The sequence below is a fragment of the Mus caroli genome, unplaced genomic scaffold (assembly GCF_978045245.1).
Source record: "Mus caroli unplaced genomic scaffold, Mus_caroli_1 scaffold_8, whole genome shotgun sequence".
NCBI classification, from domain to species: Eukaryota; Metazoa; Chordata; class Mammalia; order Rodentia; family Muridae; genus Mus; species Mus caroli.
This window is the reverse complement of record NW_028227263.1, coordinates 37,728,327-37,800,415: the sequence shown is the minus strand read 5'-3', so window position 1 is coordinate 37,800,415 and position 72,089 is coordinate 37,728,327. Positions and strand designations below refer to the sequence as shown.

Here is a 72,089-nt window from a genome sequence, read left to right as displayed (position 1 = left end):
AAAGAACAGCCAAGTTACACTCATGCAAGAATTTATCAAGGCCTAGGAAATAGGGGGTTTATGGTGTTACATTATTCATGAGAAGGTCTGCTAGAGAAGAATCCCCTGGTGCTAGCTTTCACATGGCTCAAAGGAGTAGCACAAATTGTGACTAGGGTGTGAAATCCTTACCTGTCATTAGCTGACCTGAGGCAGGGCTGTTTTGCTTTACTGTAAATATTACCTGGTTCCTGTAAGTCCTTTTGAAGTCATTCCTTTGTTTTGTGTCTGATAACTTCAATGTACTTTGCCTGCTGTGACATCCTACCCCCTTGTTTTCTGTATTATATAAAAGACTAGTGTTCACTTTGTGACAATACCCTCAGATTCTACACAATCTCTCGTGTAGCTTCTGTTTGTCATTTACCGACTCCTTGTCCACCTGCAACTAGAGACCCATTCTATTCAGACAGGGATTAAAAAGGGTCTGCAGCAATTAATAAAACATTAAAATATAGGTATTTCAAAGGACAAATAATCCTTTCTGATGTGAAAGGTCCCATTGATTGCATTGCGCTTTCCTTTGCCTTGTTGTACAAGGTACACTGTGGGATGGAACTAATACATCAAGTATTGACAACCCGTGTCTGAGTCTTAGAGAAGGTCAGGGCTGGGAAATGTGTCCTAACTGAATTTTTTGGTTGGGCTGAGGACTGACTGTCACTTTGGCAAGCACACTGTATTCTGTCTCCTTTGCTGTTCTCTCTTCAGCAGCGATCTTGCATGCTTTCAACAGTCCAGGACACTCCAGGTAGAAATACTAAAGGTATTACTGTATGGGAAAGCTTATGTAGCCCTTTCAATATCTGAACTGCTATATAATGACATCTGTAATTTTGTTATTTTTAAATAACATACAAATAAATATATTTTGACATGTAAGTATGCATTAGGTTATGCTATTATTTATATCTATCTTAAATTTTAAATTGTAAGTGTGTTATGGAAATAATTTAAAAGTACTCTATACTCACATTGTCTGTGTTAATGCTTTTTAAGATTTGTATTATATCAGATTAATATTTTTGGTTTGGCATAAGCTACTGTTGTAATTTTCTTGAATTTTTTGTTCATAAAGAATTTTCTGAAGAAATGGTAACCTCTCAAGAATTGTGAATACATATTTTAACTTTGAAACATATATATTTATTATCTATAGATGAGAAACAAGTTATATATAATTAAAAAGAAAATTTTAACTAAATCAACTCACATTTTAAGTCAAATACCTATGAATAATTAGTCATTGAACTTAGTTTTCAAAACTTTCTCATTTATTCAAACACTTAGAACACTGGAAACCTACTCATGTTATCTATTGGCATGTGAGCTTAGCACTCAAGGGAAAATGCTGATAAATTTACTAGCTTCGACATAGTTTGGAGATTTCCTGACAAATCTCATGGAAAGTCAGATGACATTTACTGACTAAATGCTATAGCATTACAGGCTCCAGGCACTGTGGGCTAACATAAAAATATCAGCTGGAATTCTCAAGTGAGAGTCCTCCTGCTTCTAGCGGGGTGAACCTGAGTAAACTTACAATTCCAGGTTGAATATTTGCTCATATGTTCGGTTGACAATCACATTATTTCATTCCATTGTACTGTAGTCAGAAAACATCATTATTTTTTAAAAAAGGATCTTGTTGGTGTGCAAATAAGCAAACCGTATACTAACATAATTTGAAATCCTATGTACATATTTGCAAGTCATTACACTAATAGTGAAATGACTTGATGAATCACTGGTTTAGTTGGTAAGTGTTTAAAGTATTTGATAAATTTATAGTAGGCCATTCTATTCTAATTTTAGGTGAATTTTCCCTAGTTCTGGCAAGAAATCTTATTTCTTGCTATAAAAATTGGTTTTAATGTTGTGCAGGGAGATAAGTATGGATCTATTTGTAATTTTCTACATACAAACATCCAGTTGTACCAGAACCATTTGTTTAATATGCTTTTTTCCAATTGTGTATTCCTGGATTCTTAATACAAAAAAAAAAAAATCAGGCTTCTGTAGGTGTATGTTCTAAACACACTGTAACAGAAGAGAACTTTCTAAACAAAACACTGATAGCACAGGCACTAAGGTCAACAATTAAATGGGACCTCATTAAACTGAAAAGCTTCTGTAAGTCAAAGGACATCATCAACAGGATCACATCAACCTACAGAACGAGAAAAGGTTTTCATCAGTTCCTCATCCGATAGAGGGCTAATATCTAAAATACATAAAGAACTCAAGAAAATAGACATCATAAAACCAAATAATCCAATAATAAATAAGGTACAGATCTAAACAGATAATTTTCAATAGAAGAATCTCAAATGGCTGAGAAATTGTTAAAGAAATGTTCAGCATTCTTAGCCATCAGGGAACTACAAGTCAAAACTACTTTTAGATTCCATCTTTTAAAAATAATTATCACATGCATTTTAATAATTAAATGAAGGAGTAACATGTTATAAATACCTAGAAACATTCTCTAGGTTTGTAAACTGCTTATTCTTTGAATATTCAGCCCAGGATCCCCTTTTATGGAATTTTTCCATTGTTGTCTTTTTTCCCCCATTGTTTTTAGGACAGAGGAGGCTATATTCTCATAAGAACATAGGGAACTAGGTTTTCTAGCTCCTTGTTTGAATACAGTAATGACAAGCATGTATGATTGCAAAGACTTGGACATTTAGAATTTTACAAAGACTCTTGGAAGTGTTATTAGAAGGCTGTTACAGAGAAGCAATATTGTATGATACATAGAGTGGACACTCCTCATTGGTCACCTGTTCATGTGGCAGAGCAACTCCCATCTCATACAGATCAGCTTTGAAGCAATCCCAAATGCTTCTTTTCAATCTCTGCATTTGCCCTGTTTCGTTAAATACCTAAAGTCATTTTATAAGGAATGCAATCAAGAGCATTGAAATTTTCCCTAATTATCCTCTTATTTTTATCTGTCTTTATTTTCTTATGAGATAAACATAAGTTAGCAGAATATTGAGATTCAGCTGACTTGTTCCTGCCTTTGGACTGGCGTTCCCCTGTACTGAGGCATATAAAGTTTGCACGACCAATTGGCCTCTCTTTCCACTGGTGGCCAACTAGGCCATCTTCTGATACATATGCAGCTAGAGACACGAGCTCCAGGGGGTACTGGTTAATTCATATTGTTGTTCCACCTATAGGGGTTGCAGATCCCTTTAGCTCCTTGGTTAGTTTCCCTAGCTCCTCCATTGGGGGCCCTGTGATCCATCCAATAGCTGACTGTGAGCATCCACTTCTGTGTTTGTTAGGCTCCGGCATAGTCTCACAAGAAACAGCTATATCTGGGTCCTTTCAGCAAAATCTTGCTAGTGTATGCAATGGTGTCAGCGTTTGGAAGCTGATTATGGGATGGATCCCCGGATATGGAAGTCTCTAGATGGTCCATTCTTTTTTTTTAAATATATATTTTTTTAATTACGTGTTTTCCTCAATTACATTTCCAATGCTATCCCAAAAGTCCCCCATACCCTACCCCCCACTCCCCTACACACCCATTCCCATTTTTTGGCCCTGGTGTTCCCCTGTACTGGGGCATATAAAGTTTGCCTGTCCAATGGGCCTCTCTTTCCAGTGATGGCCGACTAGGCCATCTTTTGATACATATGCAGCTAGAGTCAAGAGCTCTGGGGTACTGGTTAGTTCATAATGTTGCACCTACAGGGTTGCAGATATCTTTAGCTCCTTGGATACTTTCTCTAGCTCTTTCATTGGGGGCCCTGTAATCCATCCAATAGCTGACTGTGAGCATTATGTGTTTGCTAGGCCCCGGCCTAGTCTCACAAGAGACAGCTATATCAGGGTCCTTTCAGCCAATGCTTGATAGTGTATGCAATGGTGTCATCCTTTGGAGGCTAATTATGGGATGGATCCCTGGATATGGCAGTCTCTAGATGGTCCATCCTTTTGTCTCATCTCCAACCTTTGTCTCTGTAACTCCTTCCATGGGTGATTTTTTCCAATTCTAAGAAGGGGCAAAGTGTCCACACTTTGGTCTTCGTTCTTCTTCAGTTTCATGTGTTTTGCAAATAGTATCTTATATATCTTGCCAAAAGCAATCTACAGATTCAATGCAATCCCCATCAAAATTCCAACTCAATTCTTCAACGAATTAGAAAGAGCAATCTGCAAATTCATCTGGAATAACAAAAAACCTAGGATAGCAAAAACTCTTCTCAAGGATAAAAGTACCTCAGGTGGAATCACCATGCCTGACCTAAAGCTTTACTACAGAGCAATTGTGATAAAAACTGCATGGTACTGGAATAGTGACAGACAAGTAAACCAATGGAATAGAATTGAAGACCCAGAAATGAACCAACACACCTATGGTTACTTGGTCTTTGACAAGGGATCTAAATCCATCCAGTGGAAGAAAGACAGCATTTTCAACAAATGGTGCTGGCACAACTGGTTGTTATCATGTAGAAGAATGTGAATCGATCCATTCCTATCTCCTTGTACTAAGGTCAAATCTAAGTGGATCAAGGAACTTCACATAAAACCAGAGACACTGAAACTTATAGAGGAGAAAGTGGGGAAAAGCCTCCAAGACATGGGCACAGGGGAAAAATTCCTGAATAGAACAGCAATGGCTTGTGCTGTAAGATCGAGAATTGACAAATGGGACCTCATGAAACTGCAAAGCTTCTGCAAGGCAAAAGACACTATCAATAAGACAAAAAAGGCCTCCGACAGATTTACCTATCCTGAATCAGATAGAGAACCCTTACATTCTTATTCATCCCCAAGGTCTAAATAACTTTAAACATCCCACAGTCTTTACATATTCTTAAATTTTCAATCTCTTTAAAATATCCATCTCTTTTAAAATCCAAAGTCTTTTTTACAATTAAAAGTCTCTTAACTGTGGGCTCCACTAAAATAGTTTCTTCCATCAAGAGGGAAAATACCAGGGCACAGTCACAATCAAAAGCAAAAATCAATCTCCAACCATCCAATGTCTGGGATCCAACTCAGGATCTTCTAGGCTCCTCCAAGGGCTTAGGTCACTTCTCCAGCCATGCCCTTTGTAGCACACGTGTTGCCCTCTAGGCTCCAGATGCCTGTACTCCACTGCTGCTGCTACTCTTGGTGGTCATCTGATGGTACTGGCATCTCCAAAACCCTACATGACCCCTTCAGTCCTGGGCCATCAGTTCCAACTAAGGCTGCACCTTCACCAATGGCCTTCCATGGACTCTCACAGTGCCGAGCCTCAGCTGCTCTGCCTGACCCCTTCATGCCTTCAAAACCAGTACCACCTGGGTGACCCTTACACATTACCAAGTCCCGATGCAGCAGAAGTACAACCTTGGCTATCTCTGGAATACAGCCTTTTTGTGCTTTCAGAAAACACTTCCCAGAAGATGCCACCTCAATGATGCTAGTCTCTTCTCAATCACCGCTAATTTCTTAGCTCCAGCTAACCAACATCAATAGTCCCAGTAATGCAAAGTTTTTTGCTTTAGTAGTTCTGGTATCTTGTTAATCACAGCTGATTATTCAGTCCCAGCTAACGAGAACTAAGGAATCTTCACAATCAAAACAGCAATGGCACTGAAAAGAGTCTAATTTTCCCTCTGAAATTTCACAAGCCAGACCTCTATCTTCCGCACTGTTCTCAACATTATCTTCCAAGCTCCTACATAACATCTGACATAGCTCTTAACAATGAATGGATCGTCAAGCCCAAAGTTCCAAAGTCCTTCCACAGTCCTCCCCAAAACATGGTCAGGTTGTCACAGGAATACCCCACTATGCTTGTACCAATTTGTCTTAGTCAGGGTTTCTATTCCTACACAAACATCATGACCAAGAAGCAAGTTGGGGAGGAAAGGGTTTATCATCTTACGCTTCCATGCTACTGTTTATCACCAAGGAAGTCAGGAATGGAACTTAAGCAGGTCAGGAAGCAGGAGCTGATGCAGAGGCCATGGAGGGATGTTCTGTACTGGCTTGCTTCCCCTGGCTTGCTCAGCCTGTTCTCTTATAGAACCAAGATTACCAGCCCAGACATGGTCCCACCCACAAGGGGCATTTCCCCCTTGATCACTAATTGAGAAAATGCCTTACAGTTGGATCTCATGGAGGCATTTCCTCAACTGAAGCGCCTTTCTCTGTGATAACTCCAGCTGTGTCAAGTTTACAGAAAACTAGCCAGTACACCTTTCTAATTCCTTGAAGAATTGAGTTGAAATTTTGATGGGGATTGCATTGAATCTGTAGATTGCTTTTGGCAAGATAGCCATTTTTACTATATTGATGCTGCCAATCCATGAGCATAGGAGGTCTTTCCATCTTCTGAGATATTCTTTAATTTCTTTCTTCAGAGTCTTGAAGTTCTATCATACAGATCTTTCACTTCCTTAGTTAGACTCATGCCAAGGTATTTTATATTATTTGTGACTATTGAGAAGGGTGTTGTTTCCCTAATTTCTTTCTCAGCCTGTTTATCCTTTGTGTACAGAAAGGCCATTGACTTGTTTGAGTTAATTTTATATCCAGCTACTTCATTGAAGCTGTTCATGAAGTTTAGGAGTTGTCAGGTGTGGAGAGCCGTGCAGCGAGCAATCGCTGTGGAGAGCCGTGCCCTTGCCGCGAGCAATCACCATTATAAGATGGCGCTGGCCTCCGCCGTGACTAACTAGTAAACAAGCCTTGTGCGCAAGTGCAAGAGTGAACTCACTCCTAGTCACTGCCCATTCTCGGTGTGTAATAGTGGTGTGATGGGCGAGCAATGAATCAAGAGCTGTCACGCCACATCAGGTGCTGAAACATCATGGCTGAGCACTATATAAGGGACCCCATTTTCTGGGGTCCGGATCTTCCTGAGAAGTAAGCAATAAAGCTTTGCCGCAGAAGATTCTGGTTGTCCTGAGTGTGTTCTTGCCGGCGGGGACAAAAGCTCGGGATAGTCAGGTGGAATTTTTAGGGTCACTTATATATACTATCATATCATCTGCAAAAAGTGATATTTTGACTTCATCTTTTCCAATTTGTATCCCCTTGATCTCCTTTTGTTGTTGAATTGCTCTGGCTAGGACTTCAAGTACAATGCTGAATAGGTAGGGAGAAAGTGGGCAGCCTTGTCTAGTCCCTGATTTTAGTGGGATTGCTTCCAGCTTCTCACCATTTACTTTGATGTTGCCTAATGGTTTTCTGTAGATTGCTTTTATCATGTTTAGGTATGGTCCTTGAATTTCTGATCTTTCCAAGACTTTTATCATGAATGGGTGTTGGATTTTGTCAAATGCTTTCTCCGCATCTAACGAGATGATCATGTGGTTTTTGTCTTTGAGGTTTTTTATATAGTGGATTATGTTGATGGATTTCCATTTTTGAACCATCCCTGCATCCCTGGGATGAAACCTACTTGGTCAGGATGGATGATTGTTTTGATGTGTTCTTGGATTCAGTTAGCGAGAACTTTATTGAGTATTTTTGCATCAATATTCATAAGGGAAATTGGACTGAAGTTCTCTATCTTTGTTGGGTCTTTATGTGGTTTAAGTATCAAAGTAATTGTGGCTTCATAGAATGAGTTGGGTAGAGTACCTTCTGCTTCTATTTTGTGGAATAGTTTGTTAAGAATTGGGATTAGATCTTCTTTGAAGGTCTGATAGATAGAACTCTGCACTAAACCCATCTAGTCCTGGGCTTTTTATGGTTGGGAGACTATTAAAGACTGCTTCTATTTCTTTAGGGGATATAGGACTGTTTAGATCATTATCCTGATCTTGATTTAACTTTGGTACCTGGTATCTGTCTAGAAACTTGTTCATTTCATCAAGGTTCTCCAGTTTTGTTGAGTATAGCCTTTTGTAGAAGGATCTGATGCTGTTTTGGATTTCTTCAGGATCTGTTGTTATGTCTCCCTTTTCATTTCTGATTTTGTTAACTAAGATGCTTTCCCTGTGCCCTCTAGTGTGTATGGCTAAGGGTTTATCTATCATGTTGATTTTCTCAAAGAACCAGCTCCTCATTTGGTTGATACTTTGAATAGTTCTTCTTGTTTCCACTTGGTTGATTTCACCCCTGAGTTTGATTATTTCCTGCCTTTTCCTCCTCTTGGGTGAATTTGCTTCCTTTTGTTCTAGAGCTTTAAGGTGTGTTGTCAAGCTGCTAGGGTGTGCTCTCTCTGGTTTCTTTTTGGAGACACTCAGAGCTATGAGTTTTCCTCTTAGAAATGCTTTCATTGTGTTCCATAAGTTTGGGTATATTGTGGCTTCATTTTCATTAAACTCCAAAAAGTCCTTAATTTCTTTCTTTATTCCTTCCTTGACCAAGGTATCATTGAGAAGAGTGTTGTTCAGTTTCCAAGTGAATGTTGGCTTTCTATTATTTATTTTATTATTGAAGATCAGCCTTAATCCATGCTGATCTGATAGGATGAATGGGACAATTTCAATATTTTGAATCTGTTGAGGCTTGTTTTGTGACCAATTATGTGGTCAATTTTAGAGAAGGTACCATGAGGTGCTGAGAAGAAGGTATATACTTTTGTTTTAGGATAAAATGTTCTGTAGATATCTGTTAGATCCATTTGTTTCATAACTTCTGTTAGTTTCACTGTGTCCCTGTTTAGTTTCTGTTTCCATGATTTGTCCATTGACGAAACTGGTGTGTTGAAGTCCCCCACTATTATTGTGTGGAGTGCAATGTGTGCTTTGAGCTTTTCTAAAGTGTCTTTAATGAATGTGGCTGCCCTTGTATTTGGAGCACAGATATTCAGAATTGAGAGTTCCTCTGAAGATTTTACCTTTGATGAGTATGAAGTGTCCCTCCTTGTCTTTTTTGATGACTTTGGGTTGGAAGTCGATTTTATTAGATATTAGAATGGCTACTCCAGCTTGTTTCTTCAGACCATTTGCTTGGAAAATTGTTTTCCGTCCTTTCATTCTGAGGTACTCTCTGTCTTTTTCCCTGAAATGGGTTTCCTGTAAGCAGCAAAATGTTGGGTCCTGTTTGTGTAGCCAGTCTGTTAGTCTATGTCTTTTTATTGGGGAGTTGATATTAAGTAATATCAGGGAAATTGATTGTTGCTTCCTATTATTTTTGATATTAAAGTTGACATTCTGTTCTTGTGGCTGTCTTCTTTTAGGTTTGTTGAAGGATTACTTTCTTGATTTTTCTAGGACATGATTTCTTTCCTTGTATTGATTTTTTTCTGTTATTATCCTTTGAAGGGTTGGATTCATGGAAAGATAATGTGTGAATTTGTTTCTGTCGTGAAATACTTTGGTTTCTCCATCTATGGTCATTAAAAGTTTGGCTGGGTATAGTAGTCTTGGCTGGCATTTGTGTTCTCTTAGTTTCTGTATAGCATCTGTCCAGGATCTTCTGGCTTTCATCGTCTCTGGTGAAAAATCTGGTGTAATTCTGATAGGCTTGCCTTTACATGTTACTTGACATTTTTTCCTTGCTGCTTTTAATATTCTATCTTTATTTAGTGCATTTGTTGTTCTGATTATTATTTGTCGGGAGGAATTTTTTTTCTTGTCCAGTTTATTTGTAGTTCTGTAGGCTTCTTGTATGTTCATGGGCATCTCTTTCTTTAGGTTTAGGAAGTTTTCTTCTATAATTTTGTTGAAGATATTTGCTGGCCCTTTGAGTTGAAAATCTTTATTCTCATCTACTCCTATTATCCGTAGGTTTGGTTTTCTCATTGTGTCCTGGATTTCCTGGAAGTTTTGAGTTAGGATCTTTTTGCATTTTGCATTTTCTTTAATTGTTGTGCCGCTGTTCTCAATTGAATCTTCTGCACCTGAGATTCTCTCTTCCATCTCTTGTATTCTGTTGCTGATATTCGCATCTATGGTTCCAGATTTCTTTCCTAGGGTTTCTATCTCCAGTGTTGCTTCACTTTGGGTTTTCTTTATTGTGTCTACTTCCTTTTTTAGGTCTAGTATGATTTTGTTCATTTCCATCACCTGTTTGGATGTGTTTTCCTGTTTTTCTATAAGGACTTGCAACTCTTTAGCAGTGTTCTCCTGTATTTCTTTAAGTGAGTTATTAAAGATCTTCTTGATGTCTTCTAACATCATCATGAGATATGCCTTTAAACCTGGGTCTAGGTTTTTGGGTGTGTTGGGGTGCCCTGGACTGACTAAGTTGGGAGTGCTCTGTTCTGATGATTGTGACTGATCTTGGTTTCTGTTAGTAAGATTCTTATGTCTGCCTTTTGCCATCTGGTAAACTCGGGAATCAGTTGTTATAGTTGTCTCTGGTTAGAGCTTGTTCCTCTCATGATTCTGTTTTTCTCTACCAGCAGATCTGGGAGACTAGGTCTCTTCTGAGTTTCAGTGGTCTGAGCACTCTCTGTAGGCAGGCTCTCCTGTTTCAGGGAAGGTGCACAGATATCTCACGTTCAGACTTGCCTCCTGGCAGAAGATGAAGGCCCGAAATAGGACCTGTCCCAGAAGCTGTTAGCTTCTTAGTCCACACTCTCACCTGTGCAGACTAGACTCGGTGAAGTCTGGGAACCAAGATCTCTCCTGTAGATGCTCAGGCAAAGCCCTTCTGGGCTGGGCAGACACCTATCCTCTGGCAGGAAAGGTACCCGGATGTCTGGAGCCCCAAAAGGGGGCTGCCTCAGAAGCCCTGTGGCTCCTGCCTGTCCCAGAAGCTGTTAGCTTCTGTACTCCACACTCTCACCTGTGCAGACTAGTCTCGGTGGAGTCCAGGAACCAAGATGTCTCCAGCAGATGCTCTCTCTCTCTCTCTCTCTCTCTCTCTCTCTCTCTCTCTCTCTCTCTCTCTCTCTTAAGTTTTTTTAAAAACGTTTTATTAGATATTTTCTTTATTTAAAATTCAAATGTTATCCACTTTCCTGGTTTCCAATCCGAAAGCCCCCTATCCTATCCCCCTCCCCCTGCTTCTATGAAGGTTTTCCCCCACACACCTACTCTCCTTTCCTCATTCCTGGCATTTTCCTACACCAGGGCATCAAGCCTTCTTGGGACCAAAGTCCTCTCCTCCCACTGATGTCTGACAAGGCCTTCCTCTGCTACATATGCAGCTGGATCCATGGGTCCTCCATGTGTACACTTTGGTTGGTGGTTTAGTCCCTGGGAATTCTGGGGAGGGGATCTGGATGGTTGATATTATGGATCCTTCTATGGGTTGCAAAACCCTTCAGCTCCTTCAGTCCTTTCTATAACTTCTCCCTGTGCTCAGTCCAATGGTTGACTTCAAGATCTGTGTCTGTATTTGTCAGGTTCTGGCAAAGCCTCTCAGGAGGCAGCTATATCAGGCTCCTGTCAGCAAGAACTTCTTGGCATCCACAATAGTGTCTGAGTTTGATAACTGTATATGTGATGGACCAGTAGCCTTTCTCTACTCAAAGAATAAACAGGCTGAGAAAGAAATTAGGGAAGTCACACCCTTCACAATTGTCACAAATAATATAAAATACCTTGGTGTGATTTTAACCAAGCAAGTGAAAAATCTGTATGACAAGAATTTCTGTCTCTGAAGAAAGAAAATGAAGATCCCAGAAGATGGAAAGATCTCCCATGCTAGTGGATTGGCAAGATTAATATTGTAAAAATAGCCATGTTGTCAAAAGCAATCTACAGATTCAATGCAATCCCAATCAAAATTCCAACCCAATTGCATAGAGTTATAATAGAGTTAGAAAGAGTAATTTTCAAATACATCTGGAATAACAAAAAACCCAGGATATCGAAAATTATTTTCAACAATAAAAGGAAGTGTAGGGAAAACACCATACCTGACCTCAAGCTGTATTACAGAAATTCCACCTTATAACTCTCAGATGTCTAAGATCAATAGCACAAATGACTATTCTTTCTGGCAAGAACGTAAAGCAAGGAAACACTCCTCTCATGGTGGTGTGAATGCAAACTTATACAATCACTGTGAAAATCAATATGTCAGTTCCTAAGAAAAGTGGTAATATATGCACCTCAAGATACAGCTCTAGTGGTTTTTGGCCTAATGCTGCTTGTATCCTAATGTTAATTCAGATCCCCCAAATCTCCAAAATTGCTTGCATGAGAGAGTCTGCAGGTAGGACTCTGAGAGACCCTGTCCCCAGTTGGTTCTGATTGGTAAATAGATGCCAGCAGTTAATTGCTGGACAGAGCAGACAGAGGTATGACTTTTAGGATTCCCGGTCTAGGGACCAATAGGAGGTGTGGGAGGGGGATCCATCATGAAGGAGCTAAGTGAGGTTCAGAACAGCCAAGATAGACAAAGAATTTAGCAAGTAAGATCTCGCATGTTTGGCAGGAGTTGGATCAACTACATGGAGGTTAGACTGTAGCCCAGCTATTTTGCTGATTAAGGCATTTCAAAATATAAAGGTGTGTGTGTGTGTGTGTGTGTGTGTGTGTGTGTGTGTGTGTGTGTGTTTCATTTGGGAACATACACCACTGAGGCAGGTAGTGAACCTGCATCTGGGATTTATTAGTTAAAAAGTATTGTTACACCCAGCTATAACACTCTTTACAGATTTGAATGGACCATGCTTCCTTAACATATGGTTAACAGAGTATTTGCCAGAAAGCTGTAGCCCATGCATTAAACCCCCTATTAAATCAGTTCTCAATATATACCATTACATGAATGACCTATTAATGTAGCAAGACAAAAGACATGATCAAAAACTCATCTTAGAAAATCTTAAATAACAGACAATAAAAGCCCTAACAAAAAGGCTTTACTATAGCAGAAGATAGCATCCAACTCCTTACTTCCATCACATTCCTAGGGACAGAAGTCACTGTAACCTCAGTCTAGTCAGATAAACTTGTCATCGAGTTCCACAACCCATTAACCCTAAACTACCTTCAACGCTTTTTAGGTAATATTAGTTGGCTTAGACTTTGGCTTCCCATACTGACCAGTCAATTGCAAGCCTCTACTTGATTTATTTAAGGGCAACAAAGACACCTCCTCTCCTTTCTCCCTGATGCCAATAGACAAGGAGGTCCTATGCTCTATTAACTGTCACATTAATAATACCCCCTTGCTCTCTATGAGCCATAGCAGACAATCCATGTCCTTATATTCAATTCCTGCCCCATGAGAGCTTGATCCTTATTAACCTCAGGGGATCTCAGAATATCTCATACACCAATAGCAGGAACACTTCAACTACTAATCAAGTGGCTGCTTTATCCACCATGATAAGGATGGGAAGAGAACATACCTTACAAATCATAGGTAAAGAACCTGATGTAATTGTTTTACCTTTTCACCTCATAGATGTGTAAAGGCTCCAAAGAAACCATGAATTTTTTGCTATTAGCTTCATCAGCTTCCAAGGACAAATAGACCACTATTACTCAAAGATAAATTGCTGACAAAATACCACTCTTTCAGTGACTCCCCCCTCATTTATTCTCCTGATCTCCCATCCCACAGGACCCTATGGCTATTACAGATGGGGGCGGCAACAGGGGGTTGCCTATATGATATATCAAGGGGATGTTGACTCCCAGTCACATTTTCCCCTCCCCAATTTAAAGAACTTTATGGCATATTCCTGGTTGTAATGAAAGACTTTAAGACTCTCAAAGGGAGACACTCACCCAAGCCCCGGGACAGCCGCACACCCAAGAAGACACTGAGACCGAACTCAGGATGTAGAGAGTAAGATTTTATAAAGCAGCAACAAGCAAGCACATGGACCAGAGGCTCTGGGGTCGAAACTCATACACTAAGCAAGGTGCAGAGGAGATTCGACGACCGGCCCAAATTTTTCACAAGCTTTTATAGGAGAAAGGCAGGGTGGGGGAAAGTACAAATGTGCGTCACTAAGGGGTTCTGCCAAAGGTTATTCCCAGGGACTTTCCAAGGGGCTTTTCGTAACCAAGGGGTCGTGTCCTATATTTTGGCAATGTATTTGATTTATTGGAACATTCTGAGGTTTGTTCAAACCCTTATCTTGAAAATGTTCCTGGCACAGTCCTAAGTTGGGAGGGTTTGGACTGGGTTTGTTCCAGGAGACCCTTATCTAAAAATGTTCTTGGAACAGTTTCCATTTGGGAGGGGGTCGGACTTCTGGGGTGAGAAGTTCAGGAGTGTTCCGGGAACAGTCTCTGGATGGGAGGGGTAAGAGGACTAGAGGACTTTGAGTTGAAGAGTTCAGGAAGAGTTCAGTTTTTCCTCTTTCAGTAACATACCTAAAAGAACCATTTTCTCTATTCAGACAGCATTTATGTGGCCAACTTATTTCCCTGGCTAGCCTGCTTCTATATTAAAGTTGATGGTAACCCCCTTTTTTCCAGATATTTAAAGAAGATTTCAAAAACACTTCAAACTAGTCCCATTGTTATCATCTATATATTGTCATGCTCATTACTCCCCAGACTCCTCTCTGATGGCAATACCTTAACCAACAAAATTGCCACAACTGAGACATTTACTATGTCACCACTCATCACTAAAGAACTCTATCAGCTGATCCATATCAATCTAAAAGGTCTACAATTTAAATTCCCCATTACCCCTACAAAACACCTTAAATGCATTTTCAAAACGTGCTCCTCTTTGGACTCCTTAATCCATACCCCTATTATACATCAATTAGGCACTAACCCCAGAGGCCTTAAGGACAATGACCTGGCAGATTAATGTCAACCAAATTCAACCATTCAGTAGACAAAAATTTGTATTAGTTACTGTAGATACCAATTCCCATTTCATCTGGACCATGGCACAGACAAATAAAAACAGAAAGAGAGAGAGGGAAAGAGAAAGAGAGAGAGAGAGAGAGAGAGAGAGAGAGAGAGAGAGAGAGAGAGAGAGAAAGGAAGAGAAAGGAAGAAAGAAAGAAAGAAAGAAAGAAAGAAAGAAAGAAAGAAAGGAAGGAAGGAAGGAAGGAAGGAAGGAAGGAAGGAAGGAAGGAAGGAAGGAAGGAAGGAAGAAAATTACGTACATGCTGTCTATTTTTGCTATTATGGGAGTCTCTCCCCAAATAAAATCTAAAAATGTTCAAGTGTCAACAATTCCAAAATTTCTGCAAGACTTGGAAAAGTGTTCACCACCCTGGTAAACCATATCACTCTCAGGACAACACTATCATTGAGAGTACACATCAAACATTTAAAAAGCAATTAATTAAATAGATGCAAGACTTCCCTACCACCAAACACTCAATTAAACCAGTCATCATTTACATTTAATGTGTTCAATGTTTATACTACCAAGGACAAGTGTTGCGTCCGCTCTTGACCACCAAGAATGACACGACCACCAGTCCTTCTAACAGCAGTTTATTCAGCAAACTTCAGTCTTCATCTCTCTTGCTTCAACTTTATCCTTCCACTTTATCCTTTCCTCTCTTTAACCCGGGCCTCTCACTATTATATACTCTCAGCCCCCATCCACTCATGGCAGGCCATGTCACCTCACCAGCTTTAGCTAATCAGGGTGGCAGGGGCATGTCTCCACCAAATATGGATTCGCCAGTATCATGGTGCACCTGCGCAGCTCTCACAATGATTGTGGCTTATTTTCAGGTGTATGAGGAAGTCAGGTGCAAGTCATTAGACTTAGTTCCGGGCACCATCTTGGGACTGCTGCCATACCTGCTCCTCACAGACAAGCCTACTACTGTCTGTCACTAGAGTCAGTCACATTTACAATCCATTCTGGTCAGGTGGAATGACCTGCTTGATGGGTATTGGAGGAGGCCTAACCCCCTATTAATGGTAGAAAGGAGCTTTGTTTGTGTCTTTCCATAGGATTAAACTAGGTCTATTTGTGTCCCTGCAGAGAAGTCCAACACCACCCACTGACCAAGAAGATAGCCCTCCTCTCACTGATAGAGAGGAAGAGGAGTTGCCACCCCTAAAGAAACAAGATCTCCTAGAAAGGCATCCCTGACCTGGTGGCTGCTGCTCTGGCCATGACACCTCCACAAGCTTCCCTTCCCTCTATTTCTTTTCTTTTGCCTTGTTACCTTTTTTAAAAATGTTATTTTATTTTTATTGGATATTTTCTTTATTTACATTTCAAATGGTATCTCCTTTCCTTCCCCCTACCCCCCGGAACTGCATCCTCTCACTGATAGGAGGGTGTTCCCCCACCCACCCACTCCTGTCTCCCTACCCTGGCATTTCCCTGCACTTGAAGGCTTCACAGGACCAGTGGCCTCTCTTCCCATTGATGCCCTACAAGGCTACCTACTACATATGCATCTGGAGCCATGGTTCCCTCCATGTGTACTCTGTGGTTGGTGGTTTAGTCCATGGGAGCTCTGGGCAGGAGAATGGGTCTGGATAGTTGATATTGTTCCTCCTATGGGGCTGTAAACCCTTTTAGCTCCTTCAGTCCTTTCTTTGACTTCTCCACTGTGGACCAGATGCTCAGTTTAATGTTGGCTGTGAGCCAAATGTATTTGTCAGGCACTGGCAGAACCTCTCAGGAGACGGTTTTATCTGGCTCCTGTCAGCAAGCGCTTCTTGGCATCCAAAATAGTGTCTGGGTTTGATGACTGTATATGGGATGGATCTCCAGTAGGGCAGTCTCTTGATGGTCCTTCCTTCAGTCTCTGCTTCACACTTTGTCTCTGTAACTCTTTCCATGAGTATTTTGTTCCCCCTTCTAAGGACTGAAGCATCCACACTTTGGTCTTCCTTCTTGAGCCTCATGTGTTCTCTGGATTGTATTTTGGTATTCCAAGGTTTCGAGCTAATATCCACTTATCAGTGAGTGCATACCATGTGTGTTCTTTTGTGACTGGGTTACCTCACTCAGGATGGTATTTTCTAGTTCCAACCATTTGTCTAAGAATTTCATGAGTTCTTTGTTTTTAATAGCAGAGTTGTACTCCATTGTGTAAATGTACCACATTTTCTGTATTTATTCCTCTGTTGAAGGACATCTGGATTGTTTCCAGCTTCTGGCTACTATAAATAAGGCTGCTATAAATATAATGGAACATGTGTCCTTGTTACATGTTGGGGCATCTTTTGGGTATATGCCCAAGAGTGCTATAGCTGGGTCCCCAAGTAGTCTTATGTCCAATTTTCTGAGGAACCACCAGACTGATTTCCAGAGTAATTGTACCAGCTTGCGATTCCACCAGCAATAGAGGAGTGTTCCTCTTTCTCCACATCCTCGCCAGCATCTGCTATCACCTGAGTGTTTCATCTTAGCAAGTCTGACTGGTGTGATGTGGAATCTCGGGGTTGTTTTGATTTGCATTTCCGTAATGATTAAAGATGTTGAACATTTTTTCAGGTGCTTCTCAGCCATTCGGTATTCAGTTGTTGTTTTCATTTGGCCATGAGGAGATATGATATGTCATATTGACAAGGGATGGATTGTGGTGACTATTCTCAGTTATAAACTTGACCATATCAGCAGTGAACTACAATGGAGAATTTATAAACATCATATAAAAGGTAATGAAAGGCTTAGGTTCAGGTGTGGTGGAACACTCTTGTAATCCCAGCCTTCCGAAGACAGAGTCATGCAAACTTCAGAGTTCAAGGTCAGTCTACAGATAAAGATTCAGGAAATTCAAGCATAGACAGGGGAGGAGTTGGAAAATAGAAAGCTAGTAATGATGTAATAGACCAAAAGTTCCATCCAGAGCCATAGCAGAACTCAGCAGCTTCAGCCAAGCATCTCTGGCTTTAGAGTCAAGAGTAGAAGGGTTACTGGAACTGTTGATGCTTGGTGTGCTGGAGCTATGAAATTAATGGTGATTAAGAAGAGACCAACATAACTGAGGTGAAATTATCTGGAACAGGTTATTTTAAAGTGCAAAGGATTGATGTTCCAGAGATAGCCAAGGTTGTGACTCATGCTTCAGCTAGACTTGGTAGTGTATAAGAATCATCCAGGAAGTACTGATTTTTGAGGGCATGAAGGTGTCATGGAGAACAGCTAAGGCTTAGCACTGTAAGATGTCAAAAAAGGCCATTGGTGAAGGTGCAGTCTCAATTGCAGTTGATAGCCTAGGACTGAAGGGGTCATGCAAAGATTTTGAGGCTTGGCACCAGGAATAGAACCTATGAGAGGCTGTTGGTAAAGCCTTGTTGGAGTAGAAGTCCCCAGCCTATTGGAGATACTAGTACCATGGGATAACCACCAAGAATAGCAGCAACAGTGTAGTAGACCTTGAAGCGCTACAATGGAAGAGCTGGAGATGTGACCTAAGTGCTTTTCAGGAGCCCAGAAGATCATGTATGGATCCCAGATACTGAAACAGGAAGCTGTAAAGTTGAAGTTTCCTTGGAGACCCCAAGATGAAAGAGATGCCAGAGCTGTGGGATACCTGCTGGGGAAAGCTGCTAACAGAGAGTAGAACCAGCCCAAGAGAAATAATTATGTTTTAGTCAACAAAACTGAAAGGAGATGGACATCACACATGCAGACGCAGAATTGGAGTTTCCCCAGTTGGTTTTTGAACCTGTATTTCCTCACTATGACGTTTTGAAGTAGTAAAGTATATCCTGTACCATGATATATTAGAAATATGTGATCTGGTTTTTTTTTTTTATTTTGATTTTATAGGGGTTACAGTTAAGACAGAGCAAAGAATTCAGAAGGCACTTTGAACATTGGACTTTTAACATTGTTGAGACAGTTATAGACTATGGAGACTTTTCAAATTGAACTAAATATATTTTTGCATTATACTATGACCCCCATAACTCATGTGCTTGAACAATTGTGTGAGGGTCATGGAGTGGCATGTGTTGATTTGAATATGATTGGCCCATAGGAAGTGCCACTATTAGAATATATTTCCTTGTTGGAATAGTTGTGGCCTTGTTAGAGGGAGTCTGTCACTGCATAGGTGGGCGTTGAAGACTCCCATGTTCATGGTGAACCCAGTGTGGAATGAGAGCCTCTTTCTGGCTATCTGTGGAAGATAGTCTCCTCCTGGCTGCCATCAGATAAATATGTAGAACTCTCAGTAGCTCTTTCAGTACTAAGTATGCCTGCAGTGTACCATGCTTTACACTATGATGGTAATAGACTGAACCTCTGAAACATTAAGCCACCTGTAATTAAATGTTTGTCCTTGTAATAGTTGCTTTGGTCAAGGTGTCTCTTTATAAGAATATAACCCTAAGACAGTACCTAAGGAAGTGTATTACATCACTCACTACAATACTTACATGAATGAAGATATTAAATGAGAGACAATTTTATCTATTTAAAGCTCACTATCAGATAAATTAAATATAAAATTAACCTAGAACCAATATTTACTAGAGTTAATTCATTACCATGTACTGTTAATAATTTATCAAATAAAAGTGTACCGATTGTCACATAAAAGAAAAAAGTCAGAGTGAATACTGGAAAATTGTGTTCATGGGTAATGATGACTCATTTCTCTGAGATAATGGACCCTGGGGATTGGAATTCACATTTGAATCCCAAGACTCTTCAGATACTTAGTCTCCATGGTTAACAATGCTTGAGGGAGACATCTAGGAGGCTACAAAACCATCTTATCATTATCTTGACTTTCTTTCTTTAGAATGAATCCTTATTCCAAAAGGTAAGTGTATTACTGACTTCCCTCCACATTGAAGAATGTTTGGTTCTTTGAAAAATGTATACAGTATATGCATAAGCTGTAGTTGGGAAATCAGTCAGGTGTAATCAAGAAAATTTTTAATTAAATCAAGTATTTGTCATAGTCCTATTGCTGTGAATAATTAACTTTCAAATCTTTATTATTTACTCAACACTAAAAAGACAGGAAACCCAAGGACTCTAACAGCATGTAAGCTCAGTGATCAAGGAAAAAAATGCTGATAAATTCACTAGTTTTAACATAGGTTGGTAATTGTATGACAAATGTCTCCTGAAAATAAAGACTGTTTTCTGTCTACACAGTCTAGCATCACACGCTCCAGGCACCATGGAAAAACACAAGAAAATAGGACTGGAATTCTCAAGATATGAGTCAGTTTGCTTTTAACAGAGTGAACACAGGTAAACATAATATTGCAGGTTGAATGTTTACCCCTTGGTCTGTATAGGCAATCACATTATTTCATGCAACTGTATTTCAGTTAGAAAATGTCATATTAGGAAAGAATTTGGCAATTGTGTGAATAAGCACATACTAATATTATAGGAAATAGTATTCACATATTTGCAAGTGATCAGAATGGTAGTACAAAGGATTTGATAAAGGATGGACCTAATTAGTGTTTAAAGTATTTAATAAATTTATCATTGCTCCTCCCATATATAATTTAAGTATGAATTATTTATTATTTCTTTCCAGTTCTTGCAAGAAATATTATTTGTTTTTATAAATATGGTCTTATTTTAATCAGGTTACTGGTAGTCTTGGTAACAAAAAGCTAACTGTTGCCTCTCCCAAATTAAGATATGCTCGTCAAGAGTATACATGAGTGGGTCCATGGCTCCCGATACACATGTAGTAGAGGTCTGTCTTATCTGGCATCAATGGGAGGAGAGGTGTTTGGTCCTATGGAGGTTAGTTGCCCCAGGAAAGACAGATGCTGTAAGGGTGAGACCCAGAGTGGATGGGTGGAGGGAGAGCATCCTCTTAGAGGCAAAGAGGAGGGGGTATGGAGTGGTGGGCTTGTAGAGGGGAGACCAGGAAGGAGACAACATTTGAAATATAAATAAATAAAATAAGTAATAAAGAAAAGACATGCTCTTAGCTTTTTGGAACTCTAAACTTATAGAGTAGTAAGAGCAAATTAAATTCACTCTGCCTTGGGTTTATATTCTCATTCTAGTGCTTCTTATGCAAAGTTTAGTTACTAAGTATTTTCAAATCACACATTTCATAAACTATACAATTCAATCAATGATATAATGGAAATGGCAATAAGCACCATACAATCTATTAAATCCAGTATAGGTAATGAAGAAATAATTGTTAAAGGTCAGCAATTACTGAAGGTTCATTATAAATTTTACATTTGTAAAGTTTAATTTTTCTTCTACATATGATAACTGTTTTATGATTTTCAAAAGTCTCACACTAACATATTAGTTTTAAATCTATAGGTATATAAAAATGTATATTAAAAGTAAATTATTTATAGGAAATTTCTAGTATTTCATTTTGAAATTTTTGATAGATTCCATACATAAAAATATACAAACACTAGGCATCCAATCTAGCACCCCAATTACATGTTTTAAATGACATATTTATAATAACTTTAATCTATGTTAATGAAAATGCAGTCATATATATATATATATATATATATATATATATATATATATATATCCCTTCCTGTACTGCCTCCATCACAGCCTTGATCTAGCAACAGCTACACTATCCCATGGCTTTCCTGGAAAATGGGAACCACACTGCAGTGTCAGAATTCATTTTGTTGGGTTTAACAGATGACCCAGTCCTTAGAGTTGTCCTCTTCACCATCATCCTGTGCATCTACCTGGTAACTGTGTCTGGGAACCTCAGCACCATCCTTCTCATCAGAGTCTCTTCCCAGCTCCATCACCCCATGTACTTTTTCCTCAGCCACTTGGCTTCTGCTGACATAGGGCTTTCATCTTCTGTTACTCCCAATATGCTTGTCAACTTCTTGGTGGAGAGAAGCACAATTTCCTACCTTGGATGTGGCATCCAGCTCAGCTCAGCTGCTCTCTTTGGTGCAACTGAATGCTTCCTTTTGGCTGCCATGGCTTATGATCGCTTCATGGCAATCTGCAACCCATTGCTTTATTCCACCAAAATGTCCACAAAAGTCTGTGTCCAGTTGATTGTAGGATCCTACATTGCTGGGTTTCTTAATGCTTCCTCCTTTTTACTTTCCTTCTTTTCTCTTCTCTTCTGTGGACAAAATATAATCAATGATTTCTTCTGTGATTTTGCTCCTTTAGCAGAGCTCTCATGTTCTGATGTCAGTGTCTTTGTAGTTGTTATTTCATTTTCTGCTGGCACAGTTACTATGCTAACAGTGTTTGTCATAGCCATTTCCTATTCCTATATCCTCATCACCATCCTCAAGATGCGTTCCACTGAGGGTCGCCAGAAAGCCTTCTCCACCTGTACTTCCCATCTCACTGCAGTCACTTTATTTTACGGAACAGTTACATTCATCTATGTGATGCCTAAGTCCAGCTATTCAATGGACCAGAACAAAATAATCTCTGTGTTCTACATGGTTGTGGTTCCCATGTTGAACCCACTTATCTACAGCCTTAGGAATAATGAGATTAAGGGTGCCCTGAAAAGACATTTTGATAGGAAAACATTCTCTTAGATATATCTTCAAATGTATTATGTTGTCACATGCTGTACTGTAATAATATTGCATAGACATTGTATTAAATGTAAAATGGGTATTGATGGGGGGATACATGTTATGATCCAAATTTAACCAGGCTTTGAGTTTGGTAGTAAATGTACAGTCTGAGCATTCATACATCATATGGTAAAAAATATATTCATAATATGTTGTACCTAGTAAATTTCATGTATAACCAACATTTTTTCACACAAAAATACCATCAAAATTATTGTCTGTTATATTTACATTTTAAAGAATTCACTGCTTTGAAAAAATTATTGACTGAACAATTTTTAGGTCTGTTTCCATTTTCAATAAAAGCTATCCTTAAGCATGTACAATAATGATTGTTGGAATCAAGCACGTCTACAGAGAAAATGGCAAGTTAGAGTAGGCCATAAAAATACTGGTGATATTTTTATTGCATTGTATCATCTATTTCAATAGTACTTTTTGCATCATAGGCATAAGATCTATCTTACAATACCCTATTGACAACATTGGCTATTTGTGGGAACAGTGTCCCATGTGGTAGCTATGAGATACTTGAGGATAATATTCTACCATAGGAAACATTTTTTTTAATTATGGGAGTTGAATACATAGTGTGGCAGTATTAACGTACTCTATTCCTAAGCCATAGTCCTGGAGACCCCTGAGATCTTTGTCTTTATATACTAATGCTTATCATAACTTTGTACTGTTCTTTCAAACTTACTTTCTTACTCTTAGGGACTTCATCATTGGATCAGTTCCTTCCTTTAGGAAGAAAAAGATTATTTTTTTTCTCCCCACTCTCTGTTGTGATATTTTATGAAAAAGTTTGTAGCTTTGAGAACGATGTTGATTTACTTCTGTTTATTACCAGCTGACCTCTTTTACAATAAATAGTGCCAAAACATCATCAGATCCTACGACAAAAGTATATACTCAAGAAAAATGGAAAAACTGAATGAAATGGACAACTTCCTAGACAGATACCAGGTACTAAAGTTAAATCAGGATCAGATTAATGATCTTAACTGTCCCATTTCCCCTAAGAAATAGAAGCAGTCATCAATAGTCTCTCAAAAAAAAAAAAATCCCAGGACCAAATGAGTTGAATGCAGAATTCTATCAGACCTTCAAAGAAGACGTAATTTCAACTCTCCTCAAACTATTCCAAAAATAGAAACAGAAGGTACTCTACCCAATTCATTCTATGAAGCCACTCTGATACCTAAACCACACAAAGACCCAACAAAGATAGAGAACTTCAGACCAATTTCCCTTATGAATATTAATGCAAAAATACTAAATAAAATCCTCACAAACCGGATCCAAGAACACATCAAAATGATCATCCATCATGACCAAGTAAACTTCGTACCAGGGATTCAGGGATGGTTTAATATACAGAAATCCATCAATGTAATCCACTATATAAACAAACTCAAAGACAAAAACCATATGATCATCTCATTAGGTGCTGAGAAAGCATTTGACAAGATCCAACACCCATTCATGATAAAAGTCTTGGAAAGATCAGGAATTCAAGGCCCATATCTAAACATAATAAAAGCAATATACAGCAAAACAGTAGCCAATATCAAACTATATGGAGAGAAACTCGAGGCAATCCCACTAAAATCAGAGACTAGACAAGGCTGCCCACTTTCTCCCTACCTATTCAATATAGTACTTGAAGTCCTAGCCAGAGCAATTCGACAACAAAAGGAGATCAAGGGGATACAAAATAGAAAGGAAGAAGTCAAAATATCACTATTTGAAGATGATATGATAGTATATATAAGTGACCCTAAAAATTCCACCAGAGAACTCCTAAACCTGATAAACAGCTTTCCTGCAGTAGCTGGATATAAAATTAACTCAAACAAATCAGTGGCCTTTCTCTACACAAAGGATAAATAGACTGAGAAAGAAATTAGGGAAACAACACCCTTCACAATATTCACAAATAATATAAAATACCTGGGTGTGATTCTAACTAAGGAAGTGAAAGATCTGTATGATAAGAACTTCAAGTCTTTGAAATAAGAAATTGAAGAAGATCTCAGAAGATGGAAAGATCTCCCATGCTCATGGATTAATATAGTCAAAATGGCTATCCTTCTGAAAGCAATCTACAGACTCAATGCAATCCCCATCAAAATCCCAACTCAATTCTTCACTTAGATAGAAAGGTTAATTTGCAAATTCATTTGGAATAACAAAAAATCTAGGACAGCAAAAAGAATTCTCAACAATAAAAGAACCTCTGGTGAAATCACCATGCCTGACCTCAAGCTTACTATAGAGCAATAGTGATAAAAACTGCATAGTACTAGTACAGTGACATACAAGTAGATCAATGGAATAGAATTGAAGACCCAGAAATTAATCCACACACCTCTGGTCATTTGATCTTTGACAAGGGAGCTAAAACCATCCAGTGGAAACATGACAGCATTTTCAACAAATGGTGCTGTCATAAGGGGCAGTTATCATGTAGAAGAATGCAAAATGATACATTCTTATCTCCTTATATGAAGCTCAATTCTAAGTGGATCAAAGACCTACACATAAAACCAGAGACACTGAAATTTATAGAGGAGAAAGTGTGAAAAATCCTCGAAGATATGGGCACAGTGGGAAAATTCCTAAAGAGAACAGCAATGGCTTGTGCTTTAACATCAAGAGATGACAAATGGGACCTCAGAAAATTGCAAAGCTTCTGTAAGGCAAAAGACACTGTCAATAAGACAAAAAGGCCACCAACAGATTGGGAAAGGATCTTTACCAATCCTAAATTAGATAGGGGACTAATATCCAATATATACAAAGAGCTCAAGAAGCTGGACTCCAGAAATTCAAATAACCCCATTAAAATGGGGTACAGAGCTAAACAAAGAATTCTCAACTGAGGAATACCAAAGGGCTGAGAAGCATTTGAAAATATGTTCAACATCCTTAATCATCAGAGAAAAGCAAATCAAAACAACTTTGAGATTCCACCTCACACCAGTCAGAATGGTTAGGATAAAAAATTCATGTGATAGCAGATGCTGGTGAGGATGTGGAGAAAGAGGAACACTCTCCATTGTTGGTGGGATTGCAAGCTGGTACAACCACTCTGGAAGTCAATCTGGCGGTTCCTCAGAAAATTGGACATATTACTACTGGAAGATCCAGCAATACCTCTCCTGGGCATATACCCAGAAGATGTTCCAACTGGTAATAAGGACACATGCTTCACTATGTTCATAGCAGCCTTATTTATAATATCCCAAAACTGGATAGGACCCAGATGACCCTCAACAGAGGAATGAATACAGAAAAGGTAGTACATTTACACAATAGAGTACTACTCAGCTATTAAAAACAATGTATTTATGAAATTCTCGGGCAAATGGATGTATCTGGAGGATACATCATCCTTAGTGAGGTAACCCAATCAGAAAAGATGTCATTTGATATGCACTCACTGATAAGTGGATATTAACCCAGAAACCTAGAATACCCAAGATACAATTTGCAAAACTTAAGAAAATCAAGAAGAAGGAAGACCAACATGTGGGTACTTCATTTCTTCTTAAAATAGGGAACAAAAATCCCTATGGAAGGAGTTACAGAGACAAAGTTTGGAGCTAAGAGGAAAGGATGGATTATCCAGAGACTACCCCTCCCAGGGATCCATCCCATAATCAGTCACCAAACACAGACACTATTGCATATGCCAGCAAGATTTTGCTGAAAGGACTCTGATATAGCTGTTTCTTGTGAGGCTATGCCAGTGCCTGTCAAATACAGGCACTGGCATAGCCTCACAAGATGGATGCTCACAGTCAACTATTGGATGGAATACAGGGCCCCCAATGGAGGAGCTAGAGAGAGTACCCAAGAATAGAAGGTGTCTGCAACCCTATAGGTGGACCCACAATATGAACTAACCAGTACCCCCCAGATCTTGTGTCTCTAGATTCATGTGTAGCAGAAGTTGGCCTAGTCAGCCATCATTAGGAAGAGAGGTATCTTGGTCTTGCAAACTTTATATGCCCCAGTACAGGGGAATCCCAGGGCCAAGAATTGGCAGTGTTTGGGTAGGGGAGCAGGACGGGCAGAGAGTACAGGAAACTTTTGGGATAGCATTTGATATGTAAATAAATAAAATATCAGAAAGGAAGAAAGAAAGAAAGAAAGAAAGAAAGAAAGAAAGAAAGAAAGAAAGAAAGAAAGAAAGAAAGAAAGAAAGAAAGGAAGGAAGGAAGGAAGGAAGGAAGGAAGGAAGGAAGGAAGGAAGGAAGGAAAGAAGGAAGGAAGGAAGGAAGGAAGGAAGGAAGGAAGGAAGGAAGGAAGGAAGAAAGAAAGAAAGAAAGAAAGAAAGAAAGAAAGAAAGAAAGAAAGAAAGGAAGGAAGGAAGGAAGGAAGGAAGGAAGGAAGGAAGGAAGGAAGGAAGGAAGGAAAGAAGGAAGGAAGGAAGGAAGGAAGGAAGGAAGGAAGGAAGGAAGAAAGAAAGAAAGAAAGAAAGAAATGCTCAAGAGAAACTGGGCATGGATTATGAGTGTACAGTAGGCCAAGTCCTTTAATGACAACTGTGTTCACATTTTAGGAACCAAATAGCTGTAACACCTGATTCAAGAGCCAATTACATTCCCTCAATCATTAAAGGCTATGGCTAAAATTTTGCCATACAAGGAGAACAAAAATGGTAATTTCTAGTGGACATAGAGTATGGTCAAGGGTTGAAAATAAGATCAAAGTAAATTTCTTTCCCTATCACTCAAACTTAATGAAAATGCACGAGGAGAGTTAAATCTAAAATATATCTTTTACTGAAATGAAATATACTCTAATTAATTTCATTGGGCCATTCTACACATTGGTTTCTTAGTTAATGAAATGCCTCTACAGAATTGACCTATAGGTAAGTCTCTGGGATATTGTCTTGATAATGATTGATGTGAAAGTGTCCAGCTTATTGTGGGTGGTGCCATCACTTAGCAGGTGGTCCTTGGTCACATAAAGGCAGGGTGAGCAAGTCATGGGAAGCAGGCTACTTGATCCCTAGCTGATGGACTTCTTCTTCTTCTTCTTCTTCTTCTTCTTCTTCTTCTTCTTCTTCTTCTTCTTCTTCTTCTTCTTCTTCTTCTTCTTCTTCTTTCTTCTCCTTCTTTCTTCTCCTCCTCCTCCTCCTCCTTCTTCTCCTTCTCCTTCTCTCTCCTCCTCCTCCTCCTTCTTCTCCTCCTTCTCTTTCCTCCTCCTCCTCCTTCTTCTTCTTCTCCTTCTCCTTCTCTCTCCTCCTCCTCCTCCTCCTCCTTCTTCTTCTTCTATATTTTCTTTACTTACATTCCAAATGTTATCCCCTTTCTTGGTTTCCCCTCCAAAAAACCCCTATCGCCTCCCCCTCCTCCTGCTCACATCCCACCCATTCCTGCTTCCTGGCACTAGCATTCCCCTACACTGGGACATTGAGCCTTCACAGGACCAAGGGCATCTACTCCCAAGGCCATCCTCTGCTACATATGTGGCTGGAGCCATGGGTCCCTTCATGTGTATGTACTCTTTGGTTGGTGCTTTAGTCTCTGGGAGCTCGGGTGAGGGAGGTGTCTGGCTGGTTAATACTGTTGTTCTTCTGTGGGCCTGGGTACCAGAGGTTTTCCACAGAGATCTCTATCCAGGCCAAGTGGGAAGCCCCAGAGAGGGGAAGTGAGTGCAGGCAGGGAGACAAAGCCTCTGCCATGCCTTCCATGTCTCTGAGTCTCTCTGAACTGAGTCAGTTCAGGCTGAGTAGGCAAAAAGCAGACTATCCAGTGAGGAATGCTGAGGGACCTTGGGTGGTTCTTCCAGAGAGATCTCTTCCCACGTGTTACAGCTCTTGGAACAAAAGGGTCAGACAAAGGAATAGTTCTCGAATACCTTTAATTTCCTGCATGGCTCTCTATAGAGTTCTGGGGGTAACTTAGGGTTTGACTGCAGGCACCTCTCATTGACTTGGACTGATAGTTTGGGGTAAACCTTATTTGCTTGTGGGAGGGCTTGGTGCTATTCCTAGGTGGCTGATAGCCACGCCTCTCATGTGGGAGTTGTGGGGGTGGTAACTTCGACAAGAGCCAGGGTCCAGGAGACATGAGAGAACTCCTTTCATCCCATGTAAGTGAATTATCACTACCGGGTCAGGAGTTCAAGATCTAGCCTCGACTGGAAACCAGGCTATCTGTGCATAGCCCATTGCCCCACATTCTTCCTATGGTGTTGCAAACCCCTTCAGCTCCTTCAGTCCTTACTTTAACTCCTCCATTGGGGACCCTGTGCTCAGTCCAATGGTTGACTGCGAACATCTGCCTCTATTTGTCAGGCTCTAGCAGAGCTGATGGAGTTGTTTAGTCCAGTAATAGTTCTTCAGAAAGTGGAGCCTGGCAGTAGGAAGGATGATATTTGGAGTAGTACTTGAAACATTATAGCATGGCCCCACTTCCTGATCACTCTTTGTTTTCTGATTGTAGATGAAATGTAACCAGTCAGATTCTTTGCTTACCTTTACTGTTTCCTATGCCTTCCCTTCCAGGATAGACAATCTCTGAGCAATTGTTATCCAAATTAAACTCTTTCTTAAAAGAGGAAGAAGAAACAAAAAATATTGGCAAATAATATATGGAAGAATCACCTGCAAAGTTTACCATGCTGTGGACACAGCAGATATCTTTGTACATAAGTGCCTATACTTCATGGATTTTAAAAAAGCATTACTGTGGTAACATGGGCAGGATAGGCTTTCTTAGAAGCTCTGTGTCCCTCTGGTATGCAGTATATCTTAAAATAGCATATTACAGCTGACATGTTCATTTATAAAGGCAGAGTAAATTAGGGTTTTTTTTAGAATATTTTATTAACCCTTAATATTACAGAAGATTCCATTGATCTACATATCTGTTCTTTTTCCTGTCAGTACTTTAGATTTTTTGGTAAATCATAAATTCACACAGAGAAAAAATTCTCTGATTTTGTAGTTTTATAAATTTTATATCACTAATTCTGGTTATTTTCTACATCTATACCAAGTTGCCTTGTTTTTTTACACAAAAAAGTGATTGCTGACTTAGAACCAGAGTACCTTAAATATATAAAGCAATTTTGGAGGATTAGTACTTCAATAATATTGGAGTTTATTGTCTATAATAAACCTCTTTGAAATTAATAAAATGCTACTCACATTCTCTTTTAAATTTCAGTATTTTTATTGATTCACTTAATTTCACTCTTAAACATGTTTTTCAACTGTTTCTTTGTTAACATTTATTTTTACATAAAATTAAAATATTTTCATGTATGTTAGACATGTGAATATATGTCACCATAGAATAAATATAACTGATACTAGTATTGAAGTTTGATATGATGGGCATGGGTCATATTAGTTTGAATTGAAATCCCCATGAGGCAAGTAATATAAGAGTAAGAAAATGAGAAGGGCTTATAAGAATGGAGAGTGGACAAAAAGTTGTCCAGTGGAAAACAGTAAGTGTGTTCATCTTTATAACCTAAAGAGAGAGCAAGTCAGGTTAATTTAAGGAAAGTTTTATGAAGAATGGTAGAGTATCTGGATTTTACTCTGAATGGTATGAAAGGTATTAAAATTATTTCAATAAGAATAACATAATATGAGGACAGTTTAAAATAGTATGTGTTGTACAGACAACTTGTCTTATGAACCTTACAAACTACAATAACCACCAAAAAGCAAAGACATGCCTAATGGTGCCGTAGTGACACTGATATCATGAGAGTAACAAACCACTTTCTGACTGGATATAAGGCTATCAACAGCAGATAAAACCCACAACTAACAACACTCTCAGGGTCAAAACCTGTGCTAGACAGGTCAAAGGCCCTAGCAAAGAATCAACAACCATTGTACTAGTAAGTGGATGTATTATTAAACCAGTTTCTAATGACTTATCATTATACCCATAGATTAGCACACTTCCCAACCTTCACCACAGAAATACATGATAGTAAACACACAACTCCTCAATTTTCAAGGAATTAGAGACCACTGTGGAAGGCAGAACTCTAAATGGAACATCTATTTCATTCCCCTCTCATTTACAAGCACATTCCTCATTGTAAAGGAGAAGGAGAAAAGATCCCAAGAGATAGAGGTGGTGGATGACTAGAAAGAGACTTTTGGTGAAGATAAAACAATCATTTCTTTTAGACACAATAGAATGGTTGTAGATATGAATTTGTGGTATCTCTGTCAGCATGTATGAGATAAAATCAGACAAATTCAAAAATCATGTTGGGAAGTAAGCACAAAGTGCACCTCTAGTTGAAGAATGATTAACAATTGATAGCTGAAAGAAGAACCAATTGTTTAAAAGGAAAAATAAGGGTAAGAGTAAGGAGGTTTATTGGTAAGAAAGCTGTGCTCTGGTGGATACTTGCATATGGTGGATGTAAGCACAGGTATTACTAGACAGAAAAAAAAAACACAGAGTTGGGAGACACAGTTACAGGACTAGGAGGATGTGGGGAGAGAGGGTGAAAATAATGCAAATGCTTTGTATAAAATTCTCAAAAAGGGATTTAAAAACACAAAAAAGAAAGAAAATGTAATAAAAAATACCTAAAAAAAAACAGCAAAAAAACCCCTATGTACTATGGGAGGAAAACAAAATGAGAGCAAAAGGGATTATTGATAAGGCTAATAACCAAACCTGAGATGTTGTTTATATTCGTCTGCATAATTGCAGTCATTATATTGTAGTACAAAACAACAGATTATTCTAAGAGAACGTTTTCATACCAAGCTGTCTCTTCAGAGCACCTTTAATCTCATTATTACTAAGGCTGTAGATGAGGGGGTTCAACATGGGCATCACCACCATGTAGAACAGAGACACCACCTTGTTCTGGCTTATGGAGTAGCTGGACTTGGGCATCACATAAATGAATGTAATGGTTCCATAATAGTGACTGCAGTGAGGTGGGAGGTGCAGGTGGAGAAGGCCTTGTGTCGACCTTCAGTGGAGCGCATCTTCAGGATGGTGATGAGGATGTAGGAATAGGAGAAGGCTATGACAAACCCTGTGATAATAGCAATGGAGGCAGCCAAAAATGAGATAAGTATAGAGACACTGACATCAGAACAGGAGAGTTCTGCCAAAGGAGCAAAATCACAGAAAAATATGATCGATTCTATTTGGTCCAAAGAAGAGGAAAGAGAAAAAGTAAACCATGATGATGAGGGAAGCATTAAGGAAACCCCCTACATAAGATCCTACAACAAGCTGGACACAGACTTGTGTGGACATTTTGGTTGAATAAAGCAGTGGGTTTCAGACTGCCATGAAGGGATCACAAGCCATGGCAGCCAGAAGGAAGCATTCAACGGATGCAATGAAATCAGCTGAGCCAAGCTGGATGCCACAACCAGTGTAGGAGATTGTTCTCCTCACCAGCAGGAAGTTGACAAGCATATTGGGTGTGACAGTAGATGAGTAGCCTACGTCAGCAGAAGCCAAGTGGCTGAGAAAAAAGTACATGGGGTGATGGAGCTGGGAAGAGACTCTGATGAGAAGGATGGTGCTGAGGTTCCCAGACACAGTCACCAAGTAGATGCACAGGATGATGGTGATAAGGTGATAAGGACTGGGTCATCTGTTAAACCCAATAAAATGAACTCTGTCACTGCAGTGTGGTTCCCATCCAGAAGAAAAGCCATGGGACAGTATAGTTTCTGCCAAATCAAGGCTGTGGTAGAGAACAGAAAGTTATCTATAAATATTTCACTTCATTACAATTAATACAGACATAGAAATCATGACATACCAATGTATTATTCAAAATATTGAACCACCATTAATGTGCTTTTTGTCTGATAAATGAAAATTCTTTTATTAGTTTACCATCCATTAAAGGTATCACAAATCATTTATTGCTTTTTACAAACATATAAGAAGTACCAGCTACCAAAAAGTATAAGAAGTGGAATGATTCAATTATCAAGTATGAAATAGGCATGATGTACTACAGCAGGCTGTTTGCTGCCTTTTGCTGAGTTCAAAGTCATGTATTTCATTGCAGTGATGTTCAAGTTAAAATCTCAAATGCAGGCCTTGCATTCTGTTTGTTTTGAGTATAAAGTGAAAATATCAGTAGACTAAAGAGCCGGTATTTATTTGTGTCCCTTTAGAACATCACATACCGTCTACTGATTTATTATAAAGAAAAATGGGGGAGGAGACTTTTGGCCATAGAAAGAGAAAATTATTTTCCATAGGGAAAAACTACCATATAGAAAACTAACTATGCTTGGTGCTGTGTAATTGTGGAGAACATCAGAATAGCATTTTATACCGTGTATTTACATTCATTTTAGAGATACCCTTGAATTTTGTCAGAACAGATGGCTACATTTCAAAACTTAGTTTTTTCACATTTACATATATATTGAGGTCAGAGCTCTTGGTATGCCTCCATTCTATTGATGGAACCAGATTTTTAATAATTATTTTTGTACTACTTTGATAAGTAATTTTTATGATGGAGAATCAATTTGATTAAATCCATTTTGATTGTATAGCTATAGTTCCACAGCAAAACTCAAATGTTGGTGATTATAATTAATAACTTTTTATTATTTTAAACAGATTTAATTTTTCTAGTGTCAATTGAAGAAAAGAGGTAAAGTCATATATATTCAGACCCTTAAGCTGTTTTCATTTATTTGAAAAATGTTTTTATAAGGCAAGAATGATGATGCATACCTACAGTGAAGAGACATGAAGATCAAGATTTGAAACCTGAGCTTCTCAAAATTATTACTAATACTGAATGTTTTAATCAGCGTTTTCATTGTTTATATATTTGTGTGAAATGAAGCCTTGAAAATTATTTAAGCAGGAATCCTAGAAATAGCTTATAAATAATAAGTAAGTTTGATTTATATTTATTTAAAATAAATTAATACATGATTGCCACTATACCTAAATATTTAAAATCATAGGAATTTTCCTGGTAAGGTGATTTTTTCAGGTAAAGGTTCTTGCCACCAAGCTGATACCAGACATCAAGAGTTTGATTGCTGCAGCTCAGATGATGGCAGGAATGCTGTTCTTTAGCATCCACACATATGGTATGATTCCTATGAAAAAGATCAATATACAATACACAAGTTTTAATGCAAATATATTTATTGTAATTATAAAACACAATATCTAGGAACAAATTATTATTTAATAAAGATTTAAATCTTTGCTAGACTTATTGAGTGCTTACTAAATCATCAGCACAGTATTTACAGTTTTGTGGTTTTACTTTTATGCCTGACCCATTAATTTTTTTATGATTTTCAGTTTTTAAAATGAAATAACTTCAAGGTAAGTAACACACAAACACACACATATGTAACTTTCATTTACATTTATTTATAATAAAACATACTTAGTTCTCTTTAAAGGTAAATATTTAAAATTATAAGACTGTTGAGATGGCTTTTTAGGTAAAGGTTCTTGCTATCAAGCTGATATTCACACATAATACATCACACACACATGAATGAGTGTGTGTGTGTGTGTGTGTGTGTGTGTGTGTGTGTGTAACAATTAATGGGCTGGAAAAGTGGTTCAATGTTTAAGAGCACTTGATATATTTTATATTTGCATAGAAAGCATGTTTGATTTATAGCACCAGAGTTTCTCATATCAGCCTGTGGTTTCAGTTCTGGGCATCCAGTGAGCTCTTCTGTGGTTCACAGTTATCAGTCATGGATGAGGTACATGCACACACACACACACACACACACACACACGTGCATGTGTGTGTGTGTACGCACGTGTGTGTATATATATATATATACATATATATACATATATATACATATATATACACATATATATACACATATATATATATATACATGTGTGTGTGCTCACATATAATATTCATACACATAAAAATAGAAAAGAATTAGAAATAACCATAAGGAGTGCTGTACTCAATCTATTCCTTCTAGTGACATCACTATAAATGAAGGGTGGCCATAATCTTGAAGGCACATACAAATTAAGGATAGACATCTGGACAGCATTTCAGTTTTTCATTGGCTATTACAAAAAGAGATAGTTTGTGGGTGACATTGGTCAAAAATGTATCGTTTCTGTAAGTGAGGTCATATATTCATTAACTTTTAAAGAGATAATGCATTTTATTTCCAAAATTAAGAAAAATAGAATAGAGATTTCATTAAATTTACAAATGGCACTTCCTTTTGTAAGTTCATTATATACTGCAAGTGATTTTAAATGGATAACTGTCTTTAAAGTAACTTTCATTACCATGTAAAATATGAATGATATTATCACATTATCATTTTTTATTGAAATACACCAAATCCTTTCCCAGTGTCAGAGCCTTTTAAAACTAGAGTGTGATTAAATCAAGTCACATGATTTTCAATATAGGATACTAATCAATAAATATCCAAAATAAGAAGCTAAAAGGTCTATCAAGGTTCATCCAACAAAAGGTAGATAGACTCTTATCTCTCACATTTTTTACCTTTTTTTCATTTGTCCACTGTGATATCTGTGATGCTGGAAAATTTACTCCACATACAAAGCAGGTATTTGCATATGATATTCACTGACATAAGCAACCTAAGCTCTTCAAAGCTACTAGCCTTGTTAGTGTATTCACAGAATGCTGCATGTGTACATATTTAAGCATCATGTTAGTTTTGGGTCTTACCAATAGATGGATAAGTATGGAATCTTTAAAAACTGGAGTGTAGCTGGGAAGAGTGAAGGAAGGAGAAACAGTGATTGAGATGGATGTATTGTATAAGAGAATATATATATATATATATATATATATATATATATATATATATATATGTTTTTCAATACAAGGTTTCTCTGTGTAGCCCTGGCTGTCCTGAGACTCACTTTGTAGACCAAGCTGGCCTCAAACTCAGAAATCTGCCTGCCTCTGCCTCCTGAGTGCTGAAAAATCTATTTTGAATAAAATAAAACTCTTAGTTTTATTCCAAATCATTCTGAATTATTTGCCTATCTAAATATAACATGATTCCATAAAGTTTATTTATTTTTATTGTTACATATTTGCCTGATTCCTTTTCAGTTCATTTTATACCACATTTGGAAATATAGTACATTTTCAAAGAAGAAGGTATCTCCATTTACCAACAAAGTAAAAAAAAAAAAAAAACCTTACCTTCTGAAATAAGAATTCATTTCAAAATAAAATGTTTAAAATTACTGTGATTTTTATAGCTATACAGCTATCTCCACTGTCATAATTTATCACTGAATATAAGTCTCTGGTTAGGCTGCCGATTCAAATGTGAATTCAAATCATCAGGAAGATCATTACCTCATTCCCAGTGAGTATTGAATAGTTTGTTTCACACACACAATTAATTTTCAAAGACTCTGTCAATTTGTAGTAATACCTCCTTTTCCTCTTTATGTGAGTATTGGTGCGCTTTCACTTGGTAATAATGGAACGTAAAGGATCACAAATAATCTTAGGTAAATTGTTAAAGTTAATATTTGATTCATTTTGGTTTGTGTTAGAGAAGGCTAAACAAAATTTTAAAATGAGCTATTTTTGTTTTCTTCATTCATGTACACTGATTTTTCTCTTAGTACTTTAGTTGTTGACTTAACAAACTCTATTATGTAGGTGCTTTGGTGAATATAGAGAGGGATAAGATGCAAAGTTCAATAATGATTTAAAGCAACAATTTTTATAGGCAAGAGTATAACATATAATTGTTACCTAGAAAACAGTGCAAAGAGAGAAGTATGGATGTTTTACAAGTAGGAATTAACATTTCATAATTCCCACCTCAAAAATGTGACAGGTAGCAAAGCTTATATGCTATAAGGGAACAAAACAGGCTCAGTGATTTGCCACCTGAAGGGTCATCTCAACTCTATTGCTAATATTACTTTCATCAAGTTTTACATTATATCCTTGATATTACTGCAGTAAAAGTGGTTGAGCACTGAACAACAGTCAACTTTCATTCAAAGTGTCTCCTGTCCCTGTTAGCAGAGGAGAGGTAGTGACAGGATCATCACTGAAGTCTCTACTACATGAGCCTGGAGTATGGACCAGTGAATAACAGAAAAGACCCTGTATTAGAAGGTTGGCAAGTCAGGAAAGATAGTGGCATTGAGTCCTGATCATTGTATATATGTACTGTGGCATAATGGCACCTGGACTCACATGAACATATGCATAAACATTCATAAATACATAATCAAACAGAATATACATGTCAATTTCAAAGCTTCTTTCACTAAGTTGTGCTCAAGTACCTAACTAAAATATGTGTCTAAGACTCAATTTTTGTAGGATTGTAGATCTAGCACAAGGCTGTAAGTATACCAAGCAAGGATTCTACCAACTGGATTATATTCACAAATTATTATCTTAGGTTAATAATTTTTTATAGCTGGGCAGTGTAATCCCAGCACTTGGGAGGCAGAGGCAGGCGGATTTCTGAGTTCAAGGCCTGCAATTTCTATAATTTTTTATAATTTATCAAGTTATGAAAGTCGTTTTCTAAAAAAAACCTTACTATATTACCAAAAAATAAATAATGACAAAACAATATTTTAAAAACAAAATTAGATTTTTAATTAAGATCACTTTTGGCATTTTGCTTGCGATTTCTGCCCTTTGGTTAACAGCTTCTATGTCACATTTGTAGCCATATTGGTAAGCTTTCAATACATCACTGATCTCAAAGGTAGACAATGAGTTAGTATTAACAACATGTTAACTACTACTTGGCACTGTAATTTCAATAAAATTACTGTATCTCACTGGATATTACATGCAAAAATCTGCATAAATTGTCATTTAACCAACAGCACTGCATGCACAAACATCCTAGTCTTGAGAGAAACTGCACTGGAAATTCAATGCTTCCACGAGTAAAAACAGTCTTAATTTCAACACAGCAACAACAGTCCTCCTCCATTTAAAAAGAAAATGGCACTGTTTAACTTATGGTAAAGACCATTAGCGTCTGGGTATCATAACTATTTTTAAGCATTTCAGTTTAAAGTCACATAAAAAAAACTCTCATATTTAAAATAAAATCTTATTTCAATCTGTGAGTGAAATTTGCATTTTACTCTCATTTGAATGATTATCCCCTTCCCAAAGAAATGGATTTTAACTTTTTTTTTTTTGAGAGGTATCTTACCACAAATTCTAATTGTAAATGTATTCATAATTATTTTCAAAAGTATGATTTCTTCCTTCCCACAAACAATCCTTAAAAGCTTGTAATAAATATATAAATCTTATTTGCATATTTACAAATTTTGGAATAGCAAATATAGGCAACTCATATAAAAACACAAAACAAAACAAAAATATTTTGTTCAATGGCTATTTGTGAATTGCAAGGTACACTGTGTACCTCCCATCTATGGAAATAATCTAATCTTAAGAAAAACGAGTCCATATCAAGTAAAATCTTGACAATCTGTCTGGGTGCCTGCCAATAGGTTTGTTTACCCTAAACAAAGTCACACTCGATTGTGTGTGCGCAATCTTTACAGAAACAGCATATGCACCCCGTGCACCCACATGGGCTCCCCATGCTGAGATGCAGCTCTCTGTCTGGAGAGGAAGTTTGCTGGAATAAAGCCAGTGGTAACCATGACAGCAAGCTTCCAGGTTCTCAAAATGACCAAACACTTTGGTGTTGATACAATGTATTCCCTGTGGCCTCAAATGTACAAAATATACATTTCCAGGTCTTTTAATTTCTTTCTTTCCTCCCTCCTTCCTTCCTTCCTTCCTTCCTTCCTTCCTTCCTTCCTTCCTTCCTTCCTTCCTTCCTTCCTTCCTTCCTTCCTCCCTTCCTTTCTCTCTTTCAAGTTAAGTCTGGGGTTTAAAGGATGACAGAGCGGACTACGAGGCATCGAGCAGGTGGGCTCAGTGCTCAGTTCTGGTGGCTCGAGGTATTTGGAGTGGGAGAAGCTGTGGTTGCACACTATGCACTGGAACGGCTTGGCACCCGTGTGCTTCCTGTAGTGGCTGGTCAGCTTGTCTGACCTGGCAAACCTCCAGTCGCAGCGCTCCCAGGTGCACTTGTAGGGCTTCTCACCCTCACCCATATGAGTCCTCAGGTGAGCTTTTAAATGAGACGACTTTGTACAAACTTTTGTACAACCATTATAATCGCAGAAGTGGATGTGTCACTTCTCCAGATTTGGGTTACTCCTTCTGTTGTATCTGACAGGTTGGATATTTGGCGAATTAACTGGCAGAGTGGCAGGTAAATTTGGGTTGTGAATCACCAGTTTCGAAGCAATTGTAGCAGCATAAAACGGAGGTGGGGTTTTCACTGCAGCATCTCAGTTTGTCTATCAGGACTTCCATGCTCTGAGCTATGTGGTGATGGGGGAAAGTAGGTGGCTTGCTGTGGAAAAAACTGACTTGGCATGGTGTATGTGCAAGGAAGGGGCATGCCCTGGAACTGTTTCATTGACATCTGCATAACAGCAGAGGGATGTGTGTTAAAACCTGACGTAGAAACATTAAGGGTGTCCATTACTGCCGTCTGGTTTGTCGAACTGGGCATGTCTAGATCTGGTGTATTCAATAGCTGGTACAGGTGGTCCTGCTGGGAAGAAATGGAGAGATGAAGATCTGATATAGGAAGTTCTTGTTTGATGAAGATATTGATCACCTCCAGCAGCGCTGTGGTCTGGTGGGATCTGAATATACTGGTGAACTCACCACCTGGGAGAGCCTGGGTAGGGGACAGAGGAGGGGCTGTCTGCTACAGATCTGCCCCAGTCAGACTCTCTCAATCCACAAAAACAATTTAGGGGTTCCCGTTACAGGAGGGCATGGAGTTGGCGAGAAATGACAGACAAATATGAACACAAGGGAGTGTGGTATCTGAATGCATTTTTTCCAAGCAAACACCAGACTTTTAATACAGAAGAAAAACAAGAATACATTTGCCAAGTTACATCAACACAAAACAACGAAGATGCATACATTAAAAGATGGCAGGAGCCAGGCCTTGTTTACAACTGAGATTAGATTCAGCTAAACACAGGAGCCAGGTGTATGATTTCAATGCTGACCACTTTAATTTGGATAACAAATTAGAAGGCTCATTCCTAAGAAAGTTTAGCAGCCTGATCCTCTGGAGACCTATATTGCCTGATGTCATAAACCAATCAGGTAACCAGGTTATGAATCTTAGAGGAGAACTTGCTACTGACGCTTTGCTAGATCAACATAATTCCAAACTTTATTCTAAATCTTATCCTTTCGTCAACAGATAAGTGAAGTTCTCACCGAAGAAGCTGCCCTTTGTAGATGGAGACTTAATTACAAAACAAAGAAACTTGTTATAATACAGACATCAAATAATTGTGGGGAGTTCAGTCCAATTGATATGTCTATAACATATCCTGCACCTAAGGCTTAGTGAACATCTTGAAAGAGGGTCTGGAAGATTATAAAAGTAAGAGGACTAAGAAGTCTACTGTGAGACTGTCTCCTAGAAAAGACAAGGAAACTCTATTTATAATATCAACTCAGAAATATGGCTGCCTATGTATAATAGAACAATGACAACACCAATTGTCACGCAAAAGTGGAATGGGAAATCTCACAATGTCCAACCCTTATAATATTACTTTTTAATTTAAGATTTTGATAGTGTTCTATATGAGCATACTATTTTCATTATTTACATACCACCATAACCTTCAATTCCTCTAGTATCTTCCTATCTTTTGCTCAAATTCATAACTTCTTTATGAATATTATTTTATTCACCCACCCTACTGAATCCATTTATTATTGGTGTGATGTACATGTCCTCAGACATGGCCACTTGAAACTGGATAACATCAAAGGCTTATCCCTGGAAAAGACTTATTTTTCTCTCAGCATCCCATTGACTCCCTGTGATTCTTCAACTACAGGTATGGCTGTGTAATATTTCCTGCTTCCACAAGGGCATTTCAATTGATGTTTTCATTGTTTAGTTACTGCTTATGTTGATGTACTGTTGAGATTTCACGGGTATCTCTTCCTGGTTATGTTTAAAAGACAACATTAAGCACCAGGTATCCTGGTCTTCAGGCTCCTACATTTTAATGTCTTCACTACTCTGATGTTCCTTTTGTATTAGATGTAGAGGTTGAACTATAGATAAATATATCTGTGGTAACAACTCCTGATCAGTTATATCCTACATTTTTAACTATGGTAAATTTTGGTAATACTCTCAATATTTTACCCAAAGAATCTTTATAGGTAAGGGGTGGTAATGCTCTTATTTATTAGTGAAAAATATACCAATATCTTTGCAATCAGTAGACACATTATTCGATGACCTTCTGAAGAATTATATCAACAAATCTAATCATTTCAAATAGGATACTGACGACAAATCAAAAAATGTCTCCATCCTTGTATCATTTAGTAAATATTTGAGGTTTACTTACATGGATATAGATGAAGTGTTGAATACAGAAGAGTGAGTGAATCAAAGCTGTTTCACTGAATAGCCTACCCCAGCATGCACAATGACTCATAAAAGCTCAGTTCCTGTTGTTCCCTGCATAACTTACAGATATTTGGCCAGCCAGTCTCCTCTATCATGAAAACATTACTGCCTATATAACCTTTGAGAAGGGGCTTGTGAGCCATGTTCTGCTTCTGCTCTTGGGAGGATTCCTACACCATTGCAAACCAGATGGAATGAAAGGAACTAAGCTTTTCTAAGAGGCAAGTTAGCAGGATCTATGTCAGGCCAAGTGAGTCCTGAGTGGAGACAATTTTTATAAGGGGAAAGTCAAACAACTCTTTTAGACAGTACTCAGTGGATCAGATCTTTGTTATTTGTAATGAACAAGGGTGATATTGAAAGAAGTAAAACGTAAAAACAAAATTCTAGGCCTTTAGGCCCAAGCTTGGGAATGTGGCCTCTGTGGCTCAGTGCTCCAAGGTGTGCTGGTCATAAAACAGATAGCAACATTCCTCCACCCACCTGCTTCCTGGGTTCAAAGAGTGTTCATTCAAAGAAAGTCACCCTGACCATTGCTGGAACCTGCAATGCAAATGTGCTATTGTTAGGGGCTCTTAGATTGTTAGGGGCTCTTAGAAACTGTCTTGAGAGATAACCTGACACTTGTGACTTTGCACTTCCTTGTGACTCTTAACTGGTATTTTTGGTATTTTCCAACAACGCCCTCCCCACCTCCTTGAGTTGTGGTTTCTTCCTTTAAATACCCCCCTTATCTAGCTACTCGGGGCTCCACAGTCCTCTACCCCTGTGTGATGTATGACCGTGGGCCCGAGAGTGCTCTTTAATAAAAATCCTCTTGCAGTTTGCAGCAAGACCATTTCTTGTGGGTGATTTTGGGGTGTCGCCTCTCCTGAGTCAGAACGAGGGGGAGTCCTCACACTGTGGGTCTTTCAATATGAACCTCAAAGAATGGGTTGGGGTTTATGATGAGTGTACATTATTGGCCGAGGCTGAGGAATGTTTCACTTAAATGAAGAAAAATTCCAGGTGCTTAAACCTGTAATTTGGCCATGAAGCTCCTCAGAGGTGGTTAAGGTGTGAGTTGTAGAACTATGTACCCTAGGGCATGCAGACCAGAACAGGGAGAAGCAGTACTTAATCTTGCTGGTCTCATGATGAAACTTTTAGGGTTTAGACATGTCTTGACCTCACTCTTGCTCCAGGCCTGTTCTTTTGTGTTGCATTTGCCTCAGGGCCTTATTTTTCTTTCTCAAACTTTCTGGGTCTTATAAGTTTTGTTTATATCACAGACTTTGCAACATTGTGTTATTTTATGACTCTTACTAGCCTTTGTTCCTCCTAAACAGAATGGCTCAATTTGGAGAAAATAACTATACAACACAGTATCTCTCCCTCCAATTTTTACATTTTTTCCATGACCCTTACAAAATCATCACTGAGGCTCAAAGGGAGTGATATTGAAGGATGACCTTCTAAGATACAGCAACATTCACTTCTTCTCAGGAACTTGACCATTATTAGCCTCTGCAGTATACTGCTCAAACAAACAATCAAAACCACTTACAGTAGTAATCTTTGTTACTATACACAATTGTTTAAGTAACAATTTGGGAGTCATGTCATATATATTTAAATAGACAATATGATTTCTATCCCTACTTTCTTCTATGGCCCCTTCACCTATGGGTCCTTTCCTGATCATAGTACTAGGATGTGTGTTTACACCAGTGGAATGAGCCCGAAATCCTATAAAAGGGCAATTTGTTGCACTCATAACAGTCATGCCACTATTGGATCAGTAGGCAAGTTTTAACTGGCACTTTGGGGAAAAAAAGACAAAAAGAAAACGACAGACAGATGTGTTGGGGAGGTAAAAGAGAGGAGTGAAAGTAGCTACAGTAAAAAGATTGGGTTGTCTTTTGGAGGACTAGGTGGAGGTAAACATGACCAAGCTGCGGTGTATGAAAAATAATTGTCAGTCTTGAGTCATCAATAACAAAAACTTTGTTTGTTTGTTTGTTTTTTGAGACAGGGTTTCTCTGTATAGCTCTGGCTGTCCTGGAACTCACTTTGTAGACCAGACTGGCCTTGAACTCAGAAATCGGCCTTGTCTCTGCCTCCCGAGTGCTGGGATTAAAGGAGTGTGCCACCATGCCCGGCTAATAACAAAAACTTGTTGGTGAAAATTTATAATATCAAGTTTTGGTTTTACAACATTTCTTTGAAGTATCTTGTCTTTACCATATCACCTCTTACTCTTTCCTGCATTTTTCTCTTTTTTAATTCCTTTCATATTCTTTTTTTTGGCAGATTGATAATATTTTATTAACTTATTTTATTTATTTACATATGAAATGTTGATCCTCTTTCCGGTCCCCCTCCCAGAGTTTTTCACACCATCCTGCCTCCCCTTGGCTCTGAAAGGGTGATCCCCCACCCATCCACTCCCACTTCCCCACCCCAGCACATCCTTCCCTGAGGCATCATATTTTTAAATGATACAATTTCTATCTTCACATGTGTTTAAATCTTGTCTCCTTTTCATTTGTAAGACAGACATCATATCTTTCATGAATTGCTTCTGCAATAGCAAATATTGTTGAATGTATGAACTCCAATATATTTCCTATCATTCTACAGGGCAGAGGGCTGGCCTTTACTGATAAATTTATATGGGAAGAAATAATTGGTGTGAATTAATCAAAATACATTGTATGAAATTCTAAATTAATTAATGAAAATATTTTAAAAGGAAATTATTACATATATCACAGCATATGAGCTGATGTGAGCATAGTTCTGGCATGACTACAATTTGTTGGTCAGAACTACCAAGAACTGTGGAGACTCACAGGCTTCGATCACATAAAATCTTTGTCTCTGACAATTGATAGACCCTTAGATGACTGGTATACATGACATAAACCATTAGCTTGTTATTTTAAAGATCCACTTTATAGCATTTTTATTTTGAGTGTTGTCTTAGTTAGAGTTTTATTGCTGTGAAGAGACACTATGACCAAAGCAATTCAATAAAGGAAATAGTTTCAGAGGATCCATCCAATATCAACATGGTCCTAGAAAATGAGCTGAAATATGAAGGTAGTAAAGGAGGAAATGTCTTCTATATTGGGCATAGGTTGAGCATGTATGAGACCTCAAAGCCTGCCCCTACAGTGACACACTTCCTCGAACAAGGCAATGCCTACTATAACAAGGCCACACCTTATAATAGTGCCAATCCCTATGGGCCAAACATTTAAACATTCAAAATGACTTTATGAGGGCCATACCTATTCAATCACCACATTTCACTCTCTCATCACCATAGGCTTATAGTCATAACATAACGTAAAATGTTATTTAGTCCTACTTCAAAAGTTACTATAGTCTCAACAATGTTTTAAAAAATCAACAGTGCAGACTCCAGGAGGAGGGGAGAATGTGGCAACAAGCTTCTTTATTAATTCTTAGAGAGCACCCTTTATACCCTCCACCCATATCCCATTAGTTCCAAGCAAGTGTGTCCTACATATGACAATTCCTGATTAACTGTCATTGTTGGTGTCACCAATCACTAGGCTCTCAGACAGGCTTCAGTTTGGCCCTTTATGCAGAAGTTGCCTCCATGGCTCAGTGACCATACAGTGGCTACTGCCCTGGCAATGGGGGCTTTCTGTTCCTTCGACAAGCTACAAAAATCTAAGAGTGAAAGAAATGGTCTTCCCTAGGGAAGAGCTCATCCAAATTGTCAGTCCTAAAAATATACATACAAGTAATTAAACAGACTGAGCAGGCAGTTTTTATAATTGAGCATATAGAAATCATATATTTTATATGTATACACATATATGTATATATCGTGTTAAGTATATATCAACATGTAATGAAAATGAAGCAAAGAATTGGAAATAATCATGGAAACGGGAAGGGCCTGCAAGTAATGTTATGTAGGGAAATTTGAAGGACAGGAGGGAAGGAGAAATTATGTAATTGTATTATAATATCAAAATAAAAGCAAAAATTTTAAAAACACAGGTGATAGAGCTAAAAGAAATGAGCCCATCAGAACACCGCTCCAGCGTCAAGATACCCAAAATATGATGCAGGGAGCAGGAATTTCTTTAACAGATAAGTGAGGCAACTGGTGAAAAGATCTGATGGTTCCATCAGCAAGTCAAGTCTATGGCCCTCACAGATCTCAAATCCAGTTGCTGGTTTTCAAAGACCATTTTCTTTTCTGGCAAATACTTTACCAGTGGAGATAGATCTCATTTATCATTTTATATGACTCAGAAAATGTGGCCAGGCATCATCTTGATAGGCAACCTATTACTGAAAAAGAATATGCTCTTGGGGCCCTGAGAACATTGTACAACCACAAGTCAGAGATTAATCTTCTGTGATAGATGCATATGCTTAGCCTGGGGAGTGGCACTATTAGAAGTTGTGGCCCTGCTAGAGTAGATGTGTCACTGTGGATTTAAAGCCCTCATCCAAGCTGCCTGGAAGCCAGTATTCTTCTAGCAGCTTTCAGATAAATATGTAGAACTCTCAGCTCCTCCAGCACCATGCCTGCCTGGATGCTGCCATGTTTCTAACTTACGGATAATGGACTGAACCTCTGAACCTGTAAGCCAGCCACAATTAAGTATTGCCATTTATAAGACTTGCCTTGGTCACAGTGTCTGTTCACAGCTGTAAAACCCGAACTAAGACAGAAGTTAGTACCAAGGACTGGGGTACTGCTGTGATAGGCCTGTCCATGCTATTGTTTAGAAGAATGTGTATTTTAGTACATTGTATTTGGAAAGTGGCAGGATGCTTTAAATGGGGCTTAATGGACCATCCTAGTAGGAATATGGAAGAGTTTATTGCTGTGAATAATGTGAACTGTGCAAACCTAGACCAAGAGATGCAGAGTTTGGAGTTTACCCAGCTGGTTTCCTGTCTTGCTTTAGGGGTTACAGTTAAGTGACTGGATGAACCTCTGAAGAGATTTTGAACTTTGGACTTTTACCATTATTTAGACTGCTATAGACTATGGGAGCTTTAGAAGTTGGACTAAATATATTTAGCATTATGCTATATTTATGTATGGCCCCCATAGAACAAAACTATGGGGTCCAGAGAGTGTATATGACAAAGAATGGTTTGTATATGCTGGTCTCAGGAAGTGACAGTAGAAGGTGTGGCCCTGTTGGAGTAGGTGAGGCCTTGTTGGAATAGCTGTATCACTGTGGGTATGGGCATTAAGATCTACATCCTAGCTTCCTGGAAATCAGTATTCTGCTACTAGCCTTCAGATGAAGCTGTAGAACTCTTATCTCCTTCTGCACCATGCCAACCTGGATGCTGCCATGTTCCTAAATTGAGGATAATGGACTGTAATCCATCCCCAATTGAATGTTGGAATTTATAATACTTGCCTTGGTCATGGTGTCTATTCAGAGCAGTAAAACCCTAGCTAATACATCTTACACAGGCTCACAGTGATCAACATCTCAGGAAGATAGTCATGGAGAAAGGAAAAGGGAAAAGGAAAAATGAAGGGCCAGATACTAACAAGATTAAAAGATGAGAATGCAGAATTCTTAATTCAGACAGCAAAGTGCACAACCATGCTTGATGGTCTGAACCATTATTATTTAAGCTAAAAGCCAACAACTATACCATAGTTTTGAGCCATTTATCTGTCACTCATTGGTGAAATTCCAAGATCACTGAAGTGTTGTAGTAAACTTTTAACCCACTTTAAACTTTCAAGTACGTGTGCTAATCCTCTATACCTGTCAGATATTTTGGATTCACTAATGAAAGATATACACACATGCACATACAGACATACACACACACACACACACACACACACACACACACACACACACACACACATAGCCTGATTTTTAAACTATCCAGTGGAAAAAAGGACATGTATTTAACAAATGGTACTGGCTCAAGTAGCAGTCAGCATGTAGAAGAATGCAAATTGATCCTTTCTTATCTTCTTGTACAAAGCTTGAGTCCAAGTGGATCTAGGACCTCCACATAAGACCAGATACACTAAACCAAAGAAAACAGAATATGGGAAAGAGCCTTGAACACATCTGTATGGGAGAAAATTTCCTAAACAGAACATCAATGGCTTGGGTTCTAACACCAACTATAAATGAGATTTCATAAAATTGAAAACCTTCTGTAAGGCAAAGAACACTGTCAACAGGAAAAATGGCAACCCACCGATTGGGAAAAGATATTTACCAATCCTACATATATTAGAGGGCAAATATCCAATATATACAAAGAACTTAAGAAGTTAGACTCCAGAGAACCGAATAACCCTATTAAAATGGGGTATAGAGCTAAACAAAAATTCTCAACTGAGGAGTCTTGAATTGCCAAGAAGCACCTAAAGAAAAGTTCAACATCCTTAGTCATCAGGGAAATGCAAATCAAAACAACCCTGAGATTCTACCTCATACAAGACATAATGGCTAAGATCAAAAAACACAGGCGACAGCAGATGCTGGCAAGGATGTGGAGAAAGAGGAACACTCCTCCATTGCTGGTGGGATTGCAACCTGGTACAACCACTTTGGAAATCAGTCAGGTGGTTCCTCAGAAAATTGTACATAGTACTACCTGAGGACCCAGCTATGCCACTCTAGGGCATATACCCAGAAGGTGCTCCAACATGTAATAAGGACATATGCTCCACTATGTTCATAGCAGCCATATTTATAATAGCCAGCAGTGGGAAACAACCCAGATGTTCCTCAGCAGAGGAATGGATACAGAAAATGTGCTATATATACACAATGAAGTACTAGTCAGGTTTTAAAAACAATGACTTCATGAAATTCTCTGGTAAATAGTTGGATGGAACTAAGAAATATCATCCTGAGTAAGATAACACAGTCACAAAAGAGCACACATGGTATGGTCTCATTAATAAGTGGATAAATAGGCAAAAAGCTCAGTAATCTCATAATCCAACTCCAAGACCACATGAAAGTCAAGTAGAGGGAAGAACATAGTGTGGAAGCTTCAGTTCTACTGAGAAGGGGGACCAAAATAATCACAGGAAGTAGAAAGAGGGAGCAAACCTGGAGGGAGAGAGGAGTGGAAGGGAAAAGGGGGCTCAGGATCAGGTGTGGGAGCAGACAAGGTGAAGTACAGAGGGTCAGGAAATTAAATGGAGGTGTGTAGCAGTGCAGGATGGGTAACTAGGGGGTGGGCACTAAAAAGTCCCAGATACCAGGGAAGCAAGAGTTTCCCAGAACCCAATGGGAATGACATTAGCCTAAATACACAACAAAGAGGAGAGAGATTCTGTAGAGACCAAATCCAGATGTTAGTCACAGCCCTTTCTAAGGGATGGGGCCATCCATCTCAAAAATATTAAATCAGAATTGTTCCTGTCTAAAGGAAATGCAAAGACAAAGAATGGAGCAGAAACTGAAGGAAAGGCCATCCAGAGACTGCCCCACCATCCCATCTGCTGATATGAAACCCAGACACTACTTCTGATTCCAAAGTGCTTGTTGACAAGAGCCTGTTACAGCTGTCCCATGAGAGGAGGCTCCTGCAAGAGCCTGACCAATACAGATGCAGATTCTCACAGCCAACCATCTATGGGGTTGAGCACGAGGACCTCAGTGTTGGAGTTAGAGGAAGGGTTGAAGGAGCCGAAGAGGATTGCAACCCCATAGGAAGAACAATATAAACTAACCAGAACCCCCAGAGCTCCCAGGGATTCAAACACCAATCAAAAAGTACATATAGAGGGACCCTTGGCTCCAGCTGCCTATGTAGCAGAGTATTGCCATATCTGGCATCAATGGGAGGAGAGGCCCTTAGTTCTATGTAGGTTTGATGACCCAAAGTAGAGGAATGCTAGGGTAGTAAAGCAGGAGTAGGTGGGTGAGTGAGGAAGGACCCTTATAGAAGCAGATAGCATATAGGTTTGGGGAGGGGAAACCTGGAAAGGGGATCACATTTGAAATGTATATTTAAAAAAACAACAAAAAGATGCCTTAAATAGAGCAATTGCTGAGCCACTTTCAAACTCCTCATGGTTAGCACTAGCACACACTCCCCTCCAATATTCCTGAGTTAATACTTACTAAGTCTGTATTTCATCTTTGATGTCCTGTAGCCTGCTAGGCAGCTCTCTTGGGGTCAATTTTCCCCTGTACCTACTATACTTCAGCTGACTCTCCCTCCAGCACCTTTCTTCTCCCATTTAACTTAGTTCATATTTGCACACTAACTTGTTTACACATTTTAAAAGTATTTGTTATATTTTATATTTTCCTCCTTTTTGTTTTATACTTCTTCTTGCCTTCTATTATATTTTTAAAATATTTTACTTTTTCTCCTCTTTTTACTACTAATTTAAAATACACATCCATTATATATTGATCATGTTCTTTTGCCTGCTTTCCCCAGAACAAAACGATTTCATGTCCTCTCTGTCTCTATTTCTATCAGAAACTTCTGCAGATGTATCCTGCCATGATGTATGGTTGACATATCCACTATCACTCCTCTAGAGAAAATTTATCTGCCCTAGCCCAGAAATAATCAATTGCAAGAGAAAGGAAAATCACTACCTACCAGTATCTCATCCTCAATAATAAATACAAATGCCAAACAACTAGCCAGGGTAAAGCAAGGCTGTATAAATCAGAATGTGTCATATGGGACAAATCTCCTTGAGTACATGATCTGTCAATTAAATTTCTACTGAAGTTCATCAGGACCATAAACATAGAAACTTATGCTAATATAAATATGTGTTATCTACTTACGTTTACTTACATTTCCTGTGCAGTACAATTAATGATGAAAAGGTTGTACAAGTTTTTACAAACACCTAATTGCATCCCTCTCCTTTATTCCTTCTAGATAAGCTCATCACTGAAGGTCATCATTCTGCCACGTAAGAGATGAGGAACATTGGGCATCAGACTTGAATGCATGCTGTATGTCACGTCTCTTGATGTTGCAGAGTCAATTCATATGCGATATTGTTGAAGACTATCTGTGATAAAATGAAAAGTCAAAATATTAAATAGACAAATGTAGCATGAAAATGGAAACTGTATCAACAATGAAGATTAAAGGAACTAATACAATGTAGAACTTAATGGAATCAATATTAGCAAGATAATTGAGCTGCCTCTTCAGGTCAACCGTGCTTTCTGTTCTACACTATATCATAAGAGCTAACACCAACTGTCTCTTGTTTGAGGTGTGAACTAGGAAATGTTCTGTTTTTTTTTAACCTGGACATCTTCCATGTCTCTTTCTACTCATTATTTTCTATTTAACAATAGTATTTTATATTCTTGCCTATAAAAATGTGAATACCTAATCGCTTCTCAGCCTTTTGGCTAAGATCAAGTGTAAAAATGTGAGTATTTATAATAACTGTTATTTAACTAAGCATCTCATTCCTGCCTATACTCACCAAAATACCTAATAGAGTATGTTACATCAACAACCACTAAAAGAGTAAAACAAAAATTTATGCACATTGAATGAAAGAAGCCAATGTAGTCCAGTTCAATATTTCCTAACTTGACCTAGCCTGAAACAAATAAAAATTGGCAGGAATTTATTTATGGATTTTAATTATGGGACATACTTGAAAACTTGTTATTTACAGAAATTGAAAAACAAGAGATTGCTGGATTTCTTGAAAATTAATTGTGCTTGTGTTAAATGAACTGCTCAGTAATCACTGGGAAATAGGTAATGATCCCTGATGATTTGAATTCACATTGGAATCCAGAGCTTCTGCAGGGACTTATCCTCAGTGACAATGACAGTGGGAAACAGCTTTGCAGCTATAAAACCACAGTATCTTTTAACTTCTTAATTTGAAATGACTTTTTATTTCAAGAGGTAAGGTTTTGACTCTGTTGGTAAATGGAGATATTTTTTTTTCTTGACATGTAGTATATTTATAAACCATGGTGTTGAAACACGTCAGAAGGAACTATGCAGTTATATAACAGAAGGGAGAAAAAACCTTTCATATAACCACCTTTTATTTCATTAGTAAATTGTTCAGAATGATCAGGAATAAGACAAAGTTTTCATAGATTCCTTATATATCCATCCATAAGTAAGAGCTTCATAGCTGTGTGCATGTAGCATTCATCAACAGACTAACAAGTTCACTAGTTTTGAAATTCTTTGGTGGCTTACTGTCAGGGGATATCCTGTGCAAAGACCTACTTTATATATGGACTGAATGTACCACCCTTACAGGCATCACTGTAGACAAGTGAGGATGTAAGTGTAGAATGTGAGGGATGATAGTAAATCTTCCACTTGTTGGGTAAGCCTTGGTAAATCTCTTAACGTCTAAGGTTGGATATTGAACAATGTTCTCTGTTGAATTCATTTCATTATACTCCAGTTAGAAAGCACTGACATACTAGGTAAGGAGCTGCTGTGTCTAAATCAATAATTACTAATAATGTGTTAAATATTTATAATTCATAAGATGATAAAATTGATATTTCAAAATACTTTAAAGAACAATTATCTATTTAGAAGAATTTAAAATATCTAATGAGTTTACAATAGTAAATTCAACTTGTAAATTTAATGCAATCCTTATTTACTTTTACTAACTTTGTGATCAATATAACCAACAGAACACCTTTCTATGTTCTAAACATGGGGAAACTGAAGTATTATTCTTTTTTCTTTCCCTGATTTGTGTATGCTTTGAACAGCATTGTCATTGTTCGCCTACAGTGTACTTACTAAGAGCAGTAGACTGAGTTCAACCACCTGATGTTCATATCTAATATTATTTTAAATTTTATTATTTTTATTTAATATATATATGAGTGCATTCTGCTGTACATACATATGCCATTTGCATACCTAGTTTTTGTGAAGACCAGAAAAGGGCATTGGGTTCTAATAACCGAAAAAACAGAGTGCTGTGAAAAACCGTGTGGATCTTGAGATTTAAACACAGTTCTTCTGCAAATATAGTCAGTATACTTCTCCCAAGATCAACCTCAGAATTCCACAGTAATTTACTTCATATAAGCATGTGTGTGTGTGTACGTATGTATGTATGTATGTATGTATATATATATATATATACATATATTAGATGTATAAATGGATATTATATATGTGAGTGTATGTTTGTATATGTGTGTGTGTGTGTTCAAGGTCAACCTGGCCTACATAGCAGGACAGCCAGGATTACAAAGGAAAACCCTATCCTGAAAAAAGAAAAAACAAAATAACAACTACAAAAGAAAAACAATTAGCTGATATTTTGTGGAAATAAAAATATAAATTATAAATAAATATAATTTTTAAAATCTTGTGATGGTGGTTGAATATATTTAGCAATAATTTAAGTCTTCATGACATAATTCTACTATTTTACATTTTATTTGTTTGTTATAATAAATAAATTATTATTTTGAAAGGGCTCATATAATTTTATATTCATTCATTTATTTATGTGTCTGAAGAGAGCGATGCAGGTAAACGCATATGTATGAGTGTCAAAGGACAACATCCAGGAATTAGCTCTCTTCTCCTACCTTCTGATTTCCAGGAATCAAACTCTGAATGTCAGAGGTCAGGCTTTGGAGAAAGAATATTTAACTGACAACCCATCTTACCCTAACATAGCATGCTTTTATATATTTAATTATAATAACAATTTCATATGTTTAATTATAAATTGTAAATAAAAGTTATTTATTATTTACACCACATTTCTAGCTTTTCTGATTGAATAATTTGAAGAACTTATTGTATAGAAATGTATAAACAATGAAAACTTGAGTATAATATCCATAGTTGATCCAAATTTTGGATATTATGATTACTTTTAATGCCTTTCATGGGTATATTATATGAAATAAAGTGACCTATTTATAAGTCCCTTTGTACTGTCTCCATCACAGCCTTGATCTAGCAGCAGCTACATTATCCCATGGCTTTCCTGGACAATGGGAACCACACTGCAGTGACAGAGTTCATTTTACTGGGATTAACTGATGACCCAGTCCTTAAAGTCGTCCTCTTCACCATTATCCTGTGCATCTACCTGGTGACTGTGTTTGGAAACCTCAGCACCATCCTTCTCATCAGAGTCTCTTCCCAGCTCCATCACCCCATGTACTTTTTTCTCAGCCACTTAGCTACTGTTGACATAGGCATTTCATCTTCTGTCACTCCCAGTATGCTTGTCAACTTCCTGGCGGAGAGAAGCACAATCTCCTACCTTGGATGTGGCATCCAGCTCAGCTCAGCTGCTCTCTTTGGGACACTTGAATGCTTCCTTCTGGCTGTCATGGCTTATGATCGCTTCATGGCTATCTGCAACCCACTGCTTTATTCTACCAAATTGTCCACACGATTATGTATCCAGTTGGTTGTGGGATCTTATATAGGTGCGTTTCTTAATGCTTCTTGCTACATCCTTTCCTTTGTTTTTTTTCTCTTCTGTGGACCAAATAAAGTCGATCACTTTTTCTGTGATTTATCTCCTATGATGGAACTCTCCTGCTCTGATGCGAGTGTCTCTGGAGTTGTTATCTCATTTACTGCTGGCTCAATCACTATGACCACATTGATTGTTATAGTAATATCTTATTTCTATATCCTCATCACCATCCTAAAGATGCGCTCCACTGAGGGTCGTCAAAAGGCCTTCTCCACCTGCACCTCCCATCTCACTGCAGTCACTCTCTACTATGGAACTATCATATTCATTTATGTGATGCCAAAGTCCACCTACTCCAGGGACCAGAACAAGGTGGTATCTCTGTTCTACATGGTGGTGATCCCAATGTTGAATCCCCTCATCTACAGCCTCAGGAATAATGAGATTAAGGGTGCTCTGAAGAAACAATTTTATAGGAAAACATTGTTATAGAGTAATCAGTTGTTGGTAAAACTTAATATAATAATTTTAATCCTGCAAGACCAATGTGAGCATCATATCAGATTTGGTTATAAGCCTTAGCATTTCTCCTTTGGCCCTAATCTGTTTCTTCCAGTGTATATAGCTATTGTATTTTATTGCATTCTCCTGTTTATATTTTCAACTGTACCTTAGTGAACCTAATAGAATATATTTGAACATGTTCATCCTTAACTCCTTCAGCTCCATAGCTCCAACTCCTACACAACAAACACTATGTTCTAATTTGGACTTTCTGTATACTCTTAGGTCTATAGGTATTTATTGATGCATGATTAGCCTGATGGAACCACACTCATAAAGAAAATTGACTCCCATTCTTCTGGAAAACATCAATCATTGTAAAACCTCAACTAGGTTTGGACACTGTGCCCAGGTCCTCTATCCATGTTAGTATTGTTTCTGCCTTTGTGCTTATAGACATTGTTGCAACTACCATGAGTCATACCCACATGAGTCGTTCTTTTATGTCCTGAAAGCAATATTTCCTTGTAGTCATTCATCACCTCCAGCTTTTCTAGTATTTCCACCTAGTCTATCACAATGATTGTTAATCTTGGACAGAAGAGTGTGTGATATACATGTTCCATTCAAAACTGAGAATTTCAGTCTCTAATTCTCTTCACAGTGGTAAATTGTATGTTAATCACTATGTACTGAACAAAGAATTTGCTCTGATAATGTTTGGAAGATGAACTAATCCTGAGTACAATGACAAGTCATTGCAAATTGGTTTGATACTATGCCTATCCATCAAACTAATGGTGGCAGGTTCTTCCCTAGGGTCCGTGACATGTCTACCTTAGGTTTTGGCCCTGACAGTGGTGTTAGGTGTGGTTTCATTTCATAAACCTTGACTTAGAGTTTGGTCACTCCCGTGCCATTTGTTACACTATTAACAAGAGTAGGCACTTCTTCTCAGGCTGGTGATTATTTTAGCTTGTAACTTTCATGAGATTAATTGTCTATACTATAGCCATAAATATGTTCAAGATTAGGGTATTACTATTTACAAATATTAGTTCCTCCAATCACTTGATAGTATAATTCAATTACTCTTATCTCTTCCATGATTCTCTCCTTTGATTATCCTGACTTCCTTTTATTTCTTGAAATTATAAGGATCAGTGTACTTCCTATTTTCTATTGCACATTTTAGCTTACTCTCCATACTTATGATCCCATCTCAGTTTCCAGCTCAAGTATCACTTTCTCAATAGGGATTTCACTGCTAGCATACACAAGCTACAAACACTCTCCCTTTACCACTCCCCACCTCTATCTTTTCCACTCATAATATTTCCATTTATTCTTCTCCACCACGTTCTAAATATTAAAATGTTGATTAGTTTCAAATATACTATCTATTAAAGTATCATTTTATGAGAATTATTTAATTCAGCAACATTTATTTAGTATCTACTTGGTTACATAATACAATAAATACTCAATATCTAGATGTAATGAATTGTTTAATGGTAATCTGGTATCTACCTGTAAAATAATTACAATCTTGGACACACTATTCCATAAAGAATTTGACATAATTAAAATAGATCCACTGGGTTTTGATATCTTCTACCTTTCTAAACTGGCTTTCTTCCCTATCTTTCTAAATTATCTTCAAATATCTCAAAAAGAAAATCTTCATGTATATGTAAATTATCATTTCTTATTGATGGTTTGTGTTTTATTTCACGATTATTAATGCTCAGAGAGTAATATACAAAACAAACAAACAAAAATAGCTAAACATTCTGACATCAGAGAAGGGGATTCTGTGTTTTGAGGCAGCTAGCTAATATGTTCCAGAAGTTAGCAAGACTGGTATACAGAGGATTACAGCTCTCAATGTGTGAGAGCCAATATGTGACTTAAGCTATCATAGTGTTTATTTTACAAACTTAGGTGCCCTTCTGTTTTGGACATTGATGTTAAGAATTGAAATGTCATCTTGATTGATTTTTCCTTTGATAACTATGTAGTGTTCTTCCCTATTTCTTCCAATAACCTTGCTTTGAAATTGATCATATCAGATACTACAGTGTATACAGATATAGCAGCTTGCTTCCTAGGTCCATTTGCTTGTAATATCTTTTCAACAGCCCCTTACTCTGAGGTAATGACTCTCCTTGATGTCAAAATATGTTTTTGGATGCAGCAGGAGGATGTATCTTGTCTTAATCCATTCTCTTAGGCTGTACCGTTTTAGTGGAGAATTGATACCATTGATATTACAAGATATTAATGACCAAGATGTTTTATACCTCTTATTTTATTGTTGTGGTTGGTATTGGCAGTGGTGATGGTGATGGTGATAGAAGGTGTGTTTGTATACTGTCCTTCTTTTGTTTTCTGTTCTGAGATTATTTATTCCTTCCCTATCTTTTCATAGTGTAGTTAAGCCCTTTGGGTTGAAATTTTCCTTTTATCACCTTCAATAGGGTGATAATTATAGGTAGATATTGTTTAAATTTGGCTTTTTTGTGCAATATGGATTTGAACACACTAGCTGGTAAGGCCACGGAAACAGGGAAGCTACCTGAAGAACTTCATCACTCTCTCTTCTCCTCCAAGTTCAATCCCCGAGTCTCATCCCTAGCTCTGCAACACCCTCTATAGCCTTCTCTGCCTACTTGTACCCATTTACTGTGGATCCCATAATCTTCTCTTCCTACCACTCCTACTACTACTTTGCACTTCATTCCAGTCCCCACTTCTAACAGACACTCACCATTAACTCAATGGTCACTCATGCTAGGAAATTATTTAGGCAGACTGAAAATATTCAACTCTTCATCTGTTCCCTCAGGACAGATCCCCTGAATTGCATCTCCAACTCCTTCGTGGAATACCTGCTTAAGTTCTTCTTTTTGAATTAACCTGATGCCTAATGGATCACAAAGATCCTCTCCTTTAAGCTTCCTTTCCCCAAATTTTCCCTCTTGGCACTCTGATGCTCTCTCTCTCTCTCTCTCTCTCTCTCTCTCTCTCTCTCTCTCTCTCTCTCTCTCTCTCTCTCTCTCTTTCTCTTTCTCTTTCTCTCTCCTCTAATGGCCTGGTTCAGTCTAGACCCTTTCAGACTTACCTGTCCATCATATCTATAATAAAATTTTATTCTCAACCACACCTAGGAGTGGTCACGTTCTCATTTCCATTTATCTGGTGTGAATATAATATATATCCTTCTGGGACTGTAATCTCTTTCTCAACTCCCCTGAGACATGTTTGCAAATACCTCATGGAGTTTGTTCTCCTCTTTCGAACTGCCTGCTCCGTTGCTTCCTTAAGTGGAATCACCCTCAGGTGGAATTTTTAGTTTGCAATACTGTTTCCTCTCATCTAGGTCCCAGATATCCCACAGGTTCTTTACATGCTCTTGAGCCTCCACTGTGACTCTTTTCTGACTGTCCCCTTACAACTGCTGCTCTGACTCTAATTATGGCCCCCTGAGATTCTATCTTCTTTCTTTACACCCTCCTGAGCCTTATATGACACTCTCTTTTTTGCTCCTTGGATTTTATTAAAGCCTTGCTCTCTAACTGCAAATGGCTTGGGCTTGACCTCAATACAGCTTGATCAATAGCCTTATTTCTTCAAATTCTCTCATATGGTAACATCTTCTGCTTCACTGAAAACAAATGATCTCTAAATCTCTTACGTCTAAACTTACTCTGCACTACACTTTAAAAGGTCTCTTATCAAGGTTTTTCTACTTTACATTGTATTTATTTATTTATTTATTTATTTATTCACTTTATATCCAAATAACACCCCCACTCCTTCCTCTTCTCCTATTCCCACCCTCCCACCCACCTTTTCCCATTCTCTTCTCCTTCTATACCTGAGATTCTGTCTTCGTCTCTTATATTCTGTTGATGATGTTTGTATCTGTAGTTCCTGTTCTCTTACTTAGATTTTCCACCTCCAAGATACCCTCAGGTTGTGCTGTCTTTATTGCTTATATTTCCACTTTTAGTTTTTGAACAGTGATATTAATTTTCTTCACCTGTTTGGTTGTATTTTTCTGCATTTCTTTAAGGGATTTATTCATTTCGTCTTTAAAGGCCTCTATCATCTTTATAAAATTGTATTAAAGGCCATTTTCTTGTCTTTGGCTGTGTTAGGAGGTCTAGGCTTTTCAATAATAAGATAGTTGGGCTCTGGTGGTGCTATATTGCCCTACATCTTGCTGATTGTGTTCTTATGTTGGTCTTTATCCACCTGGTTGTCCCTGGTGTTGGCTGGATGTTTATATCCCAAGACTCCTAGAGAAAGCAAAGAGAGCCTTGGGACTGACAATAGATCTCAGGAAACAACAAACTGTTCATTTCTGCTGGCCATGATCCAGGTGGAACTGAATGTTCATGGAGTACTTCAGGCTTCCTTAGTAAGCGAAGCAGAAGGTCCACTGATAGAGCTTAGGGAATAGAGAGTATCTCACTTCTGCTGGTTGTGCCCCAGGTGGACCCAGCAAGGTTCTTTTCTTTCTACTTTTAAAATTCATTTATCACTATGATTACTTTACTCTCTTCACTCAAAATAAAATCTAATAAGGCTATGCTATAAAACTCTTTCATGATTTGTAAGTTCATTCGGAAAGGTTTCAGATAGATAGATAGATAGATAGATAGATAGATAGATAGATAGATAGATAGATGATTCAACTCTTTTTGGACTATATTAGTATATGACATTTGAAGTCAACTCTTATTTTTTAAAAATAACTAATAAAAAATAATTTTTTAATGTAGCTACCATGTGGACCTCCCCATTTGGTTGATGAGCACATCATGATGGAAGGAACAATGTGGCTGGTTGTGATCTTTAGTAAGGTTAAATGGTACAAGCTGTATAATTTTTCCACCATCTTGATTAAGATGAGCACATGACATAAACCAACTAATGCAAGACCATAAACTCTATCCTATACTATACTAGTGTGTGCCTGTCCCTCAGCGAGAATGGATGCCTAGGCATGGGTCTGCTGCGGCACTTCCTTCCCCCACACCCAGCCAGAACATATTCTTACAGAATAGAGTTTATTTAGGGCATGGGGAGGGGAGTTAAGAGGGTATCAGAGGCAGAGAAAGGCAGAGAGAAGGATAGAGTAGATAAGTGGACACAACAATCAGAGAAAATGAAAAATGCAAAAAGATCCTAACCCAAAGCATCCAGGAAATCTAGGACACAATGAGAAGACCAAACATAAGGATAATTATAGATGAGAAGGAGGATTTCCAACTAAAAGGTCAGTAAATATCTTCAACAAATTATAGAAGAAAACTTCCCCAAGCTAAAGAAAGAGATGTCCATGAACATACAAGAAGACTGCAGAACTTCAAATAATTTGGACCAGAAAATTCCTACTGTCACATAAAAATCAAAACACCAAATGCACAAAACAAAGAAAGAATATTAAAAGCAGTAAGAGAAAAAGGTCAGGTAACATATAAAGCCAGACCTATCAGAATCAACCTGACTTCTCCCCAGAGACTAAGAAAGCCAGAAGATCCTGGGCAGATGTCATACAGACCCTAAGAGTACACAAATACCAGCCAGGCTACTATACCCAGAAAAACTCTCAATTACCATAGATAGAGAAAGCAAGGCATTCCATGACAAAACCAAAGTTACACAATATCTTTCCACAAATCCAGCCCTACAAAGGATAATAAAGGATAAACTCCAACACAGAGGGGAAGCAAGCTTGAGAATAAGCAAGAAAGTTATCTTTCAACAAACCTAAAGAAGATAGCCATATGAATAGAATTCCAACTCTATCAGGAAGCAACAATAACTTTTCCCTATCTCTTAATATCAATGGACTCAACCCCCCCAATAAAAAGATATAGACTATTGGGTATTTATTTCACTTACATTTCCAATGCTATCCCAGAAGTCACCCACACGCTCCCCCATCCACTCCCCCACCCAACCACTCCCACTTCTTGGCCCTGTCGTTCCCCTGTACTAAGGCATATAAAGTTTGCATGACCAATGGGCCTCTCTTTCCACTGATGGCCATAAAAAAAAAAAAAAAAGATATAGACTAACAGAGTGGTTATGTAGACAGGATCCAACTTTTTGCTGCGTACAGTAAACCCAGCTCAGGGACAAAGACAGACACTACCTTAGAGTAAAAGGCAGAAAAACAATTTTCCGAGTAAATGGTCCTGAGAAACAAGCTGGAGTAGCCATTCTAATATCAAATAAAATAAACTTTCAACCCAAGTTCTCAAAAAAAGATAAGGAGGGACACTTCTTCAAAGGTAAAATTTGACAAGATGAACTTTCAATTCTGAACATCTATGCTCCAAATGCAAGAGCATCCACATTCATTAAAGAAACTTTGCTAAAACTCAAAGTACACATGACACCTCACACAATAATAGTAGGAGATTCAACACCCCACTCTCATCAATGGACAGATCCTGAAAACAGAAACTAAACAAGGACACAGTGAAACTAACAGAAGTTACTAAACAAATGGATTTAGCAGATATTGAGAAAACATTTCATCCTAAAACAAACAGATATACCTTCTTCTCAGTACCTCTGAGTACCTTCTCCAATATTGACCATATAATTAGTCAGCAAGCAGGACTCAGTAGATAGAAAAATATTGAAATTTTCCCATTCACCCTACTAGATCACCATGTACAAAGGCTGATCTTCAATAACAACATAAATAATAGAAATTCCACATCCATGTGGAAGCTGAAAGACACTCAATGATAACTTGGTCAATGAAGAAATAAAGAAAGAAATTAAAGACTTTTTAGAATTTAATGAAAATGAAGCCACAACATACCAAAAATTATGGGACACAATGAAAGCCATTCTAAGAGGAAAATTAATAGCTCTGAGTGCCTACAAAAAGAAGCTGGAGAGAGCATACACTAGCAGCTTGACAGCACACTTAAAAGCTCTAGAACAAAAGGAAGCAAATTCACCCAAGAGGAGTAGACAGCAGGAAAAAATCAAACTCATGGCTGAAATCCACCAAGTGGGGAAAAAAAAAAAAAAGAAATACACAAAGAATCAACAAAACCAGGAGCTGGTTCTTTGAGAAAATCAACAAGATAGATAAACCCTTAACCTGACTAACTAGAGGGCAAAAGTACAGTATCCTAATTAACAAATTCAGAAATGAAAATGGATCTGTAGCAATATAATCTGAGGAGATAAAAAAAATCATCAGATCCGACTACATAAGTTTATACTCAACAAAACTAGAAATCCTGGATGAAATGGACAAGTTTCTAGACAGATACCAGGTACCAAAGTTAAATCAGGATCAGATTAATGATCTAAACAGTCCCATATCCCCTAAAGAAATAGAAAGAGTGATTAATAGTCTCCCAACCAAAAGAAGCACAACACCAGGTGGGTTTAGCACAGAGTTCTATCAGAACTTCAAAGAGGACATAACTCTAATACTCCTCAAACTATTTCACAAAAGAGAAATAGAATGTACTCTACTCAATTCATTCTATGAAGGCACAATTTCTCTGATACCTAAACCACACAAAGGCCCCACAAAAATAAGGAGAATTTTAGACCAAATATTCTTCTGAATATAAATGCAAAAATACTCAATAAAATTCTAACAAACTGAATCCAAGAACACAAAAAAAAACTATCATCCATCATGAACAAGTAGGCATCATCCCAAGGATGCAGGGATGATTCAATATATGGAAATCCATCAACATAATCCACTATATAAACAAACTCAAAGACAAAAAGCACATGATCATTTCATTAGATGCTGAGAAAGCATTTGACAAGATCTAAAACCCATTCATGATAAGTCTTAGAAAGATCAGGAACTCAAGGCCCATACCTAAACATGATAAAAGCAATCTACAGCAAACCAGTAGCCAATATCAAAGTAAATGGTGAAAAGCTGGAAGCAATCCCACTAAAATCAGGGACTAGACTAGGCTGCCCACTTTCTCCCTACGTATTCAACATTGTACTTGAAGTCCTAGCCAGAGCAATTCGACAACAAAAGGAGATCCAAGGGATACAAATTGGAAAAAAAAGTCAAAATATCACTTTTTGCAGATGATATGAGTATATACAAGTGACCTCAAAAACTCCTCCATAGAACTCCTAAACCTGATAAACAGGTTCAATGACGTATCTGGATATAAAATTAATTCAAACAAGTCAATGGCCTTTCTCTACACAAAGAATAAACAGGCTGAGAAAGAAATTAGGGAAACAACACCCTTCTCAATAGTCACAAATAATATAAAATACCTTGGCGTGACTCTAACTAAGGAAGTGAAAGATCTGTATGGTAAGAACTTCAAGTCTCTGAAGAAACAAATTAAAGAAGATCTCAGAGGATGGAAAGATCTTCCATGCTCATGGATTGGCAGGATCAACATTGTAAAAATGGCTATCTTGCCAAAAGCAATCTACAGATTCAGTGCAATCCCCATCAAAATTCCAACTCAATTCTTCAACAAATTAGAAAGAGCAATCTGCAAATTCATCTGGAATAACAAAAAAGCTAGGATAGCAAAAATTCTTCTCAAGGATAAAAGAGCCTCTGGTGGAATCACCATGCCTGACCTAAAGGTTTAGTTTACTACAGAGCAATTGTGATAAGATCTGCATGGTACTGCTATAGTGACAGACAAGTAGACCAATGGAATAGAATTGAAGACCCAGAAATGAACCCACACACTATGGTCACTTGATCTTTGACAAGGGAACTAAAACCATCCAGTGGAAAAAAGACAGCATTTTCAACAAATGGTGCTGGCACAACTGGCTGTTATCATGTAGAAGATTGCGAATTGATCCATTCCTATCTGCTTGTACTAAGGTCAAATCTAAGTGGATCAAGGAACTCCACATAAAACTAGAGACACTGAAACTTATCGAGGAGAAAGTGGAGGAAAGCCTCGAAGATATGGGCACAGGGGAAATTTTTCTGAATAGAACAGCAATGGCTTGTGCTGTAAGATTGAGAAATGAGAAATGGGACCTCATGAAACTGCAAAGCTTCTGTAAGGCAAAAGACACCATAGATAAGACAAAAAGGCCACCAACAGATTGTGAAAGGATCTTTACCTATCCTAAATCAGATAGGGGACTAATATCCTATATATATATATATATATATATAAAGAACTCAAGAAGGTGGACTCCAGAAAATCAAATAACTTCATTAAAAAATGGGGATCAGAGCTAAACAAAGAATTCTCACCTGAGGATTACCAAATGGATGAGAAGCATCTGAAAAAAAGGTTCAGCATCCTTAATAATCAGAGAAATGCAAATCAAAACAACCCTGAGATTCCATCTCACACCAGTCAGAATGGCTAAGATCAAAAATTCAGGTGATAGCAGATGCTGGCAAGGATGTGGAGAAAGAGGAACACTCCTCCATTGTTGGTGGGATTGCAAGCTTGTACAACCACTCTGGAAATCAGTCTGGTGGTTCCTCAGAAAGTTGGACATAGTACTACCGGAGGACTCCGCAATACCTCTCCTGGGCATATATCCTGAATATGTTCCAACTGACAAGAAGAACAAATGCTCCACTATGTTCATAGCAGCCTTATTTATAATAGCCAGAAACTGGAAAGAACCCAGATGCCCCTCAACAGCGGAATGGATACAGAAAATGTGGAACATTTACACAATGGAGTACTACTCAGCTATTAAAAAGAATGATTTTATGAAATTCCTAGGCAAATGGATGGACCTGGAGGGCATCATCCTGAGTGAGGTAACACAATCACAAAAGAACTCAAACAATACGTACTCACTGATAAGTGGATATTAGCCCAGAAACTTAGTATACCTGAGATATAAGATAAAATTTGCAAAACACATGAAACTGAAGAAGAATGAAGACCAAAGTGTGGACACTCTGGCCCTTCTTAGAACTTGGAACAAAACCCCATGGAAGCTGTTACAGAGACAAAGTTTGGAGCTGAGACAAATGGATGGACCATCTAGAGACTGCCATATCCAGGGATCCATCCCATAATCAGCCTCCAAACGCTGACACCATAGCATTCACTAGCAAGAGTTTGCTGAAAGGACCCTGATATAGCTGTCTCTTGTGAGACTCTGTTGGAGCCTAGCAAACACGTAAGTGGATTCTCACAGTCAGTTATTGGACGGATCATAGGGCCTCCAATGGAGGAGCTAGAAAAAGTACCCAAGGAACTAAAGGTATCTGCAACCCTATAGGTGCAACAACATTATGAACTAACCAGTACCCGGGAGCTCTTGACTCTGGCTGCATATGTACCAAAAGATGGTCTATTCGGCCATCACTGGAAAGAGAGGCCCATTGGACATGCAAACTTTATATGCCCCAGTACAGGGGAACGCCAGGGCCTATTTGGGAGTGGGAGTGGGTGGGTAGTGGAGTGGGGGGATGGTATGGGGGACTTTGGAGATAGCATTGAAAATGTAATTGAGGTAAATACCTAATAAAAAATTATAAGATCAAAAAAAATGAGTTTGTGAAATTCATAGACAAATGGTTGGATCTGGAGTATATCATCTTGAGTGAGGTAACCAAATCTCAAAAGAACACACATGATATGCACTCACTGTTAAGTGAATATTAGCCAGAAGCTCAGAATCCTTCTTAGAACGGGAACTAAATCCTCATGGGAGGAGTTACAGAAACAAAATTTGGAGCAGAGACTGAAGGAGGAACCATACAGAGACTGCCCCTCTTGCAGATCCATCCCATAAACAACCACCAAACCCAGACACTATGGCAGATGTCAATAATAGCCTGCTGACAGGAGCCTGATATAGCTGTCTCCTGAGGGGCTCTGCCAGTGCCTGTCAAATACAGAAGTGGATGCTCACAATCATACATTGGATAGAGCACAAGGTCTCCAATGAAGGAGCTAGAGAAAGTATCCAGGAGCTGGAGAGATCAGAATCCCCATAAAATGAACATCAATATGTACGTACAACTACCCCCAGAGCTCCTTGGAATTAAACCACCAATCAAAGAATACACATAGTGGAACTTGTGGCTCTAGCTGTATATGCAGCAGAGGATGGCCTAGTCAGTCATCAATAGGAGGAGAGTTCCTAGGTACTGTGAAGGTTCTATGCCCCAGTATAGGAGAATGCTAGGACCGGGAATGGGAGTGGGTGTGTGCCACGCACTCCGGTCGAGTCATCTTGACAGGTTGTGAAGCCTAAAAGCCACTCATGAGGCAAAGAGTTTCATGGAAGCTCACCTCCTGGAGTTCTAGCATTCTCATTAACCCATATACTCATACCCTATTCCCACGTTAGTCTGGTGTATGGGTTCACGTGCTCTCTTTTAGTATATCTTATTATAAGTGCCTTTTAAGATTGAATTCTGACATAGCTAAGCCTTTGCCAGTGTTCCAATGTCCTAGAAAGTCCTTGAGCTGACCATGGGCTTGGAATTCAGTAAAAATGTTGCCTATTCAGTGACATTCAGAATTGCCTCTGGTATTACACTATCACTTTGAATAAAAGCTAAGTCACTGCCCTACACAGGAATTTATTATCATCTAGGAAGAAGGAAGTTTGAGACCTAAGGAGGAACCAGAGTAGATACTTAGAACTATAGATAGCTGAGTTACACCCATACACATGTATTTACAATGGCCTAGGGGGAAGGTGGACTATACAATAGACTAAAATAGGAACTATGGCAAGGGCACGAAGCCCTTGACCCTGGCTTCTAAGATTAAGTGGACCTTAGGTGGAGCTCTTTTTGATCCCAGTTGTTAACAATGAATTCTATCCCAGGTGTTTCCGGTCAGACCTTCTGTGTTTGTATTCCTTTGTTTTGTATAAGAATCCAGTAACCGTTGTACCTTGCTGGTGTGTCACCCAACTTCCCTATTTTCTTCTGTATAACAAGTTTGATGCTCGATTTGACAAATTACATTCAGATTCTACACAACCTCTCCTGTGTGCATCTGTCTGTCATTCCCTCAGACGCTTTGCCCACCTGCCCCAGAGACCCGTTCCACACAGACAAGGGGATCCAGAGGGTCTGTGGCAGGTGTGTTGAGGAGGAGGGGGAGGAGGGATGGGATAGGGGATTTTCGGGGTGGAACAAGGAAATGGGATAACATTTGCAATGTAAATAAAGAAAATATCTAATGAAAAAAGAAAAAGAAAAAAGAAATAGATCTTGTTAAGAAAGGGAAATAAAGTCAATATGGATGGAAGTAGGGAATGGAATGGAAGGGTCAAGTCGGAAAAGAGGTGTTATGGGAGGGAATACTGGGAAACTTGAGAGGTAAACTTATATATATGTATAATACTCTAATCACCAAAAAAGCTTCTAGTACTAGAGTTGGGCTACTTTTAATTGAGTTCTGTCATCCACTGCTCCATACTCCCAGCTAGTGGGCCAGGGAGGTTCTAGTGCTGACCCAGTGCCTACTGCTTCATTGACAGCAGTGGCAAGAAACATTTGAAAATAGACTGATGCTCAGTATTTAACTACTTTTATCAGGATGATATCAGGGGTATAGTGTATACTTTAATAAATGTAAGATTTGAGGGAGAATTGAGTTGACTCTTCAAGTGGAGGATCACTGTGCCTTCTACCCACAATGGCGGCATGTAAGCTGAGACCAGATATCATGTGTTTGAGGTAATAATTATGAAATATTCATTCTTGATGCAAATCACACTTAACCTATTTCTATCAACTAGTTATTAAGCAATGAGGTCATTTTACAATCATGAGTATGGAAATTGTGTGTGCCTAAAGTAATTATTCAACTTTGAAACTTGTCTGTCCCTATAGTCACAAAAGCACCTAATAGAGTATTTTACATCAACCACTAAAATGCTGAAAGGAAAATTGGGGCACATGAAGGAAAGAAACAAAACTACTCCATTTTAAACAAGTCAGATGGAATCATGCAATTGTATAAAAATGGGGTGAAGCAAACTTTCAAACGATCATCTTTTATTTCATTAGCAAATTATCCAGAATGATCAGGCATAAAACTAAAGTCTTCATAAATTTCTTATTTAGCCATCTATTGGTAAAATCAGAGACCTAAATGACCTTTAAATTATACACATGTAGCATTCAAGAAAAAGCTAGCAAGTTCACTAGCTTTGAAGTGCTTTGGTGGCTATCAATCAGAGAATATCATGTTCAAAACCCTGCTTTCTTTATGGATTGAATGTGCCAGCCTCACAGGAATCACTGCAGAAAAATTAGGATGTAAATATAGAATGTGAGTATGACAATCAATCTGTCTCTTTCTGGGTAAGCCTTGCTAAACCTCTTAACTTCTGTGGTTAAATATTGAGCAGTGTCTTCTGTTAAAAATGATGTGAATTTATTCCATCATATTCCAGTTAGAAAATAGTGTGATATTGGAAAAATATATGGTGTGTCTTAAGAAAAATAATAATAATGTGCTAAATGTTCATATTTTGCTTGGTGATAAAATTAATATTTCAAAATATTTTAGAGTGATGATCTATTTAGAAGTATTTAAAATATTTAATAGACTTTGTTACCAATGTTAGCAACAAAGCACCTATTTATATATTAACCATCAAAAAGCAGAACTGCCACCATGATGTTGCCCCTAATTTGTATGGCCCTCATCTGCCCAGCCACCTTTCATTGATTGTGTGGTTTCTAAAAATAATAATCTGTGTTCAACCCACCTTGTGGTCATATCTACTTCTCTTTTTAAAGATTTGTTATTTGTGTGTGTGTGTGTGTGAATGCTGCCTGTATATAGATTCACATTCATGCCTGTGAAAACCAGAAGAGAGATATAGGTCCCCAGAATTGGAACTACAGACTGCCATGACAAACCAAAAGGGTTTTGGTATCCAACCTGGGTCCCTTTAAGAGCACCAAGTGCTCTTTATTAATGAGAAATCTCTGAAACCTCAAAAACTGATTACTTCCAATGTATGTATATGTTACTTAACTTAAAATCATTTTCTGCTGTAAAATGGAAATGTTGAAAAGGACAATGCTATGCCATAGAAATAAAAATAGGAAAACAGCCCTTCCGGTCGGTGCCAGCACCAGGTCACTTTGGGTGCAGAGTCCCCCAAGCTCCCTAGAGGACTCTCCATGCAATCTTAGGACCACTGGTATGTGGAACACAACTTCTGTTCTAATTCAATCACGTGGGAGCTGAGACATCATTAAGGAAGAAGAAAACCCGGCCTGACCAGAGTCACAAGTCCCTTCTGGTCCGCACCAGCACCGGGTCACCTTGGACATGGAGTTGGCAGACACCCCCAAGGTCCTTAGAGGACTCTCCACGAGATCTTAGGACCACTGACCAGACAGCTCCACGCTCCTCAAAGGAGACACCACTTCCAGGCACTGTAACATGCCCAGGATCTTTGACAACAGGATCCCAGGATAAAAGGAGCTTGGTCACACCAGTATTTCAGGGCCTCAGAGGAACTTGACTGCCAAGAACTCTGACATACCAGAATCTCAGGTTCACAGGAGCCCAAAAGCAAAGGATCACAGAGAAAGCTGGACTCTGAGGAGCCCTGAATCAACTGGGATTATAGGAAGGACAGGCTCCAATCAGATATATTGAGGTCAGCAAATACTTGAGATAATAAGATAGCAGGAGGCAAACGTAAGAACAGAAGCAACAGAAACTAAGGTTACTTGGCATCATCAGAACCAAACTCTCTGTATTAGTCTGGGTTCTCTAGAGTCACAGAACTTATGGATAGTCTCTATGTAGTAAAGGAATTTATTGATGACTTACAGTCTGCAGCCCAATTCCCAGCAATGGTTCAGTAGTAGCTGTAAATGGAAGTCCAAGGATCTAGCAGTTACTCAGTCTCACACCACAAGCAGGTGAATGAGCAAGAGCCAGACTCCCTTCTTCCAATGTCCTTATATTGTCTCCAGGAGAAGGTGTAGCCTAGATTAAAGGTGTGCTCCACCACACCTTTAATCCCGGATGATCTTGAACTCAGAGATTTAATCTTCTGGAATCCATAGCCACTATGCCTCAAGATATCCATACCAAGATCCAGATCAGGAACTTCTATCTCCAAGCCTCCAGATAAGGGTCACTGGTGAGGCTTCCAATTCTGAATTGTAGTTCATTCCAAATATAGTCAAGTTGACAACCAGGAATAGCCACTACACTCTTCCACCATAACAAGTTCTGGATACACCATCACACCAGAAAAGCAAGACATAGATCTAAAGTCACTTCTTATGAGGATGATGGACGACCTTAAGAAGGAAATACAGGAAAACACAGGTAAACAACTAGAGGCCCTTAAAGAGGAAACACAAAAATGCCTTAGAAAGATACAGGAAAGCACTACCAAACAGGAGATGGAAGTGAACAAAACCATGCGGAATCTAAAAGGAGAAATAGAAACAATAAAGAAAACCCAAAGGGAGACAACTCTGGAGATAGAACCCTAGAAAAGAAATTAGAAACCATAGATGTGAGCATCAGCAACAGAATACAAGAGATGGAAGACAGACTCTCAGGTGCAGACGATTCCATAGGGAACATGGACACAACAATCAAAGAAAATAAAAAGATCTTAACTCAAAACATCCAGGAAATCGAGGACACAATGAGAAGACCAAACATATGGATAATAAGGAGTAGATGAGAATGAAGATTTTCAACTTTAAGGGCCAGCAAATATCTTCAACAAAATTATAAAAGAAAACTTCCCAAACCTAAAGAAAGAGATGCCCATGAACATACAAGAAGCCTACAGAACTCCAAATACAGTGGAACAGAAGAGAAATTCCTCCCGATACATAATAATCAGAACAACAGATGCACTAAATAAAGACAAAATATTAAAAACAGCAAGGGAAAAAGGTCAAGTAACATATAAAGGCAGGCCCATTAGAATTACTCCAGATTTCTCACCAGGAACTATGAAAGTCAGAAGATCCTGGACAGATGTTATACACACATTAAGGGAACACAATTCCCGTCCAGGCTACTATACCCAGCCAAACTCTCAATTACCATACATGGAGAAAGCAAAGTATTCCATGATAAAACCAAATTCACACAATATCTTTCCATGAATCCAGCCCTTTAAAGGATAATAACAGGAAAAAACAAACAAACAAACAAACAAACAAACAAAAAAAAAAACAATACAAGGACGGAAACTACTCCCTAGAAAAAGCAAGAAAGTAATCCTTCAGCAAACCTAAAAGAAGACAGCCACAAGAACAGAATGCCAACTCTGACAACAAAAATAATAGGAAGCAACAATTACTTTTCTTTAATATCTCTTAATATCAATGGACTCAATTTCCCAATTAAAAAATATAGAATAAAGGACTGGCTACACACACAAGACCCAACATTTTGCTGCTTACAGGAATCCCATCTCAGGGAAAAAGACAGACACTACCTCAGAATGAAAGGCTGGAAAACAATTTTCCAAGCAAATGGTCTGAAGAAACAAGCTGGAGTAGCCATTCTAATATCAAATACAATCGACGTCCAACCCAAATTTATCAAAAACAGTAGGGCACTTCACACTCATCAAAGGTAAAATCTTCCAAGAGGAAGTCTCAATTTTGAATATCTATGCTCCAAATGCAAGGGCAGCCACATTCATTAAAGAAACTTTAGTAAAGCTCAAAGCACACATTGCACCTCACACAATAATAATGGGAGACTTCAACACCCCACTTTCATCAATGGACAGATTGTGGAAACAGAATATAAACAGAGACACAGTGAAACTAACAGAAGTTATTAAACAAATGGATATAATAGATATCTACAGAACATTTTATCCTAAAACAAAAGGATATACCAAGGCACAAGTCCCTTCCGGTGCACTCCAGCACCAGGGTGCCTTGCCTGTAGAGTCTCCTGACACCAGCAAGGACCCACACAGGATCCCCCATGGGATCCTAAGACCTCTGGTGAGTGGAACACAGCATCTGCTCCAATCCAATCACGCTGGACCTGAGACTGCATTAACTAGGGAAGCAGATAACCCGGCCTGATCATGGGCAAAATTCCCTTCCGGTCCACCCCAGCACTGGGGTTCCTTGCGAGCAGAGTTTCTGGACACCCCCGAGGTCCTCACAGGACTCTCTACAGGATCTTAAGACCTCTGGTGAGTGGAACACAACTTCTGCCAGGAGGCAGGTTCGAAAACCAGATATCTGGGCACCTTCCCTGCAAGAAGAGAGCTTGCCTGCAGAGCAAGCTCTGACCACTGAAACTAAGAAGAGAGCTAGTCTCCCAGATCTGTTGATAGAGGCTAACAGAGTCACCTGAGGAACAAGCTCTAACCAGAGACAACTATAACAACTAGCTTCAGAGATTACCAGATGTCGAAAGACAAAGGTAAGAATCCTACTAACAGAAATCAAGACCACTCACCATCATCAGAACGCAGCACTCCCACCCCACCTAGTCCTGGGCACCCCAACACACCCAAAAAACAAGACCCAGATTTAAAAGCATATCTCATGATGATGGTAGAGGACATCAAGAAGAACTTTAATAACTCACTTAAAGAAATACAAGAGAACACAGCTAAACAGGTAGAAGACCTTAAAGAATAAACACAAAAGTTCCTTAAAGAATTGCAGGAAAACACGACCAAACAGGTGATGGAATTGAATAAAACCATCCAAGACCTAAAAAGGGAAGTAGACACAATAAAGAAAACCCAAAGTGAGGCAACGCTGGAGATAGAAACCCTAGGAAAGAAATCTGGAACCATAGATGCAAGCATCAGCAACAGAAGACAAGACATGGAAGAGAGAATCTCAGGTGCAGAAGATTCCATAGAGAACATCGGCACAACAATCAAAGAAAATACAAAACACAAAAAGATCCTAACTCAAAACATCCAGGAAATCCAGGACACAATGAGAAGACCAAACCTACGGATAATAGGAGTTGATGAGAATGAAGATTTTCAAAAAATATCTTCAAAAAATTATAGAAGAAAATTTCCCAAACCTAAAGAATGACATGCCCATGAACATACAAGAAGCCTACAGAACTCCAAATAGACTGGACCAGAAAAGAAATTCCTCCCGACACATAATAATCAGAACAACAAATGCACTAAATAAAGAGAGAATATTAAAAGCAGTAAAGGAGAAAGGTCAAGTACTATATAAAGGCAGGCCTATCAGAATTACACCAGACTTTTCACCAGAGATTTTGAAAGCCAGAAGAGCCTGGACAGATTATAA

At 38.4% G+C, this 72,089-nt stretch overlaps 2 protein-coding genes and 2 pseudogenes across 2 annotated transcripts; 2 read left to right on the top strand and 2 right to left on the bottom strand.

Moving 5' to 3' along the window:
* The first annotated feature begins 21,362 nt into the window (after nt 1-21,362).
* Nucleotides 21,363-22,307, top strand: LOC110298568 (olfactory receptor 5P66). Its single transcript, XM_021167892.1, has one exon. The coding sequence runs from the start codon at nt 21,363-21,365 to the stop codon at nt 22,305-22,307; it is 945 nt and encodes a 314-aa protein (XP_021023551.1).
* An 8,792-nt stretch (nt 22,308-31,099) lies between these two features.
* LOC110299365 (olfactory receptor 5P59-like) lies at nt 31,100-32,037 on the bottom strand (annotated as a pseudogene).
* A 1,369-nt stretch (nt 32,038-33,406) lies between these two features.
* On the bottom strand, nt 33,407-40,215 carry LOC110298034 (Krueppel-like factor 5 pseudogene; annotated as a pseudogene).
* Nucleotides 40,216-52,869: 12,654 nt separating this feature from the next.
* On the top strand, nt 52,870-53,815 carry LOC110298719 (olfactory receptor 5P64). The gene has a single exon (XM_021168123.2). It carries the CDS (start codon nt 52,871-52,873, stop codon nt 53,813-53,815), a length of 945 nt encoding a protein of 314 aa, XP_021023782.1. The 5' UTR covers nt 52,870.
* Nucleotides 53,816-72,089: the final 18,274 nt, after the last annotated feature.

Coding starts and splice junctions, on each gene's coding strand:
- LOC110298568 (XM_021167892.1), top strand. CDS start 21,363: ATGGCTTTCCTGGAAAATGGGAACCACACTGCAGTGTCAGAATTCATT.
- LOC110298719 (XM_021168123.2), top strand. CDS start 52,871: ATGGCTTTCCTGGACAATGGGAACCACACTGCAGTGACAGAGTTCATT.